This window comes from Mercenaria mercenaria, chromosome 15 (assembly GCF_021730395.1).
Source record: "Mercenaria mercenaria strain notata chromosome 15, MADL_Memer_1, whole genome shotgun sequence".
Lineage (NCBI taxonomy): Eukaryota > Metazoa > Mollusca > Bivalvia > Venerida > Veneridae > Mercenaria > Mercenaria mercenaria.
In genome coordinates, this window is record NC_069375.1 from 11,347,070 (window position 1) to 11,419,158 (window position 72,089).

The 72,089-nt window shown below is 36.2% G+C and overlaps 1 protein-coding gene and 1 long non-coding RNA gene across 3 annotated transcripts; one reads left to right on the forward strand and one right to left on the reverse strand.

The window, feature by feature from the left end:
- Positions 1–1,376: 1,376 nt before the first annotated feature.
- LOC123560181 (uncharacterized) lies at positions 1,377–24,800 on the reverse strand. Its single transcript, XR_008367333.1, has 4 exons — positions 24,679–24,800; positions 13,103–13,246; positions 5,375–5,441; positions 1,377–1,486 (listed from the first exon to the last, which is right to left on the reverse strand). It is a non-coding gene; the product is annotated as an uncharacterized LOC123560181 (long non-coding RNA).
- Positions 24,801–32,732: 7,932 nt separating this feature from the next.
- Positions 32,733–38,551, forward strand: LOC123547495 (uncharacterized). Of its 2 annotated transcripts, none has more exons than XM_045334650.2 (2): positions 32,733–35,469; positions 37,106–38,551. In XM_045334650.2, exon 2 carries the CDS (start codon positions 37,376–37,378, stop codon positions 38,294–38,296), a length of 921 nt encoding a protein of 306 aa, XP_045190585.1. In that variant the 5' UTR covers positions 32,733–35,469; positions 37,106–37,375; the 3' UTR covers positions 38,297–38,551. Both variants share the same exon structure in this region, with proteins under 2 accessions (XP_045190585.1, XP_053380515.1).
- Positions 38,552–72,089: the final 33,538 nt, after the last annotated feature.

The window sequence follows — 72,089 nt, forward strand, 5'->3', positions numbered from 1 at the left end:
TTCAGAGAGATTGCTGAAGGAAAAACAACTTAGACTTATACTTTTGTACACCAGGAAATTTTAAGAAAACCACACAGTCAGAATAGGCAGACATTGGTGATATAAGATGATAGTCCTTGATTTCATGTTAGAGTCGAAATAATATATCTCAGACAGTGACTTGTTTTTGAATAAAATCATTGTTTGTTAGTCAGATGCGTATTATTATATCACTTGGTGCTACAACCTTTAGATATAATTCCTTCACAACTGAACTCCAAACGATGATTTTATTCAATGACAAATCACTGTTTCGGATATATTTTTAGCTCACGAAGTGCACAAGGGGAGCTTTTGTGATCGCCCTGTGTCCGTCGGTCGTCCATCAGTCTTCAACAATTTGACTGTTAACACTCTAGAGGTCACAATTTTAGCCCAATCTTAATGGAACTTGGTCAGAATGTTACCCTCAATAAAATCTTGGACAAGTTTAATATTGGGTCATCTGGGTTCAAAAACTAGGTCACCAGGTCAAACCAAAGGAAAAGCTTGTTAACACTCTAGAGGTCATAGTTTTGGTCCAATCTTAATGAAACTTAGTCAGAATGTTACCTTTAATAAAATCTTGGACAAGTATGATATTGGGTCATCTGGTTTCAAAAAACTAGGTCACCAGGTCAAATCAAAGGAAAAGCTTGTTAACACTGTAGAGGCCACATTTATGACTGCATCTTCATGAAACGTGGTCAGAATGTTAATCCTGATGATCTTTAGGTCCAATTTGAATCTGGGTCATGTAGGAACAAAACCTAGGTAACTTGGTCAAATCAAAGGAAAAGCTTGTTTACACTCTAGAGGCCACATTTATGACTTTATTTTCAAGAAACTTAGTCAGAATGTTAATCTTGATGATCTTTAGGTCAAGTTTGAATCTGGGTTATGTGGGGTCAAAAACTAGGTCACCGGGTCAAATCAAAGGAAAAGCTTGTTAACACTCAGAGGCCACATTTATGACTGTATCTTCATGAAACTTGGTCAGAATGTTAACCTTTATAATCTTTAGGTCAAGCTTGAATCTGGGTCATGTCAGGTCAAAAACTAGGTCACCAGGTCAAATCAAAGGAAAAGCTAGTTAACACTCTAGAGACCATATTTATGACCATATCATAATGAAACTTAGTTAGAATGTTAATCTTGATGATCTTTAGGTCAGTAGGTCAGGTGAGCGATACAGGGCCTTCATGGCCCTCTTGTTTCTTAAATCTAAACAAACAAAGTGTTAAGAACGTTGGAATTACAACACTACCAAAAAATAAGAGTATGATATTCTGAAACTGACTTCAGTATTCAAATAATATGATGTCAGATATTTTGTTTCTTTCAATTTATAGAAATGATAGATACAGACCTTCATTGTTGAAAAAGTTGCACGTCTGCTGCAAAGTTTACACTGCACTCTTGTACTTGGAATCTTTTGTTGTGTTTTTCTGTCGAATTTGAACCTTCCCTTTAATAAAGAAATACTCAGAATTTAAAAATGTGTTTGATAGTTACAAGTGAGACTATCAACTAATTAAAACATAAATGTAGCACTTGTACAAAGCAAAGATATTACTGGAAGAACTTTATTTTGAATTGAAATGTTTGACTGCTTGACAAAAGCTATACAAGAAGTTCAGGGCTTTCTCTGGCTTTATTAACCCTTTTGTTAGAGTTGATATACCTATCTAATTTCATGCACACATCAAGACAAGACTTCTTATCATATGCTGATGTTGGATATTTTCCAGCATACTTTTACTCACTCTTGCTTTTATGCATTTTTAGCTCATCTGATTTTTAAAAAAGAAAAAAGATGAGTTATTGTCATCACTTGGTTGGCGTCGGCATTGGCGTTGCCTGGTTAAGTTTTATGTAAAGGTCAGCATTTCTCCTACACTATCAAAGCTATTGCTTTGAAACTTTCAACACTTGTTCACCATCAATAACTAACCCTGTACAGCAAGAAACATAACTCTATCCTGCTTTTTGCAAGAATTATGGCCCCTTTTGCACTTAGAAAATATCAGATTTCTTGGTTAAGTTTTATGTTTAGGTGAACTTTTCTCCTAAACTATCAAAGCTATTGCTTTGAAACTTGCAGCACTAAAAGTCTTGTTCACCATCATAAGCTTACCCTGTACAGCAAGAAACCTAACTCCATCCTGCTTTTTGCAAGAATTATGGCCCCTTTTTGACTTAGAAAATCAGATTTCTTGATTAAGTTTTGTGTTTAGGTCAGCTTTTCTCCTAAACTATAAAAGCTATTGCTTTAAAACTTGCAACACTTGTTCACCATCATAAGCTGACCTTGTACAGCAAGAAACGTAACTCTGTCCTGCTTTTTACAAGAATTATGGCCCCATTTGCAGTTAGAAAATATCAGATTTATTGGTTCAGTTTTATGTTTAGGTAAACTTTTCTCCTAAACTATCAAAGCTATTGCTTTAAAACTTGCAACACTTGTTCACCATCATAAGCTGACCTTGTACAGCAAGAAATGTAACTCTGTCCTGCTTTTTACAAGAATTATGGCCCCTTTTGCACTTAGAAAATATCAGATTTATTGGTTCAGTTTTATGTTTAGGTAAACTTTATTCCTAAACTATCAAAGCTATTGCTTTGAAACTTGCAAAAGTTGTTTACCATCATATGTTGACTCTGTACAGCAAGGAACATAACTCCATCCTGCTTTTTGCAAGAACTGTGGCCCTTTTTGGATTTAGAAAATCATGGGTAGGACAATATTTCTATTATACAGAGACAAAAAAAATCAGATGAGCGTCTGCACCCGCAAGGCGGTGCTCTTGTTCAATTTTCTAATAATGGCATGATTTGTTTAATGTCAGTTAAAAACTGAAAGAAGGAAATAAAGCTTTGTACATTCTGTTTAAACAATATTGCTGATGATAAGCGCCGTAGCCACACTGAGGCAAAACGATTGAGGAGCCAAAAAAAAAAAAAAAAAAAAAAGTAGGCCTATCACACTGATGAAAAATTAAGTTATAAAAGTTCAAAAAAGTATATTAACACCATAAGAATATATCAGAATATCATTTGCCTCATGACATCATTGAGGCAAGGTGAGGCAGAAATCCTAGCAGTCATATTGATAGCCTTGCCAGGTCCGGATTCAGTGGCCGGGCCGAGGAGGCCCATGCCCCCCCACCCAAACCAAGTTGACTGAGAAGTGACCAATTGCACCCAATTATCTATTATCTTTATCATCAGATTTAAGCCCAAAAGCACAAGAGGCCACTACTTCACAACAATATTTCAAAATTTTCCAGGAAAAGAGTCCCGTGACCCCACTAAAATGCAGGGAAAACTCCCTCCCATACCTCAAAATTTTGACCCAAAGAATGCACCAGAGGCCACCATTTCATACCTGTATTTCAAATTTTTCCAGGGAGAGAGCCCCCTGACTCACCTAAATTGAGAGGGTTCCCCCTAAAGTATCTCAAACTTTAGACCAAACAGTTCACCATAGGCCACCATTTCGTACCTGTATTTCAAAATTTTCCAGGAAGAGTGCCCCTGACCCTACTAAAATGAGGGGGAAACTCCCACAGTACCTCAAAATTTAGACCAAACAGTACATACCTGTATTTCAAATTTTTCCAGGGCCAGAGCCCCCTGACTCCCCTAAAATTAGAGGGTTCCCCTAAGGTACCTCGAAATTTAGACCAAACAGTGCACCATAAGCTACAATGTAGTATCTATATTTCAAAATTTTTGGGAAGTATCCCCTTGAACCCATTAAAATGAGGGGAGGGGAGGGGTTACCCCCTCCCATACTTTAAAATCTATAAGGAATAGTGACCCTGACCCCCTAAAATGAAGGGTACTTCAAAAATTTCTAGGGGAGACCCCCTGAGCCCACCCCCACACCCCAACATGGACAGGGCCCCCTCCCCCTCCCCCCCCCCCCCCCACCCCCCCCAACCTCCGTACCTATCCCCTCTCGGGCTATAAACTAATGAACTACTAGTAAACTGATAAATAACATGTTGTTGTATGTCTTTACTGATGGCTTTCTGATTTTATTTTGATAAAGCCCCAGTTATCCTTACAAGTTATCAATGTATTTTTTTCTAAAAATATGAAAGTACCTGAGATAAATAGGGGTAAAAGAACAATTTTTAGAGAGTGCCCAGAACACACCAGAGACGTCATGGGGAAAACAATTCTGTGGGGGGCATGCCCCAGCACCCCCGTAGATTGTCTCGGTTAAAATTTGTGTCTGGCTACGGCACTGATGATCAGACTAGTGAGAGGACATTATTGCATCAATCATGATGCATTGCTCAGCATGGGTGAGACTATTTTTAATGAAATCAAGAATAATCAAAATTATGATATATTTCAGTAATACTATGGTTTATCATCAAATTTACCACAGTTCATTGTGCATGTTCTTGAATATTTACCCACTCAGGCTAAAACCTTTTACTTTCTACACATATGAACTGTGGTAAATTATGATCATAAGAGGCAACCACTTGGTTTTGCAGTATCTCAGATTACATATGGTATAAAAGATTTGAGTCTGTGCCTCATATTTTAATTTACATGTAGATGAGGTTCTGTTTGGTGCCATACAACCTGTACAGTGTTGATGCGCCATTAAACCCAAATCAACAAATTCAGACAATACCCATTGAAGCAGCTTAATGTGTTGTTATTTCACATCTCATTCATTCCCATAGAAAATTGTGTCAGGGTTTTCATCATAATAGTTTTAAATAAGTCCTTCAATATTGAAATTACTCTGTCATACAAGGAGACCACTTAGAAGATATTTTCATTCCTGCTACTTCCAAAAATTCAGTTTTCAATATTAAAAAGGGTTCTTGTTAATTGGGTTCTTGTTAATTTTGTGATAGCAAATACATCTTTTATAAGTCTTGCACCTCAGTACAAAAAAACTGAAGAGTTAAACTTGCAGCTGAGGCCTTGAGAGATGTATGTTTCTGATTGCCACACACATTCAGTCCAGCCAGGTATGCTATTGTTTTGGTTGGCTGCATTATGTGCTCAAAGAAGCTTCTTATGTATTTTATTAACTACCACAAAAGTAGTCTTTAAGTGCCATGTGGTGGCCATAAAAAGATTCTTCACCCTTGAACTCAGTGCTGTTCTATTATTTTGGTTCTTTGGAATTATGGAGTCAAAGTATATGACTGCATCATGGAATTCTTTTTGGGCTGCTGCTTGTGGGTATTAGAGATATTGCATGTTTCTTTGCCTCTTGGACTCAGTTCAGCCAGGTTTGCTATTGTTTTTCATGGTTACATTCTGTGCTTCTAAATGATCAGCTTACAGATTTTATATTCAGTGATAAAACAGAACTTACTAGTTTAAAACATTGGAAGGTTGCTGGTATGCCGGCGTCTTTGCATCTTTGGCAAGTTTTATTCAATCTGGAAGATAATAGATTATATAACTAAAGTAACTTATTATTATAGTTGAAAGGAAGTAGGAGTTTCGTTAAATTCTGTTTGAAATTTGTTTCTAAAAGAACTCATTTAGCTTACCTGAGCTCAAGGTAGTCAGGTGAGCTATTGTGATTGTGCAATGTTGGTCAGTAACTTTTCACGGATGAGACATTTCTGTGTTTGTTTCAAAGTGAGCTATTGTGATCACCCTGTCTACATCATTATCCAGCAACAGCAGTTTGACTGTTAACACTTTAGAGGTCATGGTTTTAGCCCAATCTTAAAGAAACTTAGTCTAATTAAATCTTTTGATAAGTTTTTATTACTGTGTCATCTGCGATAAAAAAATCAGGTCACTAGGTAAATTAACAGGAAAACCTCATTAACACTTTAACGGCCACCTTTATAGCTCATCTGAGCAATGCTCAGGCGAGTTTTTGTGATCGCTCGATGTCTAGCGTCTGTTGTCTGTCAACATTTAGCTTGTGTATGCGATAAAGGCAGTATTTTTCAACTGATCTTCAGGAAATTTTGTCAGAATGATTACCTTGATGAAATCTAGGCCAAGTTTGAAAATGGGTCATCTAGGGTCAAAAACTAGGTCACTAGGTCAAATCAAAGGAAAACCTTGTGTATGCGATAGAGGCTGTATTTTTCAATTGATCTTCAGATATTTTTGTCAGAATGATTACCTTGATCAAATCTAGGCCAAGTTTGAAAATGGGTCATCTGGGGTCAAAAACTAGGTCACAAGGTCAAATCAAAGAAAATCTTACATATACGATAGAGGCTTATTTTTATGCCCCCGGCATCTACTGATTGTCCTGTCCGTTCGTTCGTTCGTCTGTCTGTCCGTAAGAGGTTAACCAAATGGGATCATTTTGTCTAGCATCAATACCTCTTACTAGAATGACTTGATACTAATGCAGATGTAACCTGTGACCATTCCTCATCTTCAGACATAACCTGACCTCAGTTTGACCTTGACCTTGAACTTGACCTTGTTTTGGACTTAGGTTGCTTTGTATCGACAAGGATGCCACCGGGGGCATCAAGCGTTTATTGAACACAGCTCCTTGTTGACATTATTTTTGCTCCTGAAGATCTGCACAGGTCAAATTGAAGAAAATACTTGTTTACACTTAAGGTATTAGATCACTAATAGAGAATCTCCTTTTTGAAGAGTATTCAATTGCTACCATAAACCTACTTTTACTGCTATTCTTAGGGGGGCGTAGGTTCAGGCCCTACTGGGACCAAATTTTTTTTTCCTTATTTTCCTTTTTAGCTCACCAGAGCACAAAGTGCTCGGAGTGAGCTATTGTGATCGCTCATCCGTCCGGCGTCCGTCTGTCCATCCACACTTTCCTTTAAACAACATCTCCTCATAAACCACTAAGCCAATTTCATCCAAACTTCACAGGAATGTTCCTTGGGTGAAGCTCTACAAAAATTGTTCAAAGAATTGAATTCCATGCAGAACTTTGGTTGCCATGGCAACCGAAAGGAAAAACTTTAAAAATCTTCTTCTCAAAAACCAGAAGCCCTAGAGCTTAGATATTTGGTGTGAAGCATTGCCTAGTGGACCTCTACCAAATTTGTTCAAATCATGACCCCGGGGTCAAAATTGACCCCGCCCCAGGGGTCACTTGATTTTACATAGGAAAATCTTAAAAAATCTTCTTCTCAAAAAGCAGAAGCCCTAGAGCTTAGATATTTCACATGTAGCATTGCCTAATGGACCTCTACTAAAGTTGTTCAAATCATGACCCTGGGGTCAAAATTGACCCCGCCCCAGGGGTCACTTGATTTTACATAGGAAAATCTTCAAAAATTTTCTAAAAATAATCCAAAAGGCCTAGAGCTTAGATATTTCACGTGTAGCATTGCCTAGTCGACCTCTACAAAATTTGTTCAGATCATGACCCCGGGGTAAAAATTGACTCCGCCCCAGGGGTCACTTGATTTTACATAGGAAAATCTTCAAAAATTTTCTAAAAATAATCCAAAAGGCCTAGAGCTTAGATATTTCACATGTAGCATTGCCTAGTGGACCTCTACAAAATTTGTTCAAATCATGACCCCGGGGTAAAAATTGACCCCACCCCAGGGGTCACTTGATTTTACATAGGAAAATCTTCAAATTTTTTCTGAAAAATAAAGCAGAAGGCCTACAGCTTTGATATTTCACATGTAGCATTGCCTAATGGACCTCTACAAAATTTGTTCAAATCATTACCCCCGGGGTCAAAATTGACCCCGGCCCAGGGGTCACTTGATTTTACATAGGAAAATCTTCAAAATTTTTCTAAAAATAAACCAGAAGGCCTACAGCTTAGATATTTCACGTGTAGCATTGCCTAGTGGACCTCTACAAAATCTGTTCAAATCATGACCCACGGGGTGACCCGTCCCAGGGGTCACTTGATTTTACATAGGAAAATCTTCAAAAAATTTCTAAAAATAAACCAAAAGGCCTAGATCTTAGATATTTGACGTGTAGCATTGCCTAGTAGACTTCTGCAAAAAAAATTCAAATCATGACCCCTGGGGTCAAATTGACCCCGCCCCACGGGGTCACTTGATTTTACATAGGAAAATCTTCAAAAATTTTCTAAAAATAAACCAGAAGGCCTAGATCTTAGATATTTGACGTGTAGCATTGCCTAGTAGACTTCTACAAAAAAAATTTCAAATCTGGACCCCCCAGGGTCAAATTTACCCAGCTCCAGGGGTTACTTGATTGTATTTAGGGAAATCTTCATAAATTTGCTAAAAATAAACCAGAAAGCCTAGATCTTAGATATTTGATATGTTACATTGCCTAGTAGACTTCTACACACTTTGTTCCATTTATGACCCCCAGGGGGAAACTTGGCCCCGCCCCAGGGGTTACTTGATTGTACATCAGAAAATCTTCCAAAAAAATTCTAAAAATCATCAGTTTGACATTTGAAACATGTAGCTCATATTACTCTGGTGAGCGATCCAGGGTCATCATGACCCTTTTGTTTCTAGTAAGTTTTTACTTCTTTCAAGACCTTATTATTGATTTCTTGTACAAAAATGGAAAAAAAGCATCTTATAAGCGATTTCATTGTATTCAAAGTGAATTTACTACTTCAACAGAAGGGGTAGAGTTACACATCTTTAAAAATATTAAGTTACACGTGGTGAAAGTTCTCTATTTTGCTTTCACTCTTAGATTATATATTGTGGAAGAAATTTAGGTAGGTTTTGTGTCTGCCCTAAGATTATTTTTAATTGAGTAAGCAAAATTCAAAACAGAAACACAGCATTCGACCTTATTTTTTCAGTGTTGAAGTATGAATTCTGTCTCATTAAATCTGTTTACTTGAGACACCATAGAAAAAAATGATATTGACATTTTTATGCCCCCGAAGGGAGGCATATAGTTTTTGAACCGTCTGTCTGTCGGTCTGTCCGCAATTTTCGTGTCCGGTCCATATCTTTGTCATCGATGGATGGATTTTCAAATAACTTGGCATGAATGTGTACCACAGTAAGACGACGTGTCGCTCGCAAGACCCAGGTCTGTAGTTCAAAGGTCAAGGTCACACTTAGACATTAAAGGATAGTGCATTGATTGGCGTGTCCGGTCCATATCTTTGTCATCGATGGATGGATTTTCAAATAACTTGGCATGAATGTGTACCACAGTAAGACGACGTGTCGCGCGCAAGACCCAGGTCCGTAGCTCAAAGGTCAAGGTCACACTTAGACATTAAAGGATAGTGCATTGATGGGTGTGTCCGGTCCATATCTTTGTCATCGATGGATGGATTTTCAAATAACTTGGCATAAATGTGTACCACAGTAAGACGACTTGTTGCGCGCAAGACCCAGGTCCGTAGCTCAAAGGTCAAGGTCACACTTAGACGTTAAAGGATAGTGCATTGATGGGCGTGTCCAGCCCATATCTTTGTCATCGATGGATGGATTTTCAAATAACTTGGCATGAATGTGTACCACAGTAAGACGACGTGTCGTGCACAAGACCCAGGTCTGTAGCTCAAAGGTCAAGGTCACACTTAGACGTTAAAGGATAGCGCATTAATGGGCGTGTCCGGTCCGTATCTTTGTCATCGATGGATGGATTTTCAAATAACTTGGCATGAATGTGTACCACAGTAAGACGACGTGTCACACACAAGACCCAGGTCCGTAGCTCAAAGGTCAAGGTCACACTTAGACGTTAAAGGTCATTTTTTATGATAGTGCATTGATGGGCATGTCCGGTCCATATCTTTGTCATTCATGCATGGATTTTAAAATAACTATGCATGAATGTGTGACACAGTAAGACGAGATGTTGCGCGTAAGACCCAGCTCCATAGGTCAAAGGTCCTAAACTCTAACATCGGCCATAACTATTCATTCAAAGTGCCATCGGGGGCATGTGTCATCCTATGGAGACAGCTCTTGTTATTTTGTGTTTTATAATTGTTTACTAATAATTTGATGTTTCTTTTATTAAAATAAATGGTAAAATAGGTTCTCTGCAAACGTTTTGGATAGTATCTATCACTTTGAAATTTGTCTCTACTTGAGCTAAAGGAGATACCATAAGTTATACAAAATTTATCAAAAACGGCACGGTAAAAGTTTTTAAAAAAATTGCAAAATAGTGCAAAACACGGTTACCTTTCAGAATATACCAAGCAAAAGCCATTTTGTAAACATTACTTTTAGTGGCCTAATACCTTAAGAGACCACATTTTTGGTCCAATCTTAATGAGATTGGTCAGAATATTTTTTTCCATGAAATCACTAGGTCAAACATGTTTACACTGTTATAGTGTGTTTCTCAGGTGAGCGACCTAGGGCCATCTTTGGCCCCTTGTTTTTTTAGTCCCCTACTGGTTGAAAACCAGTTTCGGGGACTATAGGAATGCGCTTTTCCGTCATTCCGTCCGTCCGTCCGTCCGTCCGTCCGTCCGTCCGCAATTTCGTGTCCGGTCCATAACTCTGTCATCCATGAAGGGATTTTAATATTACTTGGCACAAATGTTCCCCATGATGAGACGACGTGTCATGCGCAAAACCCGGACCCCTAGCTCAAAGGTCAAGGTCACAATTTGAGGTCAAAGGTCAACAGGGCTTTTTTCCTGTCCGGTCCATAACTCTCCCATCCATGAAGGGATTTTAATATTACTTGGCATAAATGTTCCCCATGATGAGACGACGTGTCATGCGCAAAACCCGGACCCCTAGCTCAAAGGTCAAGGTCACAGTTGGAGGTCAAAGGTCAACAGGGCTTTTTTCCTGTCCGGTCCATAACTCTCCCATCCATGGAGAGATTTTAATATTACTTGGCACAAATGTTCCCCATGAGAAGACGACGTGTCATGCGCAAAACCTAGACACCTAGCTTAAAGGTCAAGGTCACAATTGGAGGTCAAAGGTCAACAAGGCTTTTTTCCTGTCCGGTCCATAACTCTCCCATCTATGAAGGGATTTTAATATTACTTGGCACAAATGTACCTCATAATAAGACGATGTGTCATGCACAACTTTCAAACCCCTAGCTCAAAGGTCAAGGTCACACTTAGCAGTCAAATGTTAACATAGCATGAACAGGGTCTGTTTCGTGTCCGGTCCATAACTCTGACATTCATTAAGGAATTTTAATATCACTTAGCACAAGTGTTCCCCATGATGAGATGACGTGTCGTGCGCAAATCCCGGACCCCTAGCTCAAAGGTCAAGGTCACAATTGGGGGTCAAAGGTCAATAAGGTTTTTTCCCTGTCCGATCCAGAACTCTGTCATCCATCAAGGGATTACAATATTACTTGGCATAAATGTTTCCCATGATGAGACGACGTGTCATGCGCAACACCCAGTACCCTAGCTTAAAGGTCAAGGTCACACTTTGAGATCAAAGGGTCAAGAGGATTTTTTTCCTGTCCGGTCTATAACTTTGTCATGCAAAGCAGGATTTAGATATCAGTTGGCACAAATATTCCCCTGGATGAGACAACATGTCATGTGCAAGAACCAGGTCCCTAGGTCTAAGGTCAAGGTCATATTTAGAGGTCAAAGGTCAAATTCAAGAATGACTTTGTACGGAACATTTCTTCTTCATGCATGGAGGGATTTTGATGTAACTTGGACCAAATGTTCACCACCATGAGGCACCCTTGTTTTTAGAATTAGGTCCCTTTGTTGTTACTATAAATAGATTTTATTGTAACTTTTTTATTACTGGCGGTAGAGAAAAATCGAGACCACTTTTCTGTGGTACAGCATGCATGTTACATCCAATTTTTAGGTGTATTTTGACCTATCTCTACCTGGTAAAGAGTTTCTTGTGGAAGATTAATTTCCCTTTGTTGTTACTATAAATAACTTACATGATAACATTTTTATAATCAGCCAAAAAAATTCAATATGAAAACAACTATAGGTTTTTATATATATAAATTTTAATCCAAGTGTTTTGTTATAGCATATTGTATATATAGTACAATATTGTTTATACAACATTGACAGATATCAGTTCATTATGTTATACTGCAGTAGAGAAAATTAGGTGCCTTCCAGTAGGGGACTTTGTATTGCATGGCAATACTTCATTCACTTGTTTATCTCAGCTTTATTAAACTTTGTCAGAATATTTGTTTCTTTGAAATCTGGGTCAGTTTTGAAACTCTATAATATTTTTAGTAGAAAACTAGGTCAGTAGGTCAAATTATATTAAATAACTTGTTAACACTGTAGAGGCCAAACTTTTATAAGGTGTATATTGTTTTGCAGATGTTGGTCGGTCTGTCGGTAGGTAAAAGGTCAAGGTGACCCAGAACAATTAAAATGGTTTCTGGATGATAACTCAAGAATGCTTGGGCCTAGGATCATGAAAGTCGTTTGGGAAGTTGGTCATGACTAGCAGATATCCCCTATTGATTTTGATGTCAGTAGGTCAAAGGTCAAGGTCACAGTGACCCGGAACAGTAAAACAGTTTTCAGATGATAACTCAAGAATGCTTGGGCCTAGGATCATGAAAGTTTATAGGAAGGATGGTCATGGCCAGCAGATGACCCCTATTGATTTTGAGGTCAGTAGGGTAAAGGTTAAGGTCACATTGACCCGGAACAGTTAAAGCATTTCCGGATGATAATTGGAGAATGCTTTTGCCTATGATCACAAAACTTAATAGTGAGGTTGATCATGACCAGCATATGACCCCTATTGATTTGAGGTCAGTAGGTCAAAGCTTAAGGTCACATTGACCAAGAACAGTAGAAATTTTGTGTACAGTGACCAAACAATTTCTATTCCTTGTGCAATAAGCTCTTATTTACTTGATCTTCATAAAACTTTGTCAGTTACTTTTTCATGTCCCAAAACTTAGACAAAATATGGTAATCAACTGTGCTGTCATTGGACATCTCTTGTCTTTTCTTGCAATTTATCAAAAAAATCAAGCCGAAATTGTTGTTGTGATTTAGGCCTCGTGCCTGTACACCACCTGTCATACGCATATGAAACTGATTAAGATATTTGAAAATGTTAAAAGTTTCTGCTGCGGTTCGTAGTGTTCTTATAATACTGCATAATAGATAAATTATGAATGGTAATATTTTTCTTAAATTTAATAGAAATCAAAGAAACAACAATTTTACCGTTTGTTTCGCCATGCACATGTTGTACAGTACGTATGGTGATTTGATTGAACAGGATCTTTGAAGACACTGTCACAGGCTGAGCATGTCATAGAATCATCAAATGGCTTCATGAAGTCCTCAAATGACAATTTGTTTGGCATTCTAGAAGGAAAACATCATCTAGATAAAACAAAATGAATCCATAATGGTAGATTTCTTGCCTAAGTTGGGAAAGATTAAGGTTGTCCAGGTAGTTGATTATCTTTTCCCTAACAAAAAGACAAGCTTATTGCATTCATTGTAATGTCATATTTAAACATGATATTTTAGGATTATCAGTACCTTAAATTTGAAGAATGTTTGGGAACAAAATTTATATTTTACAAATGTCAGACCAGTATCTAAAACAGAAATTGATATAATGAGACTTGAATTAAACTTTTTATCTTTAAAGTTACATTTAGTAACATAAAAGAGTTTAAAGCTATAACTTTTAAATCTGTTTAGTGTGTAAGTAAAATTTAGTGGTAAAAAGCTGTTAAAATTTATGACATGGCTCTTGCTGTTCCACTTAACTGATACTGCCCCTTTGTCCATGACCTATAGTTTCAAACTTGGCCTAGGAGTCAATCAAGATAAACACTCTGACCAAGTTTTAAGATAGGGTCATAAAATGTTTACAATCTTTTCTTTTAATTTAAGCAATGACCTAGTTTTTGGCCTCACATGACCCAGTTTCCAACATGGCCTATGAATCGTCAAGATAAACATTCTTACCAAGTTTCATGAAGATAGGGTCATAAGAATGGCCTCTAGAGTGTTAACAAGCTTTTCCTTTGATTTGAGCGGGTGACCTAGTTTGAACCTCACATGACCCAGTTTCGAATTAGGCCTCAAGAGTGTTAACAATCTTTTCCTCTGATTTGACCAGGTGACCTAGTTTTCGACCCCGTAGGAATCATCAAGATAAACATTCTTACCAAGTTTCATGAAGATAGGGTAAAAAATGTGGCCTCAAGAGTGTTAACAATCTTTTCCTTTGATTTGACCAGGTGACTTAGTTTTCGACCCCGTAGGAATCATCAAGATAAACATTCTGACCAAGTGTCATGAAGATAGAGTCATAAATGTGGCCTCTAGGAGGTTAACAAGCTTTTCAAGTGATTTGACCAGGTGACCTAGATTTTGACCCCATATGACCCAGTTGCAAACTTGGCCTAGAGATCATCAAGATAAACATTCTGTGCAAGTTTGTATCAAATCACTAAGCCTAAATGAAAATCTAGAACCCAATATGGAATCTAGCCAGTTTTAGAAAGGAACCAAGATCTTATGGTGACTTCAGTTGTTTGTAAGTGTGGTTAAAATTAAATGTAAAATGTCACTTCTATAGTGTTCACATGGTAAAAATTAACAAAATTTTAGCTCTTTCAGGGGTCAGTTAGGAGCCGTAACTCCGGAACCTATGACTGGATTTGACAGATTCATCATGGGATTCAAGATCTATTTTTGTAAAAGATATCTTGCAAGTTTGTATCAGATACAACGATGGTGCTGTGCTTATAGAGGTTATAGATGACGAACGCGTTGTCATTTCACTCAGTGTCACACATGACTCAGAGTGAAGCATTTTCAGCCTTTCCTCCAATCAACGCCACTTTTACAAAATCTCTCATTATGGCTGAAAATACCGAGAATACCTTACCAAGCAATCCGATTGGTACATTATTCAGGCGGCATAAGGTCATACGAGGTCATAAAATTGTGCTTAATACAGCACGCTGAAAAAAAAGTCACAGGGACCCAGGTCAAGTGAATGAGGTGGATGGTTTACAACTTTCACCTTTTCAGAAGCCAAAAAAGACTCCACATCCTCGCACTTTTGAGAGAGGCATTGTTGTGTATAAGATGTCCTCCTGACCATCCTTTGCTTGGATGTTTCTTATTGCAAAACTTTTTAACTTTCTTCAGTACAGTGTTCTTGTAGAATCATCCAGTGACTGTATAACCAGATGGACAAGGCACTTTAACGACTGGCCCACTAGAATTGAAGAAAATTGCGTATAACATCTTTTTTATACGTCGGAAGGGACGTATTATGTTATACCCTGGTGTCTGTCTGTCTGTCTGTCTGTTAGCAAATTTGTGTCCGCTCTGTAACTCTTGAACCCCGTAAAGGATTTTAAAGGTACTTGACACAAATGTTCACCACACCAAGACGAGGTGCAGAGCGCATGCTTTAGATGTCCACTTCAAGGTCAAGGTCACACTTAGGGGTCAAAGGTCATATCAGATTGTTCCGTGTCCGCTCTGTAACTCTTCAGCTGCTTGAAGGATTTCAAAGAAACTTGGCACAAATGTTCAACACACCGAGACGATGTGCAGAGCGCTGTTTCGGATGACTCGCTTCAAGGTCAAGGTCACACTTAGGAGTCAAAGGTCTTTGCTTTGTGTATATTGCTCTGCATTGCAGTGCTCGTTTTTACTTGGCAGATTCCTTTTTTGTTCACTTACAATAAAAAAAATTTGAATTACTTCCCTTTTATGTTTCTATAAATAGCTTATTTTGAAACTTTTTTATTACTGGCCGTAGGGAAAAACCAAAACCACATTTCTGTGGTACAACATGGATGATATCTTCAATTTTTAGGGGTATTTTGACATACCTGTACCTAGTAAGGATTTTTTTATGGACTTAGATTTTTTTAAATTTCTTGCCTTTGTTGTTCCTGTCCTTTGAGCTTCAACAGTCAAGTTCTTTCAAGTTTGCTCCCATCCTCTGATGTAACCCTTTTTGCGTATATTGCCCTGCTTGGCGGAGCCCTTGTTTTCAAACTTATGGCTGTCTTGGCAATACGTACATGGGCGTTTCTGATCTTTTCACTTCCATTGCTTATTATCAGTCCTTTTCTGTGGCTCAAACATGTGCACCCAGGTTTTGTCACCTGTTAGCTAGTTAGAAATAACCCCACTATCACAGCCTTTGTATGTTTTGAAAAGTTCCTGGGCACATTTAAGGCATTGTTTCTTTTGCTCCTCAGTGAGCAAATGAGGTACCACCTAGTGCAAACCTTTCTCAGATCCAAACGCTTTTTCAGAATTGTTTACAAACTGCCTTCTGATATGCCAATACCACCGGGTATATCTTTCACTAACAATCGTGCATCTTTTTCAGCCACAGCTTTTATAGCAGCAAAGTTTGCCTAGGTAACAAAGGTTTTAGTCCTACCAGAACGGGTATCATCTTCGACAGATAACTTCCCAGCTTTAAAAGTTGTAACCCACCTAAAAACTGTGCCCATTGAAATGGCCTGAGGTCCATATATACCACACAATTTCATCAAATATCTGCTTTGAATCTTTATCAAGCCTAATGTGGCATTTAATATAGCTACGGATTTCAGTCTTCTCGTCCATATTACAATGTGACAAGTAAGATTAGTCATTGTATATGACTGCATGTATTTCAATTTGAAATAACTTGGTCATTGGAAAAGCAATTTTCATGCAATAAACGAGTATCGTTAGCTATTGGACACACCATTTAAGTGCAATAAACACAGTATATAAACAAACTGAACCCCAACCGGATCTTGTGAGCAGATTTCTGGATCCAATTGACGAAAATAGGTGGAACTATCTTAATAATTATGAACAGCTTGTTGCAATGATGCTGAGGCGGTATGTATACGATTGTATCATATCAAGAAATACTGTATCTTTCAGGATAAATACAACCTTTAACAGCTTTCGTCCTATAATTGCCGTTTAAACGTCGTACTCTTCTCAACGTGTTTCATTTATTTCAACACGTGCTGATTACACAAGGAATTTTATGCATAAAATCTTTTATCTGTACCAATACTTGTGTTTGAGGTGTTGTTTAAATGTATTTCCTCACTAAACCGGCGAAATATACCTACAAGGACATGTTCGTAATGTAGAAAATTATGGAAAGTAAACAAGGCGACTGTTTGAATACTGAACCCGTCTTGCAAATAGACATTTGCGAATTAAGTCTACGTGGACTGTGAACAGCTAAGACGATCGATTTTTCAAGGGGACCATCTCAACATGATAATTTTAATTTATGTTTGGTAGGAAAACATTCCTATAATGATGGTAAGGTCTGGCTTATTATGTCACGGAACAGGATAAGATTTGGATTTGTCTTTCCGTCCGTCTGTTCACCAGAGAAATATTTTGTTATACATATCGCAAAAAGTATTTGATCTAGCATCATAACACATTCCTGAAATGTTCTTTAATATTATAAGTTGCGCATCTGCATCAAAGTTGAAAAGATGAGCTAGTCTAATCGCAATGTATCCGTATTCCATCGTCGTCGTCGTCCGACATGAAAAAATCTAAACTGGGTCAGCTGGGATCAAAATTTAGGTCAGTAGGTAAATCATTGTGAAAACTGTGGAAAACGTAATAGCTTGCGTCTCCATTCCTTTGATGTTATTATATGCCAGAGGGAACGTATTATGGGATACCACAGGTGTTCATCTGGCTTTCTGTCTGTCTGTGTGTCAGTCTGTCCGTTACCAATTTCTTGTCGACTCCGCTCTGTAACTCGTGAACCCCTTAAAGTATTTTAAACAAACTTGACAAATGTTATCCACATCAAGACGAAGTGCAGAGCGCCTGTATCAGGTGGCTCGCTTTAAGGTCAAGGTCACACTTAGGTGTCAAGGTCATATGACTTTGTTTCGTGTCTGCTCTGTACTTGATCTGTTTGAGGGATTTTAAAGAAACATTGCACAAATGTCCACATCGAAACAGGTCAATGTCACACTTAGGGGTGGGGTCAAAGGTCATATAACTTTGTTTCGTGTGCGATGTGTAACTCTTGAACTGCTTGAAGGACTTTAAAGAAACTTGGCACAAATGTTCACGAGATTATGACGACGTGCAAAGCGCATGGCTCACTTTAAAACTTTTTGCGAAATGTGTAGCATAACTTCTCTCTGATGGACAAAAACACGGAACAAGAGCTGTCCGTAAGACAGCGCGCTCGGTTTCAAGTCAATAGCTTTGAAAGTAACAGAGATATTTGTCTTTATCAAAAATTTTAACCAAAAATTCTAAGTTAAAAAGGAGCATAACTCTGTCAAAATTCAAATCAGAGTTATGGGGATTATTTTTCCTGGTGTAGACTTCGATAGTAAATAACTTTTTTAAGTTTCAATTCAATAGCTTTGATAGTAACAGAGATATTTGACTTTATCAAAAACTTTAACAAAAAATTCTAAATTAAAAAGGGGCATAATTCTGTCAAAATTCAAATCAGAGTAATGAAGATTGTTTTTTTTTCCTGGTGTAGACTTCAATAGTAAATAACTATTTTAGGTTTCAAGTCAATAGCTTTGATAGTAACAGAGATATTTGACTTTATCAAAAACTTTAACCAGAAATTCTAAGTTGAAAAGGGGCATATTTTTTCAAAATTCAAACCAGAGTTATGGGGATTATTTCTCCTGGTGTAGACTTTGATAGTAAATAACTATTATAAGTTTCAAGTCAATAGCTTTGATACTACCAAAGACATTTGACTTTATCAAAAACTTTAACCAACGGCGACGCCGACGCCGGAGCGAGTGCAATAGCTCTACTTTTTCTTCGAAAAGTCGGGATAAAAACAGGCACATCCGAATTTATATCCCCTACCGCATAGTGATGATATAATAACCCAAACGTATTGCCGTTATAAACTCAATTTCCTACCGCGCATAATATAATCAAATTATGTTGAGACAGTCCCTTTGAAAAATCTATCTTCTTAGGTGTCCACAGTCCACGTAGACTTAATTCGCAAATGTCTAATATCAATCTAATGATCTGTACCTCACTTGTGAGTTCACAGAACCATATCTTGCGAGTCACGTAGGGGGATTTCCATTGCCTTTATATCCACTTTTTGTCTTTTATCGTACCGAATGTGAAGTTACTATGTCCACAACAATTATATGACACATCTTAAGTTGTTTTCTGGTACGTTATGTACTATATGTAATGTTAAGCATTTAGCTGCAAATAGAATGACTGGTTATTGCCTAAACGCATCCTTACCTGGAAATGAAAACATTTACATGAAGCTGGTAATTGATTATGGAAAGAGAAATTATGTCTTGATATGATATGATAACTGCTACTAACATGTCTCCTCTGCATTTGCAACTATTTTTCTTTTGTATTTTAGCTCAACGATACTACGAATACGGTCTGAGCTATTCTACTCATGTGTTCATGCATCGTCGTTGGTGTTGACATCGGCGTAATGCTTTGCTTAATGTTTTGCATGAAACTTTATATCTCCAAGAAAACTGAAGGTATTTGATTAAAACTTGGCACATGTTTTCGGGGTCAACAGTATCTTGCCATCAAGGCCCATAACTCTGGCCAGCATTTGATTGACTGATCCCCTTTCTACATAGAAATGCTGGTTAAAGTTTTGCGTGCCAATTCATGTCTTCAGTACTGCTGAAGGTAATTCATTGAAATGATGGACAGTATCATACCATCAAGACACATAACTGTCAGGCTTATTTACTGAATTACACCCCCCTCCCCCTCCCCCCTTTTGCAGTTATAAAATATTTATCCGAGGTTTGCTTGCGGGTTCATATATTTAACACTACTGCAGGCATTTGCTTAAAAATACCCATATGTCTTTAGGGTCAGTAGAAATTTTCATACCGCCACGGTCCATAAGTCTGTCAAGAAATTTTGCTGAAATATATCCTCTTGTTTGACAAAAAAATATTGGCTCAAGGTTTGATGCAAGTGTCCAGTACTACTACAGGTTGAATTCCAAATAAATGTAGATCTTTCGAAAGCAAAGACATCAAACGATATACAGAAAATAGCAGACTCGGTTTTATTCAGTTTCTTCAAGGGCAGTAATGAAATATGCAACACTGCCCACGCAACTTTACACTTATCTGCGAGGTCAATGGACCTTTTTAGCCCCATAGAATTATCCCGTTTTCGGCCTATAAACTGTTGAGGTTCGGATCGTAAAATCATAAACTAACAGTGATGCTCTTGCATTGTAAACGTACAGAATCTTTGAAAATACTCCCAAGACATGGTACAGATAGATTGCGTAAACTCGCAAGTGAGGTTCAGATTCACCGACAAGAAACGTACAGTAGGCCTTTTTTACACCCTGGCTTTAAATCTTGTTTTTGTGTTCAAAATCGTTCATTCATATAACAAATAGCCATAATACCTTTTGTTATTAATTAATTGCAGCAGTACAAACTCAAAACTCCATGTTCAACCAATTTAAACTTGATCAAACCCTATTTTCTTTCGTGTGTAGTGCTGATCTCGTTCTAGCCTGCGGCGAGTTTCGTGAATTTTATTGTCTTAATGCTGAAAATGATAATGTTGCTTATCATAGGTCAACAGTAAAGTTTGTTGGCTACAATATACATACAGATTGATTTACTTATCATTCAACAGTATCCTCATGAACACGAATTTTTAACTCAACTGTCTCAACGCAAAATGGCTGACATTGAAATCTGCTCGCAAGATCCGGTTGGGGTTCAGTTCGTTTATATACTGTGGCGTTTTAAACAATACCTCGAATAAAACTACAAAAGCCCATTTATAGTGACATAACTTTTTGCAGGACCCAGCTCGTAATTGTGAGCTTCGGATCACTGATAGAGGCAATAAAGAATTGACATTGCTTTTTATGATAAGGCTCAGGGAAAGTCTGAATGCTTGAAGTGGTTTTAAAGCTACACTGTCGAGAACCGGTAATTTACTGGGTGAAACCTTCATGTATACTTTAAACCATTAACTCCATATAATATTTCTTGCCACCTGTACCTGACATTTAGACTTCTGCCATTTTTCACTTTCAAATTTGATCTTTTATCAGTGTGTAAACAATGCTCTGACAGATTTTTTATGGTAAGCTGTATCTGTTCTTCAAGAAACAAACTGATACTTACTCTTTTGTGATCTGTGTTATGTACAAATTGAACTTAAATGATTTTGCAGAATTTACCGTAAAGGTGACCTTCCACATTGCACAATAATACGTCACAACTTCTTTACGTTTGTCGGAAGTTTTTCATGTGTCACCAATTATTTTTTATTAAATCAGTGAGTAAATAAAATAGATTATTGATTTTGAAAATAATTGACATATTATCTATTAGCACTTATCGGGTATATAATTCCATTGCCAAAAACAGATATCTTTTACGACATTAGTCATTATTAGAATAGTGTTCGGATATAAATTCTATACAGATATTCGTTCTAGTTAGTTACGTCATAATTGGACTTTTTAAAGAGAATTTCTATAGCTTTTTTCCTTTCATAGATTTTTTTTAAAATTCACATATATGATGGGAAAATTTGAAAACAATGAACAAATAAAAACAATAGGTCACCAGGCTTGTTTTTGTGAAAAATTGTTTTCACTGTTGCTGAAACTGCCAGCGATTTTTCAACATTTTCATAATTTTCTGCTTTTTTATAAATACCAACCAAAATATACATCAAGACAGCACAATAAGGTTTTTAGCTCCACTATTCGGAGAATAGGGCTATACTACTCACCCCGGCGTCGGCGTTGGCGTGACCCTTCTTGGTTAAAGTTTTTCGGCAACCTTTGTTTTTCTGTCATATCTTTGTTACTATTGCTTATAGCTTACTGTATCTTCACATAAACATTGTCCAGTTGTCCAGTATACAAACAATGTATGTGTAGAGGCTGAGCCCATTATACCCAAGGTCAAGGTCACCAAGCTTTTATGCATAGGTTATTTTTAAGGTTAAAGTTTTTCGGCAACCTTTGTTTTTCTGTCATATCTTTTTTACTATTGCTTATATCTTATTGTAACTTCACATAAACATTGTCCAGTATACAAATAATATATGTGTAGAGGCTGAGCCCATTATACCCAAGGTCAAGGTCATTAAGTTTTTATACATAGGTTATTTTTAAGGTTAAAGTTTTTCGGCAACCTTTGTTTTTCTGTCATATCCTTTTTACTATTGCTTATATTTTACTGTAACTTCACATAAACATTGTCTAGTATGCAAACAAAATATGTACAGGGACTGGGCCCATTTTATCTAAGGTCAAGGTCACCAAGGTCTTATACTTAGGTTATTTTTGAGGTTGAAGTTTTTCGGTAACCTTTGTTTTTCTGTCATAACTTTGTTACTTTCGCTTATACCTTACTGTAAATTCTCATAAACATTCCCTTACAGAAGCAAGCCTCTGTGGCGTACATGCGGCGTATTTGCTGTGTATATGCCGCGAACACAGTAGTACGCCAGAGGAGTACATTTTACATACACCGCATGCCGCGTACATGCCGCGTACTATTTCGACGAGTACACAGCATGTACGCAGGAGATCACTAGTACACTTCAAGTACGCAGCACAGACTCTGAAAATTTAAGGAGTACACTGCATGTACGCAGGAGGGACTTGTACAAGAAAATAGTTCACTGCATGTACACCGCAGATACTTCGAAATTTATAACACTTATATTTAGTTGCATTAAAGTTGTTTCCCCTTGATGCAGTTACGCCATTTTCTTCAGATGTTTACCAAATTACATGCTACAAAAATTGATTTATTTCATTGAAAAGTGGATGAAGAAAAGCATACTAATTTATTTGATAACATCAATCTACATTATTTTGGTAAGGGTAAATACTTATTGATGCATGTCTCTTATCTTTTTTCTGTTTTTTTCTGTCCAAATGATCAGCATTTGCATAAGAAAGTTGGTGGGGTAAGGAATTTACATTATCACAGCAGTTTCGCCACAAGAGTACACAGCATGTATGCAGCAGGAGTACACAGCATGTACGCCGCAGGACTCGGGCCAGGAGTACACAGAATGTACGCCGCAGGAGTACACAGCATGTACGCCACAGGAGTACACAGCATGTACGCCGCAGGAGTACACAGCATGTACGCCGCAGGGGTAGTACACCGCAGGCTCATTTGCATGTGAAAAGTGTATGTGCCGCGTACATGCTGCGTACTATTTCCCGCATACTAAATTCCTCCAGCGTACATCCTGTGTACTATGTAGTCCACAGCATGTACGCAGCAAGTAGTACGCGGCAGAGCTCATTTGCATGTCAAAAGTGTACTACAAACGTACTATCGGTGTATGTGCGGTGTATATCCTGCGTACTATCTAAAGCCCTTGATTTCAGTACACATCATGTACGCATCATATACGCTGTATGTACACAGCAAGAGTACACAGCAGGCCTTTTTCTTCTGTAAGGGTTGTCCAGCATACAAACATAGTATATGCAGGGGCTGGGCCCATTATACCCAAGGTCAAGGTCACCAAGGAGTTATACTTGGAATTATTTTCATGTTAAATTTTTTCGAAAGCTTTATAAATAGACATATCTCTGGTACTTTAAAAGATAATGACTTGGAATTAAAGATATTTGTTTATAATCATCATCTGCATGTGTGTTTACATACCCCATAACTCAAATTGTATTTTTGACAGAATTATGCCCCTTTTGTACTTATATTTTTTGCAATCTTTGCTTTCTGGATATTAGTTTAATGCAATGTAAGATAAAGACTTGAAACTTAAAATGTATCTTTATCTCCATCATCTGCATGTGTGGTAACAATCTCTATAACTCTGATTTGTATTTTTGACCAAATTATGCCCCTTTTACACTTAAATTTTTTTAACAAACTTCATTTTCTGGATGTAACTTTGGTACTATATAAGGTAATGACTTGAAGTTTCCATGCAGAACTCTGGTTGCCATGGCAACCAAAAGGAAAAACTTTTAAAATCTTCTTATTCAAAACCGCAAGGCATAGAGCCTAGATATTTGGCATGTGACATTATCTAATGGTCCTCTATGAAGATTGTTCAAATTGTGCCCCTGGGGTGAAAAGAGGCCCTGCCCTGGGGGTCCCAAGCTTTACTTGGACTTATAATAGGAAAAAACTTTAAAAATCTTCTTGCCTGAAACTGCAAGGCCTAGGCTTTTGATATTTGGTATGTTGCATTGCCTTGTGGTCCTCTACCAAAACTGTTCAAATTATGCCCCTATGGTGAAAGAGGCCCTGCCCTGGGAGTCCCAAATTTAACATAGACTTATATAGAAAAAAAATCTTCATGTCTGTAAGCTCAAGGCCTAGGCCTTTGATATTTGGTATGTAGCATAGCCTAGTGGATGTCTAACAAGATCATTCAAATTATTTCCCTGGGGTGAAAAGAAGCCCGCCCTGGGGGTCACTTGTTATATGAGTTATATAGGAATAAATACTTCAAACATTATCAGATCATATTTCCTAGACTGTTTAATTTTAATTACCTGATGACCCCAAGTGATTCGGGGGTCACCTGACTGTGACCTTGACCTACTGACCTACTTTCAACATACAGCCTTGAAATTTGGATGACAGTTTTGCACACCGATCTTTAAACTGACTTTCAGTGACCATGAATATGACCTACTGACTACTTTCTAATATTTTAGCATCAGTTTGCCATTTTAAATATGTGGCTCATATTACTCTGGTGAGCGATTTTTATTAGAAATTCATTGCACTTACCATTGCTTTTGTTAAATCCACAAAATATCAAATGAAAAAATCCTATAGAACAGGACTCAGTTATTTTTAAAATGCAAATATTGGAAAAACATATTGCAAGGCCAAAGTTTTTTACTCTGTAATCTAAGTAATAAAAAAAGAACTCTGGTCTAATAGTTTGTTACTTTATCTACATTGTTTGATCAGAAGCTATATATATAATTACAAAGTATTGTAAAATATTGATTGATCAGAGATAGGCATGTACAAAATGTATATAATAAGACTTATAAAACAGATAAAGGGTATCTTTATGTGTTTTTTTTTTTAAGTTTAATATTTCACCTATCTTTTAACTTTTGCCAACAGTGTTTTTATTCGATACTATTTAATCCTGTTCATAAGACGAAATGTTTATATATATATATTTATACTATAATAAATTATCAGGATGTGCTTCAAGGGTTTTAGGCACAAATAAATTTACTCTCATAATATAGCTTATGAAACATGTTTGTTTTTGATTGATTTAACATATTTCATAACAGTATTAACAAGACTTTAAAAAAAAAACCCCTGATTCTTTTACGTCATAACACACCTCCAGCGATAGACTGGTCCCCTGCGAACTTCAAAAAAGTACGACAGGTAACCTCCAGCGACTTCTGTAGCTTGATTGGCTGATGGGATTTTGGTAAACAAATATGGCGGCGGCTGCGAGGTAAGGGTATCGAGACAATACTCCTCTGGGACAATACACCCTTGGACTTTACTCCTCCAGGTCTTTACACCCTAGGACTTTACACCTCCCTTATTCATATACTATAGATATCTATTGTGTAGGCAGTAATAATTAACATTTTTTTTAATTATTACAGTATTAAAATTGTTATAACTCTGTTTCAAACTTAATGTGCATTGTAATTGACCAATTTAGGATTATTTGTCAAATATTGTGAAGGTAGAAAGATTATATATTAAAAATGATAATTAAAAGGTGTTTGTCAATGCATTTTGTATCAGTCATTACATTTTATAAAACAATATTAAAATATTTTTTAATGTATTATGAAGTTATTTAATTTAAAAGATAATATACATATATTTGAGACAACATTTGTCTGTTTAAAAACTGATCTCATTGCTTTATGATATATATTGTCCAAAATAGAAGAATTAATTCTAAAAAAATATATTGTCTTAAATTACATGTTAATATTATCTTTCACATTCCTGTGAAATTCCAATTCAAGCAAGTGTCACTTTAAAAGCACTTACCAGTGTTTCCGCATTTGATATGCTGCCATTTTCCACAGTTGTCACACGACAAGGCAAGATGACGTGTAGCAACAGTCTTAGAACAAAAAGCACACTTATTTGACATTGTAATCCAGTATAGAATAACGGTGTAACATAAATGAAATCTTAGAATAAGACATTATTCCAAGGTAGTCTTAACATATATACCCGGTCAGATAATTAGTGTGCATTGTTCCGATTATGAGTATATCACACAAAACATTTAATTCTTTTAATTTTTTTAATTGCAATCATAATCAAAGGATCAATTAACCTTTGAAATTCTTGTTACTGTATCTGGGTGTGCAAACTTGGTAAATTATTGTGTTTATAAGATGCTAATGCTTTAAATATTATCAATCAGTGGTCATTAAAACATCAAAGATTCAGGTGTTAATGTTTCTTTTGTGATGATCAATTGATTAACATAACAATTATATTAAGGTTACTTTAATCTTGAACTTAGAAAAGTGTGACACAAATCATTATCACTTTTGTATTATTACAGCTATAAAGTTTTTATTTTTAAAAAATAAACAAGATAATTTTGAATAAAATAATTAAATATATGAAAAAGTTGTAAAAATATATATATAAAACCTTGGACTTTAGACCTCCCTTTTGGAGGAGTAATGTCTCAGGTTTGGAAGGTGTAAAGTCCCAGGGTGTATTGTCCCAGAGGAGTAAAGACCTGTATTCGAGGTAAGCTACCGAGAGATTTTATTTTCTGACGAAATGTAGATTTGTTTCAAATCAATACAGGCAGTTACAAATCCCATTTCATTTAAATGTTATAGATTTACTGTTCTTCATTGTTTGTTTAATGTTAAGTAGACGAAGGTCTTAAAAATACGCGTAAATGATGGCATACTGCCGATTCGCCACCAGTCAACTCGCTCTTGTTTTGACAGTTCGACCCCAATTAATTGATTTAATCATTTAATTAATAATCTAAGTTCAAGTCTAACGCCTCATACTGTAGATATTTGTTTTTCATACAAATGTATAGATTCTTTAATAACAAATGGAAAGAGGCAATTTTGATGATATCTTACTTCAGCTTTTCCCAATAGCAGTTACCAGTAAATTATAACATACCCAGACCGGTAGACATAGGGTCAAGGGATCCGGTTACCGCATCATTTTGTTTATAAATATGAAACATATTTTTAATTTTGACACTTATAGATTCAACAACAACAAAATTCACTTTCATTTGAGCTGCACCATGAGATTGAGAAGACCAAAATATATTCATAGATTCTATGCCATCTTAACAGCTGATTGCATGTATTTTATCTGACTGAGGCCCGACAGAGGTAGCCGAATTCAGAGATCTATGTATAGATCTAACCAAAATAGTGATTTTGCAACCAGCATGAATCCATGCTGTTCACTAACGGTTTCTCTAATTGCAAGAGGCGTTGAAAGCGAACAGCATGGATTCTGACCAGACTGCACGGATGCTGGTCGCAAACACACTATGTTGGTTTTCTCATGGCGCGGTTCATTTTGCTATTTTTACATGTACATACTACCAAGTGTTGCTAATTTATCAGCACATATCACAACAGTTCATGATGTATTTAATTTTGTTTCGTTGAAATATTTACAAGTATCACCGTCACATATATAATATAGGTTGCCGTTTTGTATATGTCTTTTCAGTTATCATCTGTTATTGCAGATTTGGGAACTAATTGCACTTTTATAAATTATATATAAATGAAAGTGTTAGGATGCTCTAAAATGTCTGTGTTGCTATGGGGTTACTTCTTGTAGTGTAAGGAAACACACTTACTTCTGTAAGAATTCTAGGTTCAAATCCTAGCAGGAAGCCCTGGCATACAGAAAAAATTGTATTAACTATTTACTTATTTCTGTAGAATGTAATAATTTATTCATTATAAACCTAAATATTGACAGCTCGAATTTTCTTTGTCTGTATTTTTGTCATGTCTGTGTTGGCAGAAATGGGGGAAAAGCATCTATATCAGATCACTGCAAACAAACTATATTTTTTTATAATTTTTATTATTAAAATAAAAAAAACATTTTATTTTCTCTTTATAAGTCATTTTGGTTTTAATTTATATGCACTGCAGGCAAAGTAATTTTTGAAGATTCATAATTGTGGAAACTTAGGAATGCATAAGAGTATGTAGTATATGGAAAATAGTGGAATAGTTTTTTTTTCTTTTTTTGCGGCTGAGACATAAAAATTATTTTGGATTTTCTATGATTTCTTGGAACTGATGCCAGTTGTATAAGAATATGCCTATTTTTCATTTTAAACATGTTTCTTAAATGAGATTGGCCAAATGCAAGTTTTTCATTGGAGAACACCAGAATGTGTTGACCAATCTGTTACTTATGTGAACAGTTTATATACTCTGAGTGAAATTTAAAGGTTATTGTGCCAAAATGTTTTCAAAAATTATATATTTTCCAGTTTGAAAAAAAATGCCTGCTACACTCCACACTCCACAATTGTAAGAATGTAGGAAGAGACCTGGTTTCACAGAAATCCAGTTTTCCCCATTTTTTATTGAATAGGTATAAAAGACTTTTTACAATTACTCAGAAAATTATACTACTTTAAGCCCATACTTTGCTGTTTGTCCTTTCCTGACATGTCCTTCTTTCTTGTATATCATGGTTCAGCACAGCAACATAAAAGTAAATTTTACCCAAAAGTGCTATTTATTCATACAGAAAAATCTCAAACAGATAGTTTTAGTTAATTTTGATAAAAACATTTTTTCCAGAGTAAATAGCATTAAAAATTCCTGATTTGAAATAACACTAAGTCTCCAAATTTCACAAAAAGGAAATCAACTTATATGTGAGGTCTAAGCCTTTGTATATGAGAAATATTTCTTTGGACTTCCAATTTACAAAACATTGTGGGTTTTTTTGTCATTAATTGTGTATTTTTGTACAATTTTGTTTTGGTATACACTTTGAGAAATAATATAGATAACCATAAAACATAACAGGTTTTCTCTAAATTTCCCACACAATAATGTGTTGGTACAAGGACAATATGAAAGACTAATATACAGGACATGATAAATTCAAGGTCATATACTTGCATACTAATCACCAAAATGTACATTATTGTCTCAATACATTTTTATAACAATTAAGGGATCTCACACCATGAAATGTGACTGTCCTCATTGCATTATGTACCTTAATTAAATTATTGTTGCTTTTCTTTATCTTAAAAATGTACAAGTACCAAATATGTGTGATAGATAGTTTAAAAGTACCTATATAGATGTATTATAGGTAACTGAAATGAAAATAACTGTAAATAAACAAAAACATTTTTTTTTTACTTTGACATTTTGACTTACATTCTGTCTAGAGAGAGTTTTATTAAATCTTTTAGATATGCCCAAGTCATAATTATTAAATGAATAAAAAAAATATAAAAGAAAAATACTCTTTGAAGTGATAGTCAAGACTGCAAAATTTGTTCAGTAGTTATAGCTGTGCTGTAAGTGTACATCTCACTGTGATGTTTATTGGGGGAAGCATGGGCTGATCTGAAAGGGGCCAAAATACAAAAAACATTGATTTGTGACAGCCTAAAATTAATACATCAATCATTTTAGACAACAGTTCAGCTGGCTTCATTGAATCACTCACAGAACTTTATTTACATTACTCTTTATTATTTCCGACTGTCAAAGCAAAAAGCCATCACCTTAGTCAAGTTGCTTATATAGAAAATTTACTTGTGACATTTTGTAAAAAAAAACTCATGCTCAAACTGCCTCAAATGTAAGTCAGTTTGCACCATTTCAGGTATGCTTACACAATGTTCCAAGCGGTCATATGCTTGGAATCCTCAAGAAACTTTGCAACTTCATAAACCAAAATACTGAATGTGGCCCTTATAGCAGGTATCACATTATGATAAACTGCATTCCATTGAAAATTGTCAGTCTTCAGCCTTCATGTGACATGCACATTCCTGTAGTGAGGATGCATGACACACAAAATATAAGTTATGGGTGTATTTGATCATGACTAGTGATTCTAGTTGAGAGTGATTTAATAGTACATGAACATTTAATTGGCATTTTATGCAAAATATGCATTTTCAAGTGAATGGTCATTCTGTATTGAAGACAAGTTATAACTGCAAGTCTCTGGTTTTGTTTTGAAGGAGACTGGGGAGGGGATTTATTGCAGGCGTAAATGAAAAGAAATAAGGGTTTTGTCACATTTTGGCAAATATAATTTATGATGATTATAAATAAATGTTGGGAGACTGTTTTATGCATGAACAACCTGACAAGCTTTGACTTTGCACATAAATTTATCAATGAACTTATTTTGAAAAGACAAGACTTGTAAATATCTTGTATAATAAATTTTATTGGGCAAAATTCAAGACTGACAAGAGTCAACATGTGTCACTGGTATGCCTATGTTTTTTTTTTGGGTGGTGGGTGGGGTGGGGGCTAGAATGCACTTTACTGCTAGGATTTTAAAAGGCAGGACGTGCTCGTTACAATCATTTAAATAAATTGTAACAATAATTTATTCATTAAAGAAAGAAGAAAAATGGGGCTGTGGGGGCAGTAGGAAAAAATGGGGTGTATTTATTAAATGTGCGTACCGGTAAAGCATGAAAGTGCAGGTGTCCCTTTTTGGGCAGCATTTTCTGGTAGTTTCAGCTTTTCTTCATTTGTTGAACAAAGACATTATTACTTGAGGCATAAGTTGTGTTTTTCTCTGATGATCATGCATAAAATACAACGAAATGAAGTACTTTCGTCATAGAAATTCAAATTTTTCCGAATGAATCGAGGCAAAAAGTTTTCATGTTGTTGTTGTCGATATGTCATTCTTTATTTACCTTGGAAACAAGGATACGATTTCATTGGTTGGTAAAATGTAGGACACTATCTCATTGGCCGAGCTATTCAGGTGCTTGACTGGTATGTATTTTGATTACGGAATTAGCTTTGTTCAGATATTATTATACGACGTAGTCTGTTAGCCACAATTTTGGCTATTTTGCTTAGTGGTTACCTGATCCAATAATTGGAAGCCATTTTGAATGGGAACCAATATTGGACAGGGAACCAGATTAATCTCTTACGAAAATTGACAGTTCCTGCACATATTTTGTGTACGTAGTATACAATTTATACATGCCGTGCGTAAATTTATGACGTAGTGCACAATTTTACCACATTTTTTACACAGTATTGTAAGATGGCAGATGCTATGTTGCAGCAACAATCTGTCCAAAAAGATGCGTCTACGGACGCTACTACGGTTAGTAGACAACAAGAAGGCTCCTCAAAGGGTGCAGGTACTGTTAGAGCTTCTGAATCGGGTAAGCCTAGAGGGAAACAACCTGCTAATCCGTCAAAAACTCCTCATGTAAAGTTGACCACGGCGACTAATTCAGATGCATTTAATGCTGAGGCACTGTCCATTTTAAGACAAATGAATGCTAACATTAATAAAACAAATAAGACAGTGGAAGAATTAACTGGTAGAGTTGATGCCTTGTATAATGATTTTGATGGAGGTGACTATGACTTGTCACAGGGTAATGGAAATGATGACTATGACGTTCAAGATTGGGAGCAAGATGACCAGTATGCTCCTGATGATCAGAGGTCTTTGTCTGGAGATGATGATGATGTTTTCAGTCGATTTGCAAAGAAATTTCAGAAGTCGGACTCTGTTGCTCCTGAGGTGTCTGAAAAATTGGCTACTGTTGTCAACAGTACACGCTGATTCTCAATAAAACGTGCCATTTGATGTTCCAAAGGATATCTCTTAATTGGAAAGATCCGACATGCCATTGATAAAATTTTATTGTAGATGTCAATGTCGGCAAATGGAAACATGGTCAATTTTCTTAATGTGCAGTGTAATTCTGGCACACTAGCTCTTCCAGTCCCCAAAAACGTAACATACGTTACTGTCGCCACATCCATTTTTCAACTTGCCGCCTTTACTACATTGTTAACGGGCAAACTAATGCATTTTCTTACTATTAGTGTGAAAAAAGTATGTTTACTGATTATTTGCGTGTGCCAATCAGTCTCCCCAATGACAAAACCCTTTTGCTGTATAAAATAATCTGATGTCGCCAAAATGCAGGAAGAAAGTGATTCCTTTCTTATCATCACTGTGCAGAAGTCAAAGCAGGGTATATTTATAAACATTTCTGCCTCGAACAAATGTCAGTACATAAATATATATTGAATTACCCTCAGAAACATTACAAGAACTTGCATTTTCCGAATATTTTAAATTTTTGCTAAAAATTGTACAAGGACATTTAAGAATGAAACAAACGTTACCCTGGTTTTGGAGGTCAACTTTTAAGCTATATATGTACTATTAAAGGATATTATATTTCAGGGTTTATATTTTAATCGGGGTTAAAGCCTCAGAATAACACCCACACAGCCATTTTTTACAACATCGCAAAGTCGAAATGAAACATACGTTATGAAACATACGTTATCAAAAATGTATAAAATCAATGGTATACTGCATTACGAATGCAGTAAATGTTTTATTTGTACACTGACGTCCTCAAGAAAATGGCAACCATGTTTTGAGGGCGCTATCGTTTTGATTTTTTGCTGGGAAATGTACATGCTAAATACCGAATTATCCTGAAATACCTGCCCTGAAGGTAAGTGTACATTCTTTGCTGAAACACTCATTTTATGTGGATTTATGTGTTGTCCATACTGTTGGAATATTTTTATGTAAACAGACGGCGTAAATTCGTACTCAAAGCATTCATACAGAGATATGGTCGTCAAAAGTACAGAAACATACGTTACCTATGGTAACGTTTGTTTCATCAAATAAATCTCTCATTCTGGCCATAAAGGGTCTGGAATTTCATTAATATTATAAGTTGTTATTACAGTCCCCTGCATAGTATTGTTAAATATTAAAAAAAGTCGTACTAGAAACTCTTTGCAAAGATGTATTATAACAGAAAAGTTCATTAATGTACATTTTACAATTTACATCTTTGAGTAGATGTAAAAATAAATCTTTTAAAAATGGGAGTAAGTTCCGAATTATTTTTTATTAGAATAGAAGTATTCTATTAGTTACATGCAATTTATTACAACATGAAACATTATTTAGAATATTTTATTTAATACGACCTTTAGTCTCTTACGGTAACGTATGTTTCAGAATGCCAGATTCAGATTCAGCCGAGATTCAGAAGCACTACAGTGAGCGTAAGAAGGCCTCAGATGGTAAGATGTTCCTGCTTCATGCTGTATGTGTGACTCATACACATTACTGGACACTGGGAAATCAGATAACACAAAAGTTGAAATCTAGTTCCCCAAGTACATATTACGATACAGGCGACTACATCGCAGCTGTTTATGAAGGAGACTAGTATGCTGGCGAGAGTGTGAAGGTACATCCGGATGTCGATGATTATGATTACAAGGTTACTTTCGTGCAGAAAAAGAAAGCGTTGTTCCCATGGCACAGCAATGAAGATGTTGTCTTGAGAGAAAAGTCCCATATACTGTTTAAAATTAGCCACCTGATCGCGTCTAGAAAGTCAAAGAGAATGTTTCAATTACCGATGACGGACACTGCTGAAGCAGAGATGTTTCACGAAACTGTAGAAATGTAACATACTTTACAGCAAGCAGAAATTACCCAACGACACAATGATAGGAACATTATGATAATTTATGTTTTCTGTATAAAGGGTTGAGACAAAGCGTTTTGCTTTTAAAGACATAAAACATAAAACTATACCATTGACATAGCCAACGTATGCATGATCCTGGTAAACCTGTGTATCTTTTTATAGATCCATTCTTATGCAATTTTGAATTGTTAGTCTGAAAGGTTTTCCACTAAACTGTTGTCTGATATGAATTATTCTGCAGTAATATGTTGACCGTCTTTCACTAATAATTCTTACTTAACTTGAAACATACGTTACATGAAAAACAAAGAAAACATGTCACATTCTTACTAAATTTGGATATTAGCAAACGAAGTTAAACTTATTTTAATCGGTTCAACTTACCATTTTCGTAGACAAATGTTAAGCAATACATTATAATAAACATTTCAGTCACATTGTTTTACATTTCAATACAGTGGAATTGATATGATGCGACTATTTACGTACACATTCATATTAGCATAAAACGTAGTATTCATCCATAAAAACACCTCAGTTTCTGGTTTTGAGCAAAACATACGTCGGCTATGTCATACGCCCCTTCTATTTCGTTGCTCATAGCGTTCATTAGTCAGTTAATGTTTGTGAAACCTACGTTACTATTCAGAGGCATTTTATTCTTGATTTTTTTTTCATGGCAAGTATCAGATAAGTAACCTATATAACAGTTGTTTTCTCTAGTTTAGATGTTTAAATAACTCATTGTTAGACACTTGGTTTAATATATTAAAACATCTTGTAGTTACACGTTTTGAAAAAATACAAAATTATTGTATTTGTATTTTTTTGTGTTTGTTTTGTAAAACACTTTATTTTCAGTTTGCCATGTACAGTTAATAATCAATGTCAGCGCTTTTGTGAACAACCTTTAGCTGTATATACGACTACCTTTTCAAAAGGCATTTGCAAAACGGGTTGTTCTATACAAACTTTCATTTATATATTACAATAATTATTACTGGTGGTAATGAAACTAACGTTACTGCTGAAATTACAGTGCCTTTATTCAAATAGCTTTCATTAAAAAATTAAAAAGAGATTGTTGGAATTTATTTTGGTATTTGATTCTACACACCCATGGCTTCAAAATACGCTCTAATTAATTGAAAATTACAGCAGCTGATTTTTCATTTATTCTAAATCTCAATTGTTCTATCTTATTGAGAATTAGCGTACATTTAGAGAGGGCATGTCGGATGAACATTTTTGTGATGTGTCTAAGAACATTTTACGCCCAAGTAACTGTGAAGCCCTCAAAGAAACAAGAGTTAATTCAGGTGTTTGGTCAGTTCTGAAGCCAACCACACAGACAGAGGACTCTAAGATGCGAGGTATTCAGAATAGTATCGTAAAAGCAGCCTGTAACATTGTGAAAATTATGGATAAAGGCAGTCAAATGTTCGATGATGAGATGTTAGTTTGGGGTACTGATGCAATTGGTCTTCTAGGACATGCAAATCGATGGATTAATATCCGTAGAAGAGACTTGCATAAGAGGGATATGGATCCGAAACTACACCACCTTTGTTCACCCATGGTTCCTTTCACAGACCAACTTTATGGTGACTCTATGATCAAAGATATCAAAGATATCCAGGAGCTCAATAAGATCAGCAGAAATGTAGTTAGAGGTGGTGGTAGTGGACGCTTTAGAGGTCGTCAGTTTAGAGGCCGTAGGTTTCAACCTTACAGCAGACGTGCACCTTCTGGGCGTATGAGATCTGGTACTGGTAGATCCCGACAAGGGATGAGAGATCAGAAGAAGTCTACCACTTTCCAGGCAGGTAGGTTAGCTCTTTTTGAAAATAAGTGGAGAAATCTTACTTCTGATGAAAGAATTTTGGACATTGCTTTGCATTGTCATATAGAATTTACTCAAAAACCTGAGAAACAAATTGTTTGGCCAGTGCAGTTTTTTACTGCAGATGAGAGAAAAACTATTGATATAGAGATTGAAAAACTGCTTGAAATGAATGTAATAGAACAAGTTGAATTTAATGATAATGATGAGCAGTTTATCTCTCCAATTTTCACAGTACCAAAAAAGGACGGAGAATATCGCATGATCTTAAACCTGAAGGAGTTCAATGAAACATACGTGGTGTATCATCATTTTAAAATGGACTCCTTTGAAACAGCATTAAAGTTGGTTAAACCCAATTGTTTCATGGCTTCAATTGATTTAAGACATGGATATTACTCTGTTCCAATTGCTTCAGAACACAGAAAATATCTGAGATTTAGATGGAGGGGTAAGATTTACCAATATGCTTGTTTACCAAATGGTCTGGCCTCGGCTCCCCGTTTGTTTACAAAATTGATGAAGGTTATTTATGCCAAATTGAGACGACTAGGCCATAAGAACTCTGGTTACATTGATGATAGTTTTTTGCTAGGAGATACTAAGTCTGAATGTTCAGATAATGTTAAAGATACTGTGAGTGTCATGGAGGATGTAGGTTTTATCATACATCAGCAAAAGTCAGTATTTGTTCCTACACAGAACATAGTTTTTCTAGGAAATCATATTGATTCTGTAAGAATGATAGTATACTTAACAGAAGAAAGAAAACGTATCATAATTTTGGAGTGTTCAAGGTTAATTGGCATGACATTCACTAGTATAAGAGAAATGGCCCGAGTAATAGGTCTCTTAGTTGCATCGTTTTCTGCAGTTGAATATGGTCCATTACATTACCGTACCCTTGAGAGGGCAAAAACCTTGGCCCTTTCAGAAAGCCGAGGAGATTTCAGTGCCAAAATGTTTTTGTCAGATTCAGTAAAATCTGAGTTAAATTGGTGGACCAAAAATTTGTCAACTTCAGTCAGAAATATTTCTCATGGTTCACCGAAGCTTGTCATAGAAACAGATGCAAGTCTTTCAGGTTGGGCTGGCGTTTGTCAGAATGAAGAAATTGGGGGTCGTTGGTCAGAAGAGGAATCAGGCAACCATATTAATTACTTAGAGCTTTTAGCAATATTTCATGCTTTGAGAACATTTGCGAAAGATCTGTCAGCCACTCACATTCAGATTAGAACTGACAATACATGCGCAATGTCTTACATTAATAATATGGGTGGCATAAAGTCAATTATTTCTGACCAGTTGGCTTGTAAAATTTGGCTTTGGGCTATTAACAAAGATATTTGGTTGTCGGCAACTCATGTCCCGGGTAAACAAAATTTAGCAGATCATGGTTCTCGATTTTTCAATGAAAATGTGGAATGGATGCTAAATAAAAGGTTTGCTAAGACTATTCTGAGTTTATGGGAGACGCCTTCACTTGACATGTTTGCAAGTAGATTGAACAAACAGTTGGATAGATTTGTCTCATGGAAATTGGATCCAGAAGCAGAATTTGTTAATGCCTTTGGTATGAATTGGTCAGACATTTATTTTTATGCTTTTCCTCCTTTCAGCCTAATTCCTCGTGTGTTGATGAAGCTGAGAGAGGATGCAGGCGAGTGTATTCTTGTAGCTCCTTTGTGGACGAACCAGAGCTGGTTTCTGGCTGTAATGGAAATGTTGATTTCCAGTCCTTACATTCTTCCGAAGGAACGGAATTTACTGACGTTACCAGGAACGGTGAAGGTACACCCTTTGTACAAAAAACTCATACTGATGGTTTGTCGCTTATCAGGAAAACCCTCCAAAAACGAAACATTTCAGTCAGGTCTACAGACATTATTATGGCCTCATGGAGGTCAGGAACTCAGAAACAATATAACATGTACTTACGAAAGTGGTTTCAGTACTGTAATCAAGAACAAATTAATAGTTTTCAAGCAACTATAGGTAATGTTACTGATTTTTTGACACATTTATTTGAACTTGGATTAACATACAGTGCTTTGAATACAGCACGTTCAGCTTTGTCTGCTATAGGGATTATAATAGATGGGTTTACAATTGGGGCTCACCCTCTTGTCATTAGATTTTTGAAGGGTGTATATAATTTAAAACCACCGAAATCCAGATACTGTGATACTTGGAATGTCTCAGATGTGTTAAAATTCTTAAAGACATTAACTCCTGTCACTGAAATCAGTTTGAAGTTATTAACTCTTAAATTAGCAATGTTAATAGCATTAACTACAGCTTCACGTTCCCAAAATTTACATTTACTGTCTATTAGAAACATGAGGAAGGAATCCTGTAAATATGTTATGTTTTATAGTGGGTTGTTAAAGCATAGTAGAAGGGGTAAGGTTACCCCACATATTGAACTTCATGCATACACATTAGACAATAGATTATGTGTGTACAATACTTTGACTGAGTATCTAAGTAGAACAAAGGACCTACGAGGTAATCAGGAATGTTTATTTATAAGTTACATTAAACCTTTTGGGCCTGTGTCAAGCAACACAATAAGCCGCTGGATTCGCACAGTGATGTTCAGTTCCGGTATTGACTGTAGTAAATATAAGGCACATAGTGTTCGTTCAGCCTCCACTTCCAAAGCAAATGTTAACAATGTGCCAATTAGTGACATTCTTAAAGTTGCAGGCTGGACAAATGCAGTAACTTTTGCTCATTTTTATAATAAGACTGTAAAGGATGCTGGTGCTGAATTTAGTTCTGCAATACTATCTACTACTGAGACTTAGTAATATATTTTACTGTGTGGAACATACATTATATACTGTGAGTCATGCTTGTTAGGAGGTAAAGGACATTTGTATGATGTAATGCGTCATGTGTACCATAATGATGCGTGTGAATAAAATGACTGTGCTTTCTATTTAATTTTATTCTGGTCTTTCTACTACAGTTGATATTTGATGTTCAGCTTGGGTGACGGGTTTCTTTCCCAAAAGTTTCGGCTTTGAAATCTCATCTGTGAACTGAGGTGTGTTATGACGTAAAAGAATCCCCCCAAATAAACGAGACTTACCTTGGTTAAGTTGATGTTTGGTTGGGATTCTTTGTAGTCATAAAACACACCGAAGTGATCAGATGCCCCACCATTGCTAAGATCAGTTCAGTAACCCTCCCTGATAAGTTTATTATCTAGAATATGTTCAATTTACCATTATGAACAATGAATTCAGAAGATAGGATTTTGTGCCTGTATGGAATAGAAAATTTTGGGAAAGAATTTTCCGGCTTTGAATACTGAGGATTTATGGTCACGCTTTGCGCACATCTCATCTGATCACTTCGGTGTGTTTTATGACTACAAAGAATCCCAACCAAACATCAACTTAACCAAGGTAAGTCTCGTTTATTTGGGGGGATTATATTACATTGCTGAATGTTGTAGGGCGGGCAGGCAGGTGTGCAGTGTGAGCTTCTGGTTTGCGCTCAATAACTTGTGTTAGAAGTAAACGATTGCAGTGAAAGTTGGTATATATAAGGTCACTAGATACAAGGTCAAGATCACTGTTGCCAGAAATAGAAAAAAAAACAACTGTTTCTGCTCATTAAATGTAGTTTGCATTGATATGTTGAAATTAAACTTTGCCTATAGGTAGCTTATAGAAAAACCATAGTTGGTACTGTATGTCAAGTTGACTTGTAACTTAAATAATCTGCATACTTAGAAAAGTCCCCAGTGGTGCAGTTGTCTAAAGCGTTGTGCTTAGGTTATCTTTTGTGACTCAAAATTCAAATCCCAGTCAGAGCCTTACTTTTTTTTTCAAATAATTTTTTTTACTGTGATAATAAAAAAAAGTGGTTTCTGGTTTATATCTCCAGTTAGGATCAATTTATACTGCCACCAAACTTGGGGTATGGCAAACTTACACGAAGAACTAGATTTGGATCATATTTGCGGTCACATTACTAAAAATAGAAAAATGGCTTCCACCAAATATCTTTAGTTTGGGTACACCTGTTGATAGCAAACTTGATGTGTAGTTAGCTTTTATCAAACCTAAAAGATGGAAATATTTATAGGGTATTTTGGGTCAAGGTTAAGAATAGAAAAATGGTTTCCACTCAATAACATTAGTTTGAAATGAGGTAACTTAATAAATCTGCATAATTACAAAATAACACGCCCGCTTAGCTCAATAGGGAGAATGCCAGTCTACAGGTCACGGGGTCGTAAGTTCGATCCTCAGGCGGGTCGTATGTTCTCCGTTATGATTTGATAAAAGACATTGTGTCTGAAATCATTCGTCCTCCACCTCTGTTTCATGTAGGGAAGTTGGCAGTTACTTGTGGAGAACAAGTTTTTACTGGTTCCTAATCCAGGAACACTGGTTAGGTAAACTGCCCCTCTCCCCACGGTACGGTTTATTGGGGTCTGGTTACGAGGAGTTATGTAATGGTACGTAACCCCAGTGGTTGTTTAAGATACTGTCAGGATGGACACCACTGGCTGACATTAGTTGGTTCACTATATTGTAATTAACTCTAAATAGCCCAGCCAGAAAGCTTAATTTAATAAGAACAACTCCGTTTAATTTGAATAACAAATTCAGAATGAAAAAAGTAACACCAGGTTAGTTTGATATATTGTTTTAAGTTGACAGTTTAATCAACAAATGAGTTCTAAACACAAGATGGTTAGGTGAAGTTATGAAACAATTTTGAATGCAAATTTAAGTTATTCTGAACCAGTGCCAGCCAAATAAATTTGTAAAATATGATTTTGAGTTGCAATAACAGACACTGACACTATAATAGTACATAGTATGAACAGATTGCAAACAATATTTAAAGCGCCACATCTTAATATGATTGCTGACTGAAACCTACTTTTAACTTTACACCTTTAAATTAAACTTGAGCAATTCTGATCCTTTACTGTAAGTTAGACTGTTACTAAATTTAGACTGTTATTTACTTAATAACATAAATTAGAAGACCAGTAAAATAATAGCTATTTGGGCTCAAGGAAATCAGTTGCCTAGAGGGCAATTAACTTACAGGTCTGCCAGCTAGGTCCCACTAGGAGACAAGCAACCTACTCCAGCTTAAACTTGAAAGAGCTGGTCAAAAAGTAATTATTAATTCCAAAGTAGTTAATCTTTTTCCCTAAGATCTAAACAATTAATTAAATGCCTATTATTTTCGGGTTACTTCTGTAACTGTTCAACGATGCATGAGAACCATAACAGTCAAACAATGATATAAACATGCTGTTGTTTAAATTATCATGCGAGAGTAGTAATTGTACTGTAAATTAACTTAAAAGTATGCATAATTACAGTAAAAGGAGTGTTTTGTCACAAAATATGAATTTATAACATTACAAATCCTGGCAGTTTAACGAGATGTAATGTACCAGCAGCTAGGTTAGAAAAACTTCAACATAGGGCGCTGAAAATTGTTTTTAATGATTATACATCTAGTTATGACTCTCTATTCCGTAAAGTTGATATGCCAACCCTTCACATAGGTAGACTTAGACTCATTGCTTTGGAGGTTTTTATAAGTTTAAATAAAATTTCTCCTTTATATATTCAAGAACTTGTTTCAGTAAGATCATCAAATTATAATTTCAGATATACAAACACTCTTGAGGTACCAACAGTAAGCACAACCACATATGGTAAGAAGAGTTTTCGCTTTGAGGCCACACAAGTCTGGAACAGTCTTCTGAACGAAGTTAGATGTACTACAGATTACATGGAATTCAAGCGACTGATCCGGACTTGGAGTGGTCACAAGTGTGCTTGTTCTATGTGTGCTTGAATTATACCCAAAATGCTTAGTACTCTTTCTTTTGCTTTAACCCTGCTATGCATCCCTCCTTATTTTGATTCTGCTGCTTTTGATTTTGTTTCATCTTATTTATGTTCAGTTTGTCTTGGCTGCATTGTATCTTATTTATGTTTAAGTTTGCCTTGATTGCATTTGAATCTTACTTATGTTTAGTTTGTCTTAGTTGCATGCTTTAGCAAATTGCCCTAGTTATTTTAGTTTTAGCCACTTTGCATGTGTGATATATGTTTTTTCTGCTTGTTTTAAACAATACTATATCATGTCTTATTTTCATCCTGAATGGTAGCTGCTGATTACTTAACCTAAATCTGTTTAGGTATTTGTTCACAAGTCCTTACTAAAATTTTAAAGATGTAGTTTTAGACTCCTTTTTGACCAGCAGATACTACACAGGTCTTAGCTTCTGTATAAAATCTGTCTTCATTTTTCACTGTTTATATAAGTATCTTTTAGGAATTAATTTCTTAAGTAATTTATGTGCTTACCTCTATCACAGTGACTACAATGTAATATATGTCTTTCAATTAAAATTTTTAGGTTTGATACTTAGGTTTTAATTTGAAGAACTTATTTTAATATGTCTTAATGATGCTTTTATCTACAGTTTGTTTGTTTGTCTGTTATAGGATAATATGTTTATGTCAGATACAAGCTTCTAGCTTATGTTGTAACTTTTTATATATAACCAACGTTAAATAAATATTATCTTATCTTATCTTATCTTATTACCTCAAGTAAACATAGGCTGACCCTTCTACCAAAATGAGGAAAATAGTGCTAAAAAGTTGTTTTAAAGGCTTAGAAAGCATGAAAATAAAAGTGTGTCACTTTCTAACACAAATACAAAATAAATTGTCCTTCAATCAATAAAAATAATTAACTAAATAAAAAGTAAAATACTTATGTTTAAAACCAAGTTATGAGCCATGTTCCCAACATTGGGTTATCTCCCTTGATCTCACCAGCTCGAATCATTGTATTATGCACTATAAGGTTATAACACACTAAATAGTTGTTGTTCTTTATTCTATATATAACTGACCTATTTCCAATGGCCGCAGAACACATCAGGACCCGTTTTAAATGTCTGTAACCTACATTTTCTTGAAGAATATTGTCAGTGCTAAATAAAAATCAGAAGAAAAGTGGGGGTCATGTTTGATGCAAGAAAAATAATTTCAGTCAAACACACAAACTGCAAAATCAGCTAAAAAATGAGACCCCAAATTATACTGGTGGTGTATGATCTAGGTTTCCATAAAAAATTTTGTCATGTTGTTATTTCATTATGAAAATGCTACCTATATGTCAAGCATAGATCTGTCATGTGATTTTAGCAAAAAAATTGCAAAGAAAATAAGGAAAATAGCTTCATTGTGGGGAAACGGACACCGGATATAGCTCAGAAAGTGATAAGTAAACAGGCAAATGTGCAGTTGTTTTTCTTCACCAGAAGTAAGATCTTGCTGTATTAACGCTTATCTACCATACCCACAATTGAAACCAGTGTTTGAACTAATAGCTGAATGCTAAATTTGGACTATGGTGTATTGTATAATGCTTACGATTTAGCAGAGCATGAAAACTTTTACTAAAAATCTGAGATGATCACCTCAAAATTCACAGAATTTCGAAAAATATTTTAATTTTTAAGAAATATTTCGAATAAATTAAAATTCTGAATTGTACGATTTTACAAGCATAAGCTAAACTATTTTTATTGTAAGAACTGGCAATGTAACTTTTAATCTGTTAAAGATTTGCCCTTAGAAATGTTTACAATACTGTACTGGGGATAGCCGTATTATGTACTGAGGATAGTTTCCAAGTTGACAAATGTGTACTGAGGATAGCATGTAAAATGCCGGGACAAAAACCCTGTATTCAGATTAATAGTAACACTGTTCGTGTGCAATATATGTCTTTTTCAAACTTCTTTGTTTACTCCAGTCTTTAGAAATATTTACCATACGTACGTCTAACACTAGTATCCAAATGGTGTGCAAGTGGTAGCAAGACATATCACATTTTACTAGAGGCAGATAGGGCCAGGGCAACAACCTTCAATGTCATCTTCGTTACCAATTATTCAACTAATCACTAGGTCTTTCCACATTGATATGAAAATTAAAACATAAAACATCTATATAACGATTCAATATATTGCTGACTGTAACTGTTTGATCTGTGTTATCTGTAACATAATTTCGGATCAACATATCAACTACATGTTATCTTGAGGGGCCTCCGTGGCCGAGTGGTTAAGGTTGCCGACTTCAAATCACTTGATCCTCATCGATATGGTTTCAAGCCTTACACGGGGCATTGAATTCTTCATGTGGGGAAGCCATCCAGTTGACTTACGGAAGGTCGGTGGTTCACCCAGGTGCCCGCTCGTGATGAAATAATGCATGGAGGGGCACCTGGTGTCTTCTTCCACCATCAAAGCTGGAAAGTTGCGATACGACCTATAACTGTATTTCTAATTTAATCTAAGTAACAATGAATTTGATCCATGCTCTTCAAAATCAACGTCTATAAGCAAGCTGCTTAAATATCAAGATTGGTCGCAATATTTAGTTTCTCTCTGTAGTTAACGTGCAGAGATCATTTTTCTGTTATAAGTAACAAGAGACCAAAACGTACAGCAGGGTCTTAGAATAAGTGTCAAGTGTACCAAATTAGATCACAATATCTCATTCCTAACTGATGACTTCTGTGTGCAAAACGTGCCTATGTGAATTACAAAGCTATACCATATATAGCAAACACCACTTCAATTCTAAGGCCATATGTTTTGGTCAGTATGCCTACATCCAATTGGGGCGATTTAATGTTGACGCATATGTTTCGAGTCCCTCGATAAATCAGATTTAAACTTGATACCATATTCAAATACTTGCGACTCAAACGCACACACTATGGTTAACTAATCTAAAAATTCTACAAAAAAAATGCAAAGAAAATAAGGAAAATAGCTCTACAGAGCAAAAAAACTGAGGACTATTTGTATCCGCCATTATGCAACTACCATTTTTTTTCGCGCCATTTTTCTATTTAATGTCTGTATGCCTGTAAGGTGTCTTCCCGGTATTGAAGTACTTCTGGGTCATTTTATCTCTACTTTGACTTGTTAAATTCCAAATGTATTTATGGACACAGTGTACATTTTGTGTCATTTCTGATGTCTTTAACAGTTGTTTTATCTGTGTTTTTCAGGACTACATTTCTGTGCGGAAGGATTAAAAAAAATACACCAGACTGGTGGCCATAACAGATCTGATGTCAGTGGGAAATTTAAACATGGACTAAATACTTAGATGTGTAGCAAAAAAGTTCATTGTCAGGCTTTCATTTAGTGGCCCTAAAATTCCTAAAAAATCCTAATTTTTTTTTTAACCTCCCTAAAATTCCTAAAAAAACACACAGAAATGGCCACATTCCTAAAAAAGCCGGTATTTTTAGCTCAAAGGTAAGCGTTGTGATCACCCTGTGTCCGTCGTCCATCGTCATCCATCCATCGTCAGCGTTTGTCAACAATTTGACTGTTAACACTCTAGAGGTCACAATTTTGGCCCATTCTTAATGAAACTTGGTCAGAATGTTACTCTCAATAAAATCTTGGACGAGTTCAATATTGGGTCATCTGGGTCAAAAACTAGGTCACAAGGTCAAACCAAAGGAAAAGCTTGTTAACACTGTCATGCCACATTTATGACTGTATCTTTATGAAACTTCGTCAGAATGTTAATCTTGATGATCTTAAGGTCCAGTTTGAATTTGGGTCATGTAGGATCAAAAACTAGGTCACCAGGTCAAGTCAAAGGAAAAGCTAGTTAACACTCCTGGGGCCACATTAATGACCATATCTTAATGAAACTTGGTCAGAATGTTAATCTTGATGGCTTTTAGAGCAAAAACAAATCTGGGTCAGGTGGGGTGAAAAACTTGGTCACTAGGTCAAATTAAAGGAAAAGCTTGTTAACACTCTAGAGGCCACATTTATGACAGTATCTTCTTGAAACTTAGTCAGAATGTTAATCTTGATGATCTTTGGTCAAGTTTGAATCTGGGTCATGTGGGGTCAAAACTAGGTCACCGGGTTAAATCAAAGGAAAAGCTAGCTAACACTCCTGAGGCCACATTTATGACTGTATCTTAATGAAACTTGGTAAGAATGTTGATCTTTAAGATCTTTAGGCCACTAGGTCAGGTGAGTGATACAGGCCCTCTTGTTTAAAATTATCCCTAATTTTTTGTAATTTCTGTCCAAACTTAAATTCTCAAAATTTAGGCTCAAAAAATGCACTAGAGGTCAACATACCTTTATTTCAAAATTTTCAATGGGGGAAATCCCCCTGACCCCCCTCAAATGAGGGGAGTACCCATCCAGTACCTCAAAATTTAGATGAAAAATGCACCAGATACCACCATTTTATACCTGTATTTCAAAATTTTCCAGATGGAGAGTCCCCTCATACCCACTTAAATTACAAGGAATACCCCCTCCCACACATCAAAATTAAGAACAAAAAATACACCGGTGCTTGCCATTTTACACCTGTATCATTCTATACATTGAGCGTGACGTCACACATTCTGTCTAACCTCTATACTAGGAACTGATAACTAGCCGATTTTGGATAATTGTACATACACTAAAACATAGTCACGCGGAGGAGATGAAGTTTTCAGAATTAACTTATTTTTTGCATGTTATTACAAGAAATATGAGTAATTGTGATTACGTAAACTTTTTAAACCATTATCGTTCTCTGACTTGTGTCATAGAGTTATTTTTGACAAAAAGGAAAATCTACTTTCACTTTCCTATACTAAAGTATTGCAACGCAATATGGTATATTAAAGATCAATGTTCTAAACATCTAAATGATGCACAAATAGAGTGCTTAAGTCATGTCATCGAGAAGGAATACTGTGTGACATGATATACCAGCTGGCACCCATGTCAATTACATGTATATCATATTCTGTACTCTAAGTTTACATATTGCAGTTCTGATAGTCTAGTCCTTCCCTTGGTGCAACACTGACAGACCAAAGATACAAGATACTTTGAGTCAGTCTTATAAACATATAACATTAGCATTATGCTATATTTTCCGACTATAAAACAAAAGACAATAAAGCAATTAAAAAACAAAAAACCTGTAACTAAAACATATTAAGTTAAGATTATACATTAAGAAATTTAAGACATGGTTAAAACAAACGTGACTGGCAATAAGCAGGATGAAAATATGACATAATTTATGTTAACACATATGAAAGAGTTAGTTATTTCTCTGCTACTCCTAAATGGAAATGCTAAAAAGTACTTCTTGTTTGTATGAAACATGGACAATGTAAATTTTCAACATCACTATCATGAGTGAAAAGCAACCACCTTTGTAAATTACAGTTATATTTGTACATATATTAAAGTTCATATACACTATTTTGCAGTCTATTTTTAGCTCACCTGAGCAATGCTCAGGTGAGTTTTTCTGATCGCTCGATGTCCGGCGTCTGTCGTCCATCGTCTGTCGTCTGTCAACATTTAGCTTGTGTATGCGATAGAGGCTGTATTTTTCAATTAATCTTCATGAATATTGGTCAGAATGATAATCTTGATGAAATCTAGGCCGAGTTCGAAAATGGGTCATCTCGGGTCAAAAACTAGGTCACGGGGTCAAATCAAAGAAAAACCTTGTGTATGCGATAGAGGCTGTATTTTTCATTTAATCTTCATGAATATTGGTCAGAATGATAACTTTGATGAAATCTAGGCCGAGTTCGAAAATGGGTCATCTGGGGTCAAAAACTAGGTCACTAGGTCAAATCAAAGAAAAACCTTGTGTATGCGATAGAGGCAGTATTTTTCAAATAATCTTCATGAATATTGGTCAGAATGATAATCTTGATGAAATCTAAGCCGAGTTCGAAAATGGGTCATCTGGGGTCAAAAACTAGGTCACTAGGTCAAATCAAAGAAAAACCTTGTGTATGCGATAGAGGCTGTATTTTTCATTTAATCTTCATGAATATTGGTCAGAATGATAACCTTGATGAAATCTAGGCCGAGTTCGAAAATGGGTCATCTCGGGTCAAAAACTAGGTCACTAGGTCAAATCAAAGAAAAACCTTGTGTATGCAATAGACGCGGTATTTTTCAATTAATCTTCATGAATATTGGTCAGAATGATAATCTTGATGAAATCTAAGCCGAGTTCGAAAGTGGGTCATCTGGGGTCAAAAACTAGGTCACTACGTCAAATCAAAGAAAAACCTTGTGTATGCCTTAGAGGCTGTATTTTTCAATTCTTCTTCATGAGTATTGGTCAGAATGATAACCTTGATGAAATCTAGGCCAAGTTCGAAAATGGGTCATCTTGGGTCAAAAACTAGGTCACTAGGTCAAATCAAAGAAAAACCTTGTGTATGCAATAGAGGCTGTATTTTTCAATTGATCTTCATGAATTTTGGTCAGAATGATTGCCTTGATGAAATCTAGGCCGAGTTCGAAAATGGGTCATCTCGGGTCAAAAACTAGGTCACTAGGTCAAATCAAAGAAAAACCTTGTGTATGCGATAAAGGCGGTATTTTTCAATTGATCTTCATGAATTTTGGTCAGAACGATTACCTTGATGAAATCTAGGCCGAGTTCGAAAATGGGTCATCTGGGGTCAAAAACTAGGTCACTAGGTCATATCACGTAAAAACCTTGTGTATGTGATAGAGGCTGCATTTTTCAATTGATCTTCATGAATTTTGGTCAGAATGATTACCTTGATGAAATTTAGACCAAATTCGAAAATGGGTCATTTGGGTCAAAAACTAGGTCACTAGGTCAAATCAAAGAAAAACCTTGTGTATGCAATAGAGGCGGTATTTTTCAACTGATCTTCATGAAATTTAGCCAGAATGATTGCCTTGATAAAATCTAGGCTGAGTTCGAAATTGGGTCATCTGGGGTCAAAAACTAGGTCACTAGGTCAAATCAAAGAAAAACATTGTGTATGCAATAGAGGATGTATTTTTCAATTGATCTTCATGAAATTTGGTTAGAGTGATTGCCTTGATGAAATCTACGTCGATTTTGAATATGGGTTATCTGAGGTCAAAAACTAGGTCACTAGTTGAAATTAAAGAAAAATCTTGTGTATGCGATAGAGACTGTTTTTTTCAATTGATTTTTATGAAATTTGGTCAGGTTGATTGCCTTAATGAAATCTAGGTCGAATTTGAATATGGGTCATCTGAGGTCAAAAACCAGGTCACTTGGTCAAATCAAAGAAAAAACTTCTGTATGTGATAGAGGCTGTATTTTTCAGTTGATCTTCATGAATTTTGGTCAGAATGATTGCCTTGATAAAATCTAGGTCGATTTTGAACATGGGTCATCTAGGGTCAAAAACTAGGTCATATCTAAGAAAATGCTTGTTTTATCGCAAGAGACCAATTTTTTGGTCCAATCTTAATGAAAATTGGTCAGAATATTTGTTTCCATGAAATCACTAGGTCAAACATGTTTTACACTGTTATGGAGTGTTTCTTAGGTGAGCGACCTAGGGCCATCTTGGCCCTCTTGTTTTATTAATTAACAGGTCTACTAAACATTGATAACATATCAAACAAATAGTCACTTCAGGTAAACATGCATATAAAATCCTTAGCACAGACAACTTCAATACAATATAATTATTGATTGAAGTATTTGCTGGTCAATAGTAAAAAAAAGGCTAAGTTATGAATACTGACCAGCAAGCCATTCAATAAGTGGTATATCCCTTACAGAAGAAAAAGGCCTGCCGCGTACTGTTGCTGTGTACATACAGCGTATTTGACGCGTACATGATGTATACTGAAATCAAGTGCTTTAAAAAGTACGAAGGATATACACCGCACATACACCGATAGTACGTTTGTACTACACCTTTGACATGCAAATGAGCTGTGCCGCGTACTACTTGCTGCGTACATGCTGTGGACTACATAGTACACAGGATGTACGCTGGAGGAATCTAGTATGCGGGAAGTACACCGGAGAAATAGTATGTAGCATGTACGCGGCACATACACATTTCACATGCAAATGAGCCTGCGGTGTACTACCCCTGCGGCGTACATGCTGTGTACTCCTGCTGCATACATGCTGTAATACTACCCCTGCGGCGTACATGCTGTGTACTCCTGCTGCATACATGCTGTAATACTACCCCTGCGGCGTACATGCTGTGTACTCCTGCTGCATACATGCTGTAATACTACCCCTGCGGCGTACAAGCTGTGTACTCCTGCTGCATACATGCTGTAATACTACCCCTGCGGCGTACATGCTGTGTACTCCTGCTGCATACATGCTGTAATACTACCCCTGCGGCGTACATGCTGTGTACTCCTGCTGCATACATGCTGTAATACTACCCCTGCGGCGTACATGCTGTGTACTCCTGCTGCATACATGCTGTAATACTACCCCTGCGGCGTACATGCTGTGTACTCCTGCTGCATACATGCTGTAATACTACTCCTGCGGCGTACATGCTATGTACTCTTGTGGCGAAACTGCTGTGAACAGGTTTTACTGTGCATGTGCAGCCTTTTCTAAATCAAACAAAATTCATAATGCTCAAAAATACCATATTTAGTTTAAAATTAACAGTTTTAAATAGTGACCTAAAATGCACCATAATTCGACTTTGGACATTTAAGACTAACAAGTGCACTTAAAGCATATGGCAAATCTGGGATAAATGCTGAGGAGCATGGGTAAGACACAGCTCACTGCTCAATTTTTCATTATAATTGCATATACAGGTGTTACTTTACATTGCATGCAAGGTGCAGCTCAGAAATCACTTAGATGTAAGCTTCACAAATGAACGTTGCAAATAGTTTGGCAAATTTTCATTGTTCAGAATAATCTGAACTATTCTGTGCTATTAAGATAAAAGTTACTCGGAAATCAAGTTCTTGCTTCCAAAAAAAAATGTACAAATCCTTCCTGCATGAAGTGTATTTCAGACTTTAACCTAAAAAAATTCTAAGTATAAGCACCAAAAGAAAATGAACAAGTCCCTCCCGCATATATGAAGTGTACTTCAGACTTTAACTTATAAAAAAAAACTATGTATAAATGCCAAAAGAAATTGTACAAGTCCTTCCCGCGTATATGAAGTGTACTGCACAAATTTCAAAGTATCTGCGGTGTACATGCAGTGTACTATTTTCTTGTACAAGTCCCTCCTGCGTACATGCAGTGTACTCCTTAAATTTTCCGAGTCTGTGCTGCGTACTTGAAGTGTACTAGTGACCTCCTGCGTACATGCTGTGTTCTCTTCGAAATAGTATGCGGCATGTACGCGGCATGCGGTGTATGTAAAATGTACTCCTTTGGCGTACTACTGTGTTTGCGGCATATACACAGCAAATACGCAGCATGTACGCCACAGAGGCTTGCTTCTGTAAGGGATTACACAACTTTAGACATTAATAGTCACTATTATTCTCAAATATTATACATGTCATAAAACACTAACTATGGACCAGATATTTATGTAAGAAGTCGTGTAATATTACTAATGATTATTGTACCCCCCGACAACAAAGTTGTAAGGGGGGGTATACTGGTTTCAGGTTGTCTGTCTGTCTGTCCGTCCGTCTGTCTGTCTGTCCGTCTGGTCGTCTGTCCGTAGACGCAATCTTGTGCGCACCATCTCTCCTTATCCCCTTGACAGAATTTAATGAAACTTCACACAAGTGATCAGTACCAACAGTAGTTGTGCATGGGGCATGTTAAGTTTTTTAAGAAAAAAAATTTGCAGAGTTATGGGACTTTGTTTTTTGTTACTATACTATATACATAGACACAATCTTGTGCGCACCATCTCTCCTCATCCCCTTGACACAATTTAATGAAACTTCACACAAGTGATCAGTACCAACAGTAGTTGTGCATGGGACATGTTAGGTTCTTTTAGAAAAAAAATTTGCAGAGTTATGGGACTTTGTTTTTTTGTTACTATACTATATACATAGACACAATCTTGTGCGCACCATCTCTCCTCATCCCCTTGACACAATTTAATGAAACATCACACAACTGATCAGTAACAACAGTAGTTGTGCATGGGGCATGTTAGGTTCTTTCAGAAAAAAAATTTGCAGAGTTATGGGACTTTGTTTTTTTGTTACTATACTATATACATAGACACAATCTTGTGCGCACCATCTCTCCTTATCCCCTTGACACAATTTAATGAAACTTCACACAACTGATCAGTAACAACAGTAGTTGTGCATGGGGCATGTTAGGTTCTTTCAGCGACAAAAATTGCAGAGTTATGGGACTTTGTTTCTTGTTAACATACTATGTACATACAGCCGGCATCTGCAATCTTGTGCGTGCCTAATCTACCAAACCCTTGCACACAATTTAATGAAACTTCACACAAGTGATCAGTACCAACCCTAGTTGTGCATGGTGCATGTTACATTCTTTTAGATAAATATTCTGCATAGTTATGGGACTTTGTTTTTTGTTACTATACTGTATACATACAGTCCACATAATTATGCAGTCTTGTGTGTGTCAAATTCAGTGTACTGTGTCAGTGCATGCGGGGGGTACATTCATCACCTTTAGTGATAGCTCTAGTTAATATTATAACTGGTACACACATTAAAATATTTTATCAGGTCAGTAAGAGGTACATTAAATTTTGTAAAAGGGTAATACAGTCTGTACATTTTGGACTGGATGGGTTTATAAATGAGGCTATGGTCAGTTTTCATAACAGGAATCTGAGAGACTGACCGCTTGTCGGGCATGGACCTCAAACCAGTCACTGTTACTGCATTGAGGTTCAAGCCAGTCAGCAGGCATCTCATATATGATATAAAGAAATGGCGTGAATGTTCATTAACTTGAGATGCATAACTAATAATACATAAAATAATTATTTTTCTCATTTCTATGTGCTAGCTAAAAGTATTTTGGCATTGAAGGACATTGCTTACCAGTGTGCCTAGTGCATTTTTTCGGCATTATTAATGTATAACAAGTTTTCTTTAAACTGACAGGACATTGGTTTTATTACAGGGAATAACTTGGAGGTTTGCTTCAGTGGGATAAAATGGTTGTTGTTGTAGTTTGTGTATTATTTTATTTATTCATTTATTTTTCAATTTAGAACATATTTCGAGCTTTCCGTTTCAGCCCGCATCAGGCCATCATCAGATATTCTGCCTTGGGTGGGATGATTCTATTCTGATTTGCTTTTCATGTGTACAACGCAGGTCTGTGTTACTAAGAAACTAATAAACAGGGCTGATTTTCTCGGTCGGCCTCGTCAAGTTTACCTCTTATATATTTGTCCTGGTACCGACCGGAAACATGGCTTAACGGTATTTGAATTTAAGTTTTGCTCAATTCATTCTGCTGCATTCTTTGGATGTGGCTTTTCCTGTTGAAACTTTTGGCCATGTTTTTTCTGTATGTTGTTTTTTCATACCATTTATGTCTTTTTATTCTTTTAAATGTGGATTTCAGATACCTTGTTATCTGGTAATACTTATTCTAATCTTCTTTTCACTATTTCAGCTAACATATGTAGAAAATTATTCAGTTGCAGTGTTTTGGTGCCAGACTTCCTTTAAAGTTCCTGAACCAGTTGATATCAGTATGATATAGATATGGTAGATGGCACCAATCTGTGAATATGTCACATTTTTAGCTCACCTGAGCCAAAGGTTCATGGTGAGCTTTTGTGACTGCTCAATGTCTGTCGTCAGTCGTCTGTCGTGCGTCATCCGTCCATCAACATTTTCTAAAAATATCTTCTTCTTGAAAACCACTGGGCAGAATTACACCAAACTTCACAGGAATGATCCTGAGGTGACCCCCTTCCAAATTATTCAAAGAATTGAATTCCATGCAGAACTCTGGTTGCCATGGCAACTGAAATGAAAAACTTTAAAAATCTTCTTGTCCAAAACCAGAGGGCCTAGGGCTTTGATATCTGGTGTGTAGCATCATCTAGTGGTCCTCTACCAAAATTATTCAAATTATCTCCCTTGGGTCAAATATGGCCCCACCCCAGGGGTCACATGGTTTATATAGACTTATATAGGGAAAACTTTGAAAATCTTCTTGTACAAAACCACATGGCCTAGGGCTTTGATATTTGGTGTGTAGCATCATCTAGTGGTCCTCTACCAAGATTGTTCAAATTATTCCCCTAGGGTCAAATATGGCCCCACCCCGGGGGTAACATGGTTTATATAGACTTATGTAGGGAAAACTTTAAAAATCTTCTTGTACAAAACCACATGGCCTAGGACTTTGATATTTGGTATGTAGCATCATCTAGTGGTCCTCTACAAAGATTATTCAAATTATCCCCCTAGGGTCAAATTTGGCCTCGCCCTGGGAGTCCTAAGTTTTACATAGACTTATATAGGAAAAAAAGTTTAAAATCTTCTTGTCTAAAACCACAACACTTAGACCTTTGATATTTGGTTTGTAGCATTGTCTTATGGTCCTTAACCAAAATTGTTCAAATTGTACCCCTTTGGTGAAAAGAGGCCCTGACCTGGGGGTCCCAAGTTTTATATAGACTTATATAGGAAAAAGATTTAAAAATCTTCTTGCCTGAAACCGTACGACCTACCCTGTAGGCTTTTGATATTTGGTATGATGCATTGTCTAGTAGTCCTCTACCAAAATTGTTCAAATTATACCCCTGGGGTTAAAACGCCCTGGGGTCACTTAGTTATTATGTGAGTTATATAGGAAAAATACTTAAAAAACCATCTGATCCTATTTCCAAGACTGTTTAATTATAATTACCTGATGACCCCCAAGTAATATGATGTCACTTGACTGTGACCTTGACCTACTGACCTACTTTCTTGTTTTTTTAAGATACAGCCTTGAAATTTTGATGACATACACAGATTTGCACACAAATCGTAAAACTGAATTTCATTGATCATCTTCTTCTTCTTCTTCTTCTTCTTGTCGTTTGCATCTACACTTTCAGACCTGTAGCCTCGATGAAACTTGTGGTCTGCCTAAGATCCTCAGTGCCTCCATACAGTTTCTGGTGGATTGAGGTATCTATTGGCCAAGTCGCAGCTCGCTCCTGGTCGTGCATCTCTGAAGTATATGCTCCGCAGTCTGATCTTCTTCACCACATGGACAAGTTGGCGATGATGTCAGTCTGTATTTCTTGTACATCATTGATCATGAATGTGACCTACTGACTTTCTTAATATTTTATCATCAGTTTGATATTTGAAACATGTAGCTCATATTACTCAGGTGAGCAATCCAGGGTCATCATGACCCTCTTGTTTTCTATAGGTGCCCCTGATCACTCTTAGAACTACACACTCACTCAGTTGTTTCTCAAGAAAGGCAGACATCGGTTCACGGCCATTCTTTTGGCAGACCTGGGTCCAATTACAATTATAATTTAATTAATTATAATTAATTACAGTTTTTTTAATTATGTGAAAATAGTTAATAATTGAGACAAATATCAATTATTTTAATTGTAATTAATTAATTAAAATCCACAAAAATGCAAAATAATTGTCAATTAAATTCAATTACTCTTCAGTTACATGTAGCAAACTGTCACAAACATATGGCAATTAAATATTTGCAAAACTACAGGTTATTGTGCAGTAGCTGTTATCACATGGGGGTATAAATTTCACACTTGCTGGTCATCTAAAGAGGTATTAGTGTAATCTGGATATGAACCTGAAACTGTTGCTAGACCATTGATGAATATTAAGCCATTAAGACAGTAACTTTGAAGCACTATAATGTTTTGAAATGCAGTAACGACTTATAAACAAGCTACTACATCATAAATCTGTGAATGGTGTTCACTGACAGACAGTAAACTTTGAAGTGTTAATGTTTTCAAAATTCAATAAGGACTTATAAATCTGCATCATTAATATGTCTTTGATAGTAACATCATGATTCTATTTGTGAATATATTGCCAAATAATTAATAAAATAATTAATTATTTTCCTTAAAATAATTGTAATTAATTAATTACTTCTGTAAAAAGCAAGTAAATGTAATTGTAATTTAATTCAAGCATTTCTATTTTAATTGTAATTAATTAATTACTTTTGAAAATAATTTAACCCTGGTTTGTTTGCAGGTGATGAATTCCATACGTTAGTAGGTATTTAGAATTGTACCACCAGTCAGTATCTACCCATAAACCAGACAAACCTATTAAGTCATGTGGGCAGAAGCTGTGATTCCCAGTGTAATACCGCAGAATGACGGCTAGTTTTCGGTAAGTGATTTAGACGTTCCATAGGGGCACTTCCCTCTGAACGAAGTTTTCTATTAAAACTTTATGTCTGGTCCTAATGTCTTTAGCCAGAACTTGTAGAGTCTTGTTGTCAGTAATGCTTGACAGTTTCAAGTGTACCTTGAGCTGTGTCTGGCTCCATGTGAGTTCTTGACCTTCTGTACTTGATTGTTTCCAAGATGGCGCGGATCGGCTTTGCATTTGACGTTTCAGGCATTGCCCGGCTTAGTCGAAGAAATAATTCATTTTAAGATAGGCTGTGATGTATGGATCTGTTTTACTTCCAGTAATTGTCATTGATATAATCAAATATTGGTCTTTGCTTGTGGGTTCTGGTCTTTCAGTCATTAAAATGTCCATTTTTCTGCAATTGTAGTGGGTCAATTATGCATTTTTACTAAAAATTGCATGTTTTTTAAGTAAATACATTTAATGATACATCATTTTACAAAACAAATAGGCTTAGTTATAGAAAGAGCATTGAAACTCGAGGGTAAACGATTTTTACGAGGGGGCATAGCCCCCGAGTATAAATCGTTTACCCTCGAGTTTTAATATGAGTTTTTTGAGTTTTTTGTATCATAGCCAATTAGCCATCCATATATGGTAGTATCAATAAAATACACTTTGCTGTCTACTGTTCCAGACACGCTGGCATACTTTCCTATCCAACAGTGTGGTAACTAGCATGCAGGTATTGAATACCTGCACACATTTAGTTACCGCACCCTGTACTCAGTGTATACGAATTACCTGTACCAAATTTGTTAAGAAAAAACACCGAGCTATGATACAAAAGTTACATAAAAAATACTATAAGACTAACTGGTGATATCACAGTTGATTTCATGAAAATCTTATTGAAATTTTCAGAAGGAAGGCAAATTTTGTTATTTTAAATATGTGCCTTTTTAGCTCACCTGAGCCAAAGGCTCATGGTGAGCATTTGTGACCGCTCAATGTCCGTCGTCAGTCCTGTGTCGTCCGTCCGTCAACATTTTCTTGAAAAATCTTCTCGAAAACCACTGGACAGAATTACACCAAACTCCACAGGAATGATCCTTTGGTGGTTCCCTTTCAAAAGTTTTCAAAGAATTGAATTCCATGCAGAACTCTGGTTGCCATGGCAACCGGAAGGAAAAAACTTTAAAAATCTTCTTGTGCAAAACTGGAAGGCTTAGCGCCTTGATATTTGGCATGTGACTTCATCTAATGGTCTTCTATGAAGATTGTTCAAATTGTGCCCCTGGGGTGAAAAGAGGCCCTGCCCCGGGGGTCACAAGTTTTACATATACTTACCGTATTTTCCCGTATTAACGCCCCCGGGGGCGTTACATTTTCCAAAGAGGGGGCGTTTATTTGAGGTAAAAAAATAAAAAATGAAAATTTTTACAAAACTTAAAAGCATCGTTCAAACTAGCTGTAAAGTGTTTCTGTGTTGTTTAATCCCCCGAAAACGTAATTATTTGGCATCCAATTTAATGCAGTGTGTCTTTTATGCATTTAAATACGGTATCGATACCTCGAGTATCTTGACACGCTCGCGACACTACACATTATGTCATGACCCAAACAGCTGTGTACTCCGATAACATTTTCGTTAGTACATGCGGGTAGCTAATAGCGCAATACACAATGTCAATGGTTTGACACGCTGCTTGTATTTACCGTTTAATTTTCTGTTTGATGATTGGATACATACCGTACTTAGTACAAATGTTTTGGACTTACCGTACATAGACTGTTTAAAAGTGTGTTTAATTTTTAATACATTGGACTTTAGTACTGTAAATTACTTATTACATGGACTTATAAAAATGAGGTAGGTGATTTTTTTCCCGTTCTTGTTGACTTTTTTTCCCTCCAAAATGGGTGGGGGCGTTAGAGGGGGGGCCTTAATTCGGGAAATTACGGTATATAGGAAAAAACTTTAAAAATCTTGTTGTCTAATACCACAAGGCCTAGACTTTTAGAATTTGGTATGTTGCATTGCCTTGTAGTCCTCTAACATGTGGCTCATATTACTCAGGTGAGCGATTCAGGGTCATCATGACCCTCTTGTTTCTTCAAAATTCCAGTTTCCGAGCAAATTTTTCCGCAAAATAGGTCTAATGTTTGAAATGTTTCTGCGGTACAGAATTTTCTTTGCGATAAGAATGTCTTGTATAACTTTTCTCGTAAGACCCTAAGTTACAAGATTTTGAGGGAAAAATTTGGCTAAATTAAAAATTTGATAAGATTTAGGTGTCACCCAGGTATTGAAGTACTTCCGGGTCATTGTATCCTAGGAAGTAGTTCTTTGAAATTTTGAAGTTCCCAATTTTAAGCTATCTCTACTTTGACTTGTTAATTTCCAAATGTATTTATTGACACTGTGTACATTTTGTGTCATTTCTGATGTTTTTAACAGTTGTTTTATCTGTGTTTTTCAGGACTACATTCCTGTGCGGAAGGATTAAATGACTACACCAGACTAGTGGCCATGACAGATGTCAGTGGGAAATTTAAACATGGACTAAATACTTTGATGTGTAGCAAAAAAGTTCATTGTTGATGATAGTGTTTTTGTGTGATGTATTGACTGGGATAGTATTACTCTTCAGAAATACAGAGCTGTCAATGCTGCAATTTTGTTGTGAAATTCACAATCCATGTCCAAAAGTGCTTGTTTTACTATACAGCAAAGAAGGAGAAATTGTACTGGGCAGACACCATAAATCATATAGAAATTCAGCTTGTAGAGCTGCTGTACTGTTAAAAATATAATAATCAGTTATTGCATAATATGGAACAATAGGGTGCTACATTATTCAGTTTTCCACAATATACCTGAAAAACTGATGAATAATGGCGTTATACCCAAAACAAACAAGAAAACAAAATTCCATTGTGGTGCAGTGGTCAAGAGTGCTTGGCAGTTACCTTTTTATATGCACATTTGAAAATGTGGATGCATTATTGAGGATGAGTGTGTGTATGCATCTGTCTACCTGTCCGTAATATTTTTTTTGTCTGGAGCATAACTCAAAATACACTCTATATATTGACTTGAAATTTGGCATATTGGTAGATGACAATGAGACAATGTGCAGAGCACATGATCCAGGATGGTAGGTCACAGGTCAAGGTCACAGATGGAGCTGCTCAAATGTCAAATTTGTCCTTCATATTTCGTGTCTGGAGTATAACTTAATAACCATTCAAGATATTGATTTTTTTCTTCAAATCTTTGCATATAGGCAGATTGTAGTAAAAGTATGTGCAGAGTGCTTGAACCAGGTCAGTAGGTCAAATGTCTAGGTCACAGCAAGGTCAATTCTATCTGTCATATTTTGTACCCAGAGCATAATGTGATAACCATTAATTATATTGGCTTCAAACTTGGCATATAGGCGGGTATCTATGAGACGATATGCATGAACTAGGTTTGTAGGCCAAGGTCATAAAGTGTGTTCAGATCTGTTATTGTACCCCCCGACAACAAAGTTGTAAGGGGGGTATACTGGTTTCAGGTTGTCTGTCTGTCCGTCTGTCTGTCTGTCCGTCTGTCTGTAGACACAGTCTTGTGCGCACCATCTGTCCTCATCCCCTTGACACAATTTAATGAAACTTCACACAAGTGATCAGTAACAACAGTAGTTGTGCATGGGGCATGTTATGTTCTTTTAGAAAAAAAAATGCAAAGTTACGGGACTTTGTTTTTTGTTATTATACTATATACATAGACACAATCTTGTGCGCACCATCTCTCCTCATCCCCTTGACACAATTCAATGAAACTTCACACAAGTGGTCAGTAACAACAGTAGTTGTGCATGGGGCATGTTAGGTTCTTTCAGAAAAAAATGCAGAGTTGCGGGACTTTGTTTATTGTTACTATACTATATACATAGATACAATCTTGTGTGCACTATCTCTCCTCATCCCCTTGACACAATTTAATGAAACTTCACAAAAATGATCAGTAACAACAGTAGTTGTGCATGGGGCATGTTAGGTTCTTTCAGAGAAAAATTTTGCAGGGCTATGGGACTTTGTTTTTTGTTACTTTACTATATACATAGACACAATCTTGTGCGCACCATCTCTCCTCATTCCCTTGACACAATTTAATGAAACTTCACACAAGTGATCAGTAACAACAGTAGTTGTGCATGGGGCATGTTCGGTTCTTTCAACAACAAAAATTGCAGAGTTATGGGACTTTGTTTCTTGTTAACATACTATGTACATACAGTCTGCATAATTATGCAATCTTGTGCGCGCCTAATCTTCCGAACCCTTGCACACAATTTAATGAAACTTCACACAAGTGATCAGTACCAACCCTAGCTGTGCATGGTGCATGCTACGTTCTTTTAGATAGATATTCTGCATAGTTATGGAACTTTGTTTTTTGCTACTATACTGTATACATACAGTATATATACATACAGTCCACATAGTTATGCAATCTTGTGTGCGTCAAATTGCAGTGTACTGTGTCAGTGCATGAGGGGGGTACATTCATCACCTTTAGTGATAGCTCTAGTTTGCATTTTGAGTTCAGGGCACAAGTTCAGAATTATTCAAGATATTGACTGTAACTGTTTGGTGAATACCGGTAGGTGATTTGAGAAGCCCCACTCTGCCCACCTAAAAAAAAAGAAAAGAAAATCACATCTATATTTTTGTGCCTTAGTATTGGAGTGCATAAACTTGGTTTGTAGGTCAAAGGTAATGATTACAGCAAAGTCAAATCTGTCTGTCATATTTTGCCAAGAGCATAATTTAATTACCATTCAAGGTATTGACTTTGAACATGTAGGTAGGTGGCAATGAGATGATGTGCAGATGAACTTGTTTTATAGGTCAAAGGTCAAGGTCACACATTGAGTTCAAATCTGTCTATTGTGTTTTCTGTCTTCAAGGTATTGACTTAAAACTTGGAATAAAGGTGGGTGGTGATGAAGTGATTTGAGGAGTGCAAATGTCCACATTACCCAGCCTTCCCAACCCGCACACTCACAAACACGTTAACCCACCCTCCCCAAATTCAGTTTCGGTTTCTTTTGCCCTAGTATTCCATCACCATTGCTGCACCCCCCACCCCACAACAGCAAAGTCTTTGGTACCCTAAACCTATTCAGTATCAATGTGTGCTTATCATTTTCGTGGAAAATCAATTTGTTTAGGGATTTAGGAAAGTGTTCGGTGGAAATCATTCAACGACTTGAGAGGTCGCCGAATAATACTATCACGGGAATATTGTGAGACTGTGCATTCTATTTTGATACAGTACTGAATGATAAAATTGCACCCTTGTAATCCGGCAAAGTTTGTAGCATAGAAATGGGTTTATGGAAACATATGTAAAATTTGCAGCCATTTCCCGAAAATATGAACATGTGCACTTCAATTTGATTTAATTTTACATTCTAGCTAGTGTTTGTTACTGACGTATCATTAAAAGATATGATTAATTTGAGTGAAACATTATTTTAAACAAGTTCGCCTTTTAACACACTAGGTAACCGGATATATTCGGCACAGGATGCTATGTTCGGCGCAGGATCGATACATTGATTTGAAAACTTTAGTGGTGTTAGTATTCTTCTTATTTCAGTCTACAAAAACAAATAACCAGAAAAATCACCTTACTAGTCTTATCACGTAATAAATGAAGTTTCCAAAGCCGATTTAAAATTGACTAAGTGCATCCTGGAAAGGATCTCTATCACATTTGTTCAAAGTTGGACTTGACACCTTTTAGGGGTATGCAGGAGCTAAAGTAGAAAAACCTTAAAACAACTTCTAATAAACCACTTGTAGGATCTTCATCAATTTTGTTCAAATGGGGGCAGCCGGTCCCTTTAAGAGCCACTTAAGAGCTACTAGAGCTAGTGATGACAAGTTGTCAGCTTCTTGTGGAGAACAGGGAAATACTGTAAAAAATGTAAGAGCCATTGTTATTTTAACAGAAAGCTTTATATAACTACAGTACAAGAGGCCCAAATAGAACAAATCACTCACCTTTTCGGACAACAATGTTTTGGCCTTGCTCTATATGTACGGTCAAGATCGCAGCTCCAGGTCAAAGGTTTCAGCCTTTCATTTCGAGTCCGCTCTGTGTCTCCCAAGGGCTTCACATGTACTGTTCTCAGTGAAATCTTCAATTGTAGCATTTATGTCACCAGGGGAACAAACTCAAATCTTCATAATTCTCTATCTTGTTTTGCTTGTTTATTTTGGAGTTAACGCAGTTTCTCAACTGTATATATTTCAGCTATGAAACAGTGGGCAGTTAACCTAACCAGTATTCCTGGTTTCTGTACCAGTACAAACCTGTACTTCGCAAGTAACTGCCAACTTCCCGGCAGTAATCAAAGGCAGAGAATGTCATTGAATGATTTCAGATACAATGTCTTTTATCAAATTGTCTTAGAGAACATGCGCCTCACCCGAGGATCTAACTCACAACAAACCGATCCATAGATCTGCCCACTCCCTATTGAGCTTGTGTTTTACTTACTGAGTTAGTTGGGTAGACCAACACTTTATTATATTGACAAATGATTTATAACCTTATTTATTCAAATGTAACAAAATTGCTATATTTTTAAATATGTACATTTTACAATAATCAACTTCAGCTTTTTAGCTCACCAGAGCCAAAGGCTCAGGGTGAGCTATTCTGATAAGTCACCGTCCGTTGTCCGTCCGTAAACTTTTACTTTAAACGACATCTCCTCATAAACCGCTAGGCCAATTTCATCCAAACTTCACAGGAATGTTTCTTGGTTGAAGCTCTACATAAATTGTTCAAAGAATTGAATTCCATGCAGAACTCTGGTTGCCATGGCAACAGAAAGGAAAAACTTTAAAAATCTTTTTCTCAAAAACCAGAAGCCGTAGAGCTTAGATATTTGGTATGAAGAATTGCCTAGTGGACCTCTACTAAGTTTATTCAAATCATGACCCCGGGGTCAAAATTGACCCCGCCCCAGGGGTCACATGATCTTACATAGGAAAATCTTAAAAAATCTTCTTCTCAAAAATCAGAAGACCTAGAGCTTAGATATTTGACATGTAGCATTGCCTAGTGGACCTCTACTAAAGTTATTCAAATCATGACCCCGAGGTCAAAATTGACTCCGCCCCAGGGGTCGCTTGATTTTACATAGGAAAATCTTCAAAAATTTTCTTAAAATCAACTAGAAAGCCTAGAGCTTAGATATTTCACATGTAGCATTTGCCTAGTGGACCTCTACAAAATTTGTTTAAATCATGACCCCAGGTTCAAAATTGACCCCGCCCCAGGGGTCACTTGATTTTACATAGGAAAATCTTAAAAAATCTTCTTCTCAAAAACCAGAAGCCCTAGAGCTTAGATATTTGACATGTAACATTGCCTAGTGGACCTCTAATAGAGTTGTTCAAATCATGACCCCGGGGTCAAAATTGACCCCGCCCCAGGGGTCACTTGATTTTACATAGGAAAATCTTCAAAAAATTTCTAAAAATAAACCAGGAAGCCTAGAGCTTAGATATTTCACAAGTAGCCTTGCCTAGTGGACCTCTACAAAATTTGTTCAAATCATGATCCCCGGGGTCAAAATTGACCCCGCCCCATGTGGTCACTTGAGTTTACATAGGAAAATCTTCAAAAAATTTCTAAAAATAAACCAGAAGCCCTAGAGCTTAGATATTTTACCTGTAGCATTGCCAAGTGGACCTCTACAAAATTTGTTCAAATCATACCCCCGGGGTCAAAATTGACCCCGCCTCAGGGGTCACTTGATTTTACATAGGAAAATCTTCAAAAATTTTCTATAAATAAACCAGAAGGCCTAGATCTTAGATATTTTATATGTAGCATTGACTAGTAGACTTCTACAAAATTATTTCAAATCATGACCCCTGGGGTCAAATTGACCCCGCTCCATGGGGTTACTTGATTGTACATAGAAAAATCTTCAGAATTTTCTAAAAATAAACCAGAAGGCCTAGAGCTTAGATATTTGACCTGTAGCATTGCCTAGTGGACCTCTACAAAATTTGTTCAAATCATGACCCTCGGGATCAAAATTGACCCCGCCCCAGGGGTCACTTGGTTTTACATAGGAAAATCTTCAAATTTTTTCTAAAAATAAACCAGAAGGCCTAGATCTTAGATATTTGACATGTAGCATTGCCTAGTAGACTTCTACAAAAAAATTCAAATCATGACCCCTGGGGTCAAATTGACCCCCGTCCCATGAGGTTACTTGATTGTACATAGAAAAGTCATCAAAATTTACTAAAAATAAACCAGAAAGCCTAGAGCTTAGATATTTGACATGTAGCATTGCCTAGTGGACCTCTACAAAAATTGTTCAAATCTTGACCCCCCAGGGTCAAATTGACCCAGCCCCAGGGGTTACTTGATTGTACATAGGGAAATCTTCAGAAATTTGCTAAAAATAAACCAGAAGGCCTAGATCTTAGATATTTGATATGTAACATTGTCTAGTAGACTTCTACAAACTTTGTTAAAATCATGACCCCCGGGGTAAAATTGGCCCCGCCCCAGGGTTGATTGTACATCGGAAAATATTCCCAAAAAAATTCAAAAAATCATCAGTATGACATTTGAAACATGTAGCTCATATTACTCTGGTGAGCGATCCAGGGTCATCATGACCCTCTTGTTATTAATGTTATTTTATCTTTTCTGTATTTTTGTTATCCTCAAAACAGTGTTTGTTTCTCTTACACGTTTCCATATCATCTTGCAGATCACTTTTCATACCAAATAAACTATCAAAAAATACAATTTTTCTTTTATTTCTTTCTTAGTTTCCTTTTCCACCATGTCCATTGTTGCTGCTGTAGACGACAGAATGTTTAAAAACTTGTCAAGGTCAAGATATTTATTGGCTTGTCCGATCTTTGGAAAAAAATCTACGAGGTATTGTTATAACTTTATCATCATCTTCGGTGTCGGCGTTGGTTAAAATTTTGTTTATGTCCACCTTTTTTTCAAAAACTAGAATAGCTACAGACACTTGTTTATTAGCTCACCTGTCACAAAGTGACAAGGTGTGCTTTTGTGATCGCGCAGCGTCCGTGCGTAAACTTTTGCTTGTGACCACTCTAGAGGTCACATTTTTCATGGGGTCTTTATGAAAATTGGTCAGAATGTTCATCTTGATAATATCTAGGTCAGGTTCGAAACTGGGTCATGTGCGATCAAAAACTAGGTCAGTAGGTCTAAAAATAGAAAAACCTTGTGACCTCTCTAGAGGCCATATATTTCATAAGATCTTCATGAAAATTGGTCAGAATATTTACCTTGATAATATCTAGGTCAAGTTCGAAAGTGGGTCACATGCCTTCAAAAACTAGGTCAGTAGGTCAAATAATAGGAAAACCTTGTGACCTCTCTAAAGGCCATATTTTTCATGGGATCTGTATGAAAATTGGTCTGAATGTTCATCTTGATGATACCTAGGTCAAGGTCGAAACTGGGTCATATGCGGTCAAAAACTAGGTCAGTAGGTCTAAAAATAGAAAAACCTTGTGACCTTTCTAGAGGCCATACTTGTGAATGGATCTTCATAAAAATTGGTCAGAATGTTCATCTTGATGATATCTAGGTCAAGTTCGAAAGTGGGTCACGTGCCATCAAAAAGTAGGTCAAATAATGAGAAAACGTTTTGACCTTTGGAGGCCATATTTTTCATGGGATCTGTATGAAATTTGGTCTGAATGTTTATCTTGATGATATATAGGTCAAGTTTAAAACTGGGTCAACTGCGATCAAAAACTAGGTCAGTAGGTCTTAAAATAGAAAAACGTTGTGACCTCTCTAGAGGCTATACCCTTGAATGGATCTTCATGAAAATTGGTCAGAATGTTCACCTTGATGATATCTAGGTCAAATATGAAACTGGGTCACGTGCCATCAAAAACTAGGTCAGTAGGTCAAATAATAAAAAAAACCTTGTGACCTCTTTAGAGGCCATACTTTTCATGGGATCTGTATGAAAGTTGGTCTGAATCTTCATCTTGATAATATCTAGGTCAGGTTTGAAACTGGGTCAACTGCGGTCAAAAACTAGGTCAGTAGGTCTAAAATTAGAAAAATCTTTTGACCTCTCTAGAGGCCATATTTTTCAATGGATCTTCATGAAAATTGGTCTAAATGTTCATCTTGATGATATCTAGGTCAGTTTCGAGACTGGGTCACGTGCGGTCAAAAACTAGGCCAGTAGGTATAAAAATAGAAAAACCTTGTGACCTCTCTAGAGGCCATATTTTTCATGAGATCTTCATGAAAATTAGTGAGAATGTTCACCTTGATGATATCTAGGTCAAGTTCAAAACAGGCTCACGTACCTTCGAAAACTAGGTCAATATGTCAAATAATAGAAAAACCTTGTGACCTCTCTAGAGGCCATATTTTTCAATGGATCTTCATGAAAATTGGTCAGAATTTTTATCTTGATGATATCTAGGTCAAGTTCAAAACTGGGTCACATGAGCTCAAAAACTTGGTCACTATGTCAAATAATAGAAAAACGACATCATGCTCAAAACTTGGTCATGTGGGAACAGGTGAGCGATTCAGGACCATCATGGTCCTCTTGTTTTTATTAAGTGACTGTGTATGCCAAGAACCTGATTTGCATTTTGTCAGAATTATGGCCTTTTCGTACTAAAAGAATTTCTTGGGCAAATTTTTTGTTTAGGTCCATCTTTTCTCAAAATCTATAAGAGCTACAGCTTTGTAACTTTGCATGATACTTGTTTATCATCACTAGATGACTATAAAGGCCAAGAAACACAACTCTAACCTGCATTTTGTCAGAATAATGGCCCTTTTTGCACTTAGAAATTCTGAACATCTTCTCCAGATAGTCAGTGGAGAAGTTCCATTATGGACAGTGTAAGTAAAAACTGTACATTCAGAAATAAGTTTATTTTGCATCTTCTCCAGTTCTGTTTCCAATTCATAGCTTCAGTCCTCGTAATTTTCCTCTTATCCTCTTATTACTTGTTTATTGGTAGTAAGAGAAATTTGTCCAAGTATTGTGCCAAACTGCTTCCTGGCCTGAAAACAATGCTTCTCTTGTAAATATAGCAAAGAATGGTTGAAATTGCATCACACCTGCCCGGCGCCCCTCCACCCCTCTTTCTAAGTTTGCATGTGACTTTAAACACAAACAAAATGATTCCCATCCAATTTGCATTTAAGGCAGTAAAAAATCTTGTCCTCGGCACCAAAATCCAAGTATGGAGTGAAATTAACTCACATGCTTGTCTAAAACAAGTACAAAACTTGTAGAACGCAGCAAAAGATAGCGTTGCTTACAAGGCTATAAGTGGAACCTATGGATTGTCCATGTGAAATAAAATCTAACAAAATCAAAACAGTTTTGTTAAATAGCTCGTTGGGGAATGAAGTAGAAATACAGCCAACCCGTGCTAAAGATCACCTCCGAATAAAGGCGACTATTATAAAGTCTGCTTATAAAGACTACTATTTCCTCATCAAGTTTAACCAAAAATAGCATGTGGGACTTTTCATGCTTGACAAGACCGCATCGTATTCAGATGGCTAGCCGATATAGTAACGTAGTTTTTTTTAATACATATGTTTTCAACTAGCACATTGGGCCCATATAGATTTTTACCTCTAAGTGGCATTGTCCTTTCAAAATGATACAGATGTATTAATAAAATGCATGAAATTTAATGTTTTATCAAAATACAATTTAGAATTGGTCTAACGTGGATTCAATGTAATGACGACTATGAAGGAACGGGGATGGCAGACGGTATTGTCGCTGGAACAGTGAAGAGGGAGGTGAAAATCGCCGCCTAAATCATTTGGCAAGAAAAAGTCATCTAATTCAATAAAACAATATATTGGTTGCGTTTATTAATCCAACAGAATGAAAGCTACTACGGCGAATTATATTCACTGAAGTGTCGAGATCTTTGCCAGGAGTGGTACATAATGAAATGAGACCAAATATACGGGGTTCCGTTTGGACAATCGTGACTTTTAGTTAATACTAAACCGCGATGCACGATGGTACGATGATACGATGGAACGTGCAAACGCGATGGTACGATGACGAAAACGCGATATTACATCGACATTTCACCATCGTATCATCGCGATTTCATCATTGTACAATCGCGTTTTCACCATCGTACTATCATTGTTTCATCATCGTGCCATCGCACCATCGCCGCGTTTTCGTCATCGTACCATCGTACACAGCGGTTTAAAAAGTCACGATTGTCCAAACGGAACACCGTACAAATGCATGTAAAAAAGTAAAACTAATACTAGTAATACCTGTAATAGAATATCTATGGTTACACACGAATTTCTATCCTTTTTTAAAAAAAAATAAATACGCTCATAGGAATTGTTTAGAATTGAAACACATAATTCCTTACTAATCAAAACAGAATCACCTCCTGAGTTCTATCTTGCACACTTATTATTACCAAAAAGTATAATAAGATCTTGATAATTCGCCATCAGACCATTCGTTCACAAATCCAAAACCTTAATCTAACCTATCTATTGTCTTGTCAAAAACGGTAAATTTACAGCACCAGCATGAAAACTTGATTTCATGATGACGGCGAAAACAGGATCACGCAGTAAAGCTGGTGTAAGGCACGGGTGGAAGTAACGTATCTAGTAGATTCGCCGTAAAACCCAACTCACTCACTCCCTTCACAGATGAGTGAGGTTTATTGTACCTTAAGCAGGACATATTCTTATAAAGTAAATCTAGTAATTACTTGCAAGTGATGACTTGCCTTGATTCTATAACCAGACCTTTCTAAGGAAATGATGGAAATAATACCCACATATTTGATGAACACGTCAATATTAATATTAATTCTCATTTAATGTGCAAAGCACCACATAAATCAGAAGACACAGTCAGATGCAAAATGTAAGTACATGTACATGAAGCCTGCTAAAAAGGGAAGAGCAATAACTAAGAAAAACTGACACATTACAAACACTTCCAAGCCAGTCATCTGAATAATAAGTGTAAAGTTTTAACCAATTCCACATTTAAGAATGAGGTCAGGAGTTTGAACTGAACATTTACAACAAATCATCTTTGAAGTAATGCTCTTGACAAGACATGGACTTAAACTTTTTGAAAAGCACGAGGACCAAATATTACTAAGTCACTCATCTGTGAAGGAGTTATTTGACAACATTTCAGTCGGAAATAATTTATCGTTTTTAAAGCAGATAGGAATATATCAAAATATCTAACACTTCTTATTTCTATTTACATCTTGCAATGGAAAACACCTCAGTAATAGCGAACAGACATAAAGAATAAAAATAGCTGCAAACCAGAAATAAACAGGAGAATTGCTAATGACATCAGAGTGACGCCAGCACTTTCACGCCCTTTCATGCACATGAATAAATACAAATTATTTCATTTCTATGATATTCATAAATATGATAAAAAAGAAAATATATAATAGCATCATTAACATTTACCAAATACTAGAAGATAGTAGACTTATATTTACTGAAAATTATGTAGATTCTACTAGAGCTACATGTATTAGGGTACTGTGAAATCATTATTATTCATGGGGGACTAATTTTTGTGGATTTTGTGGTTCAGCTCAGCCATGAAATTAAGTCCCAATGAACAAATTGTGCCCTCGATAATGTAAGTTGTACGCATCAACAACAAAAGAAACAACATCATAGCCGTCCGATTTAATCCGTAGTTGTATGCATCCATTAGTACTGACCTGCAGCTTCAGTGTAGGCTCCATCAACGATAAACATAGGTATGTGTCAGAACAAAACCGACTTTCATTCAGACATTTACCTGTGGCTTGTTTACAAGATGCTGATCAAAGTGAAAGTAGATAGTAAAAATAGAAGTTTGACGTAGAATCACGTGTCAACCGCACTATTCTGCAGCTGTTATTTTATTTTTGTTTGGGCCCACTCTGCAATGTTTTACACTAGCCTTTATTTTTAAAATTCACATACTTGCACAAAGTCAAAAAAGTTAACTTAGGGTCATTAGATTCAAAACAAAATCTGTACTTGCCAAAGCCAAACATAGAAATATTTTCGGAAATGTCTCGATTATTCAGGTCCCAGTCTATGGAATGAGTTGCCTGTTGAAGTCCATACTGCAGAAAACTTAAGTTGTTTTAAACGAAAATACCTGGCATACTGGAAAGGGTCACAGGTCTAAAAATGGTTTTCAAGGGCAAATTCCACATTTATTAATTATAGAAATATCTGTGTCATTTTCTACTGTTATAATTGTGCATTTTGTACATGTGTGTGCGCATGTGTGAGTGTATGTGTGTGAGTGCCTGTGTACATATATTTCAAATTATTTATTGCATTATATAACTTTTTGTCATGACTATAATTATGTATTTCATTGCTATGTTAATTTGAAAGTCTACATTGTTGTAAATATTGTATATATGATGAGGCTCACAGGGAAGATTGGGTTACCTGACTGTGTTGCCTCTTTAAATAAAGACTTTATTATTATTATTATTATTACTGACACATTGTAAACTACTATTACTTTGGGACTATTAAATATTGTAAATTGATAACTATATTTGCGTCCGATGCATTATTATCCAATTCACATTACACATTTCTCGACAGGAAATATCACCAGCTTTTAATTTTAGATGCAGACGCGCATTCATTTTGGAGAAAAAAAAAAAATCGAATGAAAGTCTAGTTTTGACTCTTTTTAATTGGTGCCTACTTTTCATATTGAATATTTCACAGTTCTATTACGTTTTGCAAATTAGAAGAGTCGTTAATTGGTATATGATCACTCGCTAATCTCCCGCGGCATACATTGCAAATTCGGTATCCACGGTAGCGCTGTTTGACACGTGTAGGTTTCACATGTAATAACAAAATGATATACTAGATCAATTCCTGTAGAAAATAATGAAGTTTTTTCTTCTCTAAATACTGAAATCCACGAATTTACGTCCCCACGAAACAGCCGTTTTGGCCAAAACCACGAAATTTCGTGCCGATGAAATTAAATGATTTCACAGTATTTCATGTTAACAATAGTGAACGAAAATCAGTCACGGTCACGGTCATACTATCCGAAACAAATGTGGTAATTACGCATGATTAACAATGGCAAACAGTCCCGTTTACAAATTTCCAATTGTAGAAAATAAAGCAGGTGCTAAAATGGACAGTAGGAAACTATAGGTATAATTTACACTTTTATCTCTATGTATGGCGCTGTTGTCTAGTTGCAATACACTGTATGTCAAAACACCCTACTTTTGAATCTTATGAGGTAGTCTAATTTGAGATTTTTTTAAATAAAAATTTGAACATTAAAATTTTATTTTATATTAGTTTTGATGCCTATTCACATAACATGCAGTCGAGCAAGGTAAGGGGAGTAACTGCAACATATCTTATAGTCATAATAAAGGGTTGTCTTAATAAGAAGATAGAAATAACCAACAAAAAATAAACACAAATTACAGTCATTCTTACTGTTGTAAATTTTGGCATAGAGTTTAACGCAATGTTTCAAAAGTATCTCGGCCATATACATGCAGACCTTACCATCTCTCCAGGAAAGGACCTGTACTAGACTCGCAACTTTCTCACATAAAGATTCATGGTCAGTCCGGAGTGTGAGAGTAAGCCCTTTTCAAACGTTAGTCAAATAGTGTTCGCTATACAAATTGTGTTCGTTATGCAAACATTGGTTACAAGGAACTACTTTAGTTCGCTATACGGATATAACAAACCTCAGTTATAAGGAACAATTTTTAGAGGTCCCAAGTTGTTCCTTCTATGCAAGGTTTACTTTATTTCAGTGTTAACTGACTCCCAGAATTTTGTGATCATAATTCTCCCATACAATGTCAAATGAGATATTGTTGTTTTACAAGGTTTCATTAAGGTGAGGAAGCCATCCAGCTGGCTTACGGAAGGTCGGTGGTTCTACCCAGGTGCCCGCTCGTGATGAAATAATGCACGGAGGGGCACCTGGGGTCTTCCTCCACCATTAAAGCTGTCAGTGCGATGTTAAATCCAATGAAAAAAAAAAAAAAAAGGAAGAAAGCTTAAATACCTGAAACAGACTGAAAGACCCATTCAAAATACTAAAGGTCCTTATCTTATTTGACTCATCCATTAATGAAGCAATAATAATGAGAACATAAAAAGTGCATTCCACTAATGCATATTAAAAGGTAAACTATTCAAGATTATTTAGTCATTTTGTTGTACTTAATCTTTCAGCCAGTGGTTTCTTCCCTCCTGGCCATGAGACTGGTTTCAGGGATAAAGATTGCGCTTGTCTGTCTGTCCATCT

What these genes read in the sequence shown, in the direction of transcription:
- LOC123547495 (XM_045334650.2), top strand. Translation starts at nt 37,376, where the DNA reads ATGGCCTCATGGAGGTCAGGAACTCAGAAACAATATAACATGTACTTA.